This window comes from Hippopotamus amphibius, chromosome 7, assembly GCF_030028045.1.
Source record: "Hippopotamus amphibius kiboko isolate mHipAmp2 chromosome 7, mHipAmp2.hap2, whole genome shotgun sequence".
NCBI lineage: Eukaryota > Metazoa > Chordata > Mammalia > Artiodactyla > Hippopotamidae > Hippopotamus > Hippopotamus amphibius.
The window spans coordinates 143,229,367-143,299,606 of NC_080192.1; the positions used below are offsets into that span (position 1 = coordinate 143,229,367).

The 70,240-nt window shown below is 52.2% G+C and overlaps 1 protein-coding gene across 2 annotated transcripts; it reads right to left on the reverse strand.

Moving 5' to 3' along the window:
* Positions 1-5,208: 5,208 nt before the first annotated feature.
* ID2 (inhibitor of DNA binding 2) lies at positions 5,209-7,546 on the reverse strand. Of its 2 annotated transcripts, XM_057740449.1 has the most exons (3): positions 7,050-7,545; positions 6,631-6,694; positions 5,209-5,842 (listed from the first exon to the last, which is right to left on the reverse strand). In XM_057740449.1, the coding sequence occupies exons 1-2, from the start codon at positions 7,395-7,397 to the stop codon at positions 6,638-6,640; spliced, it is 405 nt and encodes a 134-aa protein (XP_057596432.1). In that variant the 5' UTR covers positions 7,398-7,545; the 3' UTR covers positions 5,209-5,842; positions 6,631-6,637. The 2 variants fall into 2 exon arrangements, with proteins under 2 accessions (XP_057596432.1, XP_057596434.1); XM_057740451.1 differs by lacking the exon at positions 5,209-5,842 and having other exon boundaries at positions 6,430-6,694; positions 7,050-7,546.
* Between the last annotated feature and the right edge of the window lie 62,694 nt (positions 7,547-70,240).

The following is a 70,240-nucleotide window of genomic DNA, read 5'->3' on the forward strand; positions in this document are numbered from 1 at the left end:
GCTTGTCTGCCAATGGGTGGGGCTGTGTTCCCACCTTGTTGGTTTTTTGGCCTGAGGTTACCCAGCACTGGAGCTTACAGGCTCTTTGGTAGGGCTAATGGCAGACTCTGGGAGGGCTCATGCCAATGAGCACTTCCCAGAACCCCTGCCACCAGTGCCCCTGACTCCTCGGTGAGCCACAGCTGCCCCCCACCTCTGCAGGCAACCCTCCAACATCAGCAGGTAGGTCTGATTCAGTCTTCTATGGGGTCACTGCTCCTTCCCCCTGGGTCCTGGTGAGCACACTTTTTTCTGTGCCCTCCAAGAGTGGAGTCTCTGTTTCCCCCAGTCCTGTGGAGGTCCTGCAATCAAATCCCGCTGGCCTTCAAAGTCTGATTCTCTGGGGATTCCTCCTCCCGTTGCTGGACCCCCCAGGTTAGGAAGCCTGACATGGGGCTCAGAACCCTCACTTTAGTGGGTGGACTTCTGTGGTATAACTGTTCTCCAGTTTGTGAGTCACCCACCCAGCATTTATGGGATTTGATTTTAATGCGATTGCGCCCCTCCCACCATCTCATTGTGGCTTCTCCTTTGTCTCTAGATGTGGGGTGTCCTTTTGGTGAGTTCCAGTGTCTTTCTGTCGACGATTGTTCAGCAGTTAGTTGTAATTCCGGTGTTCTTGCAAGAGGGAGTGAGCGCATGTCCTGCTACTCCGCCATCTTGATCCGCTCTCTCGGCAGGCAGATTCTTAACCACTGCGCCACCAGCGAAGCCGGTACTGTCATTTTAACAATATTAAGTTCTTCAATTAATGAGCATGGGTTATCTCCATTTTTTAATGTCTTCTTTAATTTCTTCAGCAATGTTCTATACTTTCAATTGTACAAGTCTTTTGCCTCCCTGGTTAAGTTAATTCCTTAGTGTTTTACTCTTTTTTGATGTTATTGTAAATGGAATTGTTTTCTTCATTTCCTTTTTAGATTGTTCACTGTTAGTGTATAGAAATGCTCCAGTGGTTTTTCATCTGGGTGTTAACTTTTGCATTGTTTTCAATTTCAATAACTGTATCTTGGGATTGTCTTATGTTTTCAATTAGTTCTTTGATTTCTTTAATCACGTTAGTCGTTCTTATTCTCTGTAGTTCTTTGGGTTCCTAATCTTTCTCTTCACTGTATCTACTGATTCTCTCTCTCTTGGTATATTGTTTTCCAGCGATTTAAAAAAATTTTTAATTGTAAACTTATTGTCAGCAAGCCAATAAACATGAGAATGTTGTGCAGTCTGTATGGAGGGCTTTTCTCTCCAGAGAAGTTTCGCAGTTGCTACTGCCAAACACCGCAGAAGCATCACCAGCCAGGAGCCCATTTTTATGTTAATTTATTGGCATTAGAATTTCTGAAACTAACTGGGTAGTATATATTTGAACCTCCATTCCCCATGAGGGCAGATCTATGGCTATGAATTTTCAAGGGAGATATTTCTTTCCCAGTCTGAGCCCAGGCTGACAGGCTTTCTTATGATCTTCCTGGGGGAGTGAGTAATATTTTTTTTAGTCTGTGCTTTAGCTGAGATTGCAGGCCTTCAAGGGTTCTGCTTGGTGGTCCCGGTTGCAATGTCCTGCTTCACATGGTTTCAAAACCTTGTTTTCCATTCCTGTTGGGCCAATGCCCCTCTCTTGCTGAACCCGCCACGCCTACCCAGGACTGCTACTGATGTGTGCACTCCCCTCACTCTGGTTCAGCTCTCCCCACATGTCCTCTGCAGGGTTCCTGACATTCTTGTGACCTCAGGCTGGTACTCCTTGGAGTGCCTATGTCAGCAGTTGGCACTGAACACAATACCTGCTGCTAAACTTCTCAACAAATCTTGCTGCCTCTGTCTCGAATTATCTTTATGATGAAATAGAAAGACATTCAAAGCCTTGGCAAAACCATCATCCGGACACTCAGAGCCTAGGGGCGCCTTTCCACCAGCAGAGCGTGTCAGAAAGGGAAGGGTGGGCGGTGAGTTAAGCTACTTGGCTATTTGGGTGGTCCTGGAGCTGTGTGCCTACACCATGGAGAGTGAGCCCCATAAATAACTATCCTTGAATTTTAAAAAAGCTCCACAGTACAGCTTTTTATTGACAAGAATGCTATTTCCTATTAAATTCAGACGCCCCTTCTCCATTTCAGTAGAACACTGGGCTGACTTGCTCTGTCCACTGACTGCTGTGTGCCCTTGTTCACTCAGCTCACATCTCTGATAGAGGATGGAGAGACCACATGTCTGCCCACCTCTGAGGACTTATCCATGGCTTTGAGGACTAAAAGTCAATGTAATTTGACCCACACATTTATTGTTTGAGGTTAGTGTGACCCTGATTCCAAAAGTAGATAAGGACTGCACAAGATACCACAGCTCCATGTCATTCTCAAAAATTCTAAGTAAAATACTGCCTAACAGAACCCAGCAGTGTCTATAAAAAGTAATAATACATCACGTCCAGGCAGAATTTATTACAGAAATGCAAGGGTAGTTTACATCAGAAAAATCAGTGTCGTACACTAGAGAAACAATAACAATAAATATGGTAAAACTATTTTACCAAATCCACTCCCAAATTATGATTTAAAATTCTCAAAAAACCTCTGGCAATTGGAGGGTTCTCCCTAAAGCTGATAAAGACTATATATTACAACAAAATCCTAGAGGCAGGTCACGCATAACAGACAGTTTGACCTGTTATTACGGTCTGGAATAAAACAAGGATCCACACTCTCTCTCATCCCCGTTCCTTTAACGTAACATTGGAGGTCCTGGCTAAGGTTGTTAAGCAATTTAGAAAAAATAAAATAAAATTAAACAAAAACTTAAGGAAAGAGAAGGGAAAACGTTCTGGCTTTCATTGGACTTCACATTTCATTTCATTTTTCCTTTCACTATAACCAGATTATAATCTCTTTGAGGCCAGGGATCACGTCTGATACTTGTATTAAAATCCGGGACAGCACCTAGTGCAGAGCTGGTGGTAGAGACTAGTTTGAAAGAGGGAATTGTAGCCAAGTTATGAAGTAGTAAAGATGAAATGAGAGTCGCATGTGGAAACGACTGGACGCATGCTGGAGAAGTAAGCTTTCATGACATCATCATTCATTTTCAAAAAGCTGTATCTGCCCGGTGTTTTCTGCTCTAACTCTGCGGCTGATGAACTCGGGGTCCAAGCCCCTAAGCCCCGGGCCGCGAGGACCCCCGCCCGCGAACGGCCTTCCTCGCGCCGGCCAGCAGGTGGCGCCCGGCTTCCACCGGCCAGACCGCGACGGGCCGCCGGGCTGGGCGGCGAAAAGTCCCCTCTTCCCTGGCGCCGCTGCTCCTCTAGGTCGTGGCCCAGAACGTGCCAGCGGTCCCCCGCTCCCCGTGACAGCGCAGGTGTCGAATGGGCCCCGCCCCGCCCGCACAGCTGCCCCCGCAGAGCCAGGGAGCCCTTGCGCGAGACCCTCCGCCCCGGGTCAGGTCCCCGCGCCACCCAAGGCGACCACGCGCGCGTCACCGAGGCTGGGGGCGACCCGGGGCTGGAATCTGCAACCCCCCCGCCCCCCCCCAGAAGGAAAGGACAGGGGTGGGCAGCGATCTGTCCTCGCGCTTCCCGCCCTCGCTCCACCCGGGTCCAGCCCCACGCAGGGCGGCCCGTCGTGCGGGGCGCTGGAGAGGCTGAGGACAGGTGGACGGACGTCAGGTGACAGGCCTGAAGGGCGGCCTGGGTCGGAGGACCGGCTCCGCCCAGGTGCCACAGCCGGAGCCCGCTTCCCTGGGGGAATGGTTATCAACAACAACAACGGCCCCCGGCCCGGATCGAAGGACGGGCCCACCTGCGGGCCAGGGTGATGTCCAGGGGACGGGACGGTGGGCGGCCCCGGGTGATGTCCAGAGCTGCCCCGGCCGGCTGCTCGACCCCCGCCCTGGAGGAAGGAGGGTGTGGGACCCTTGCCGAGGATGCAGGAACCTGGCGGGCTTGGAGCTGAGCTCTCCGGGCGGCCTCACGCCCCATCCTCCACCCCCGGCCCGCGCTCACCGCTCAGTGGTGATGGATTCCGTCCGTGTCAGGGCCGGAAACGCCGCAGCCGCCAGGGCAGACTCGGTGGCGCCACCCAAACACCTGCTCGGCTGGGCCTGAGAAAGTGGCCCCAGGTGAGACACCTATCCTCGGCCGCCTGTCCTCCCGCTTCCCTCTCCAGTTCCTGCCCAGCCCGGACCAGCCTTCCAGAACCTCCCACCCCCGGCTCTCACACCTCACACCCCTCACACCCCTGCGGAAGTGCCTTCCAATTTGAGACTATAATATAAACATACGTATACAGATGAGTTTTAAATACGTATCTATGTAAGTATATACTTTAAAGCAGGGTCCAAACGTTGCCACGTGAGGGCTGCGGTGGAAATCGCGCGCCGATAGGCCCTCGCCCCTTCGCTGCGCAGTCCAGCGGCGCAGTCAAGGGTGAAGGGCGATTTAATAGCCACCCGTCTTGGAACATGGGCCTGATCCAAGCCCTTCTCCCTGAGGCTGGGTGGGCTACAGGTGGAGGCACAGGGGAACACGCAGAGGCTGGAGCTCAGGGCCTTATTACAGCTTGATTCCCAGAGCAAAGGGTCATTAGGAGAAAATAGTAGCACTGAGGGGTTTTTCTGCCCTTCCTCTAAATCTTCATGTTCCGAATTCTGTGGAGCCTTTCTCTTCTTCTTAACAGCAGTTTCATTTACTCTAGAAATGTCAACATCTACTCAGAGTCCACACTTAACTTGAATGATCTAACTGCTAGGGGTCACCACCACAGCACTCTCTTGGTTTGAAACCCAACCCGGAGGCACGGAACTAAGTTTTCCTTGACAGACTAAGAGAAACTTCTGGGTTTATAGACTTCCCAGCCCCTGTCACCTCTCCCAAAAAGCAGCAGCGGCCCTTTGCCCCACCGTGCCAGCCCTGACCACACATCTGATAAGGCGTTTCTCTGCCCACAGGTTCCAGCACTTAGGGGGTGATAGGAGGGATGGAGGAGGGGAGAAATAAAATGGCGAGAGACAGAGAGAGAAGCTTAAAAGTCATTCGGAATTCAGGTATTGACTTCAGACATGTTTTATTATCATCTTATACAGTCTACATAAATTTGAACTTGTATTTATTTGGGTTCAGTTATAACATAGCATAATAAAAATCAAAGCACTGGTCCTCTGAAATAAAGCAGGCAATCACCGTTCAATAAACACACTTGATTTATTTTGTATAAAAGGGTTAAGTTTACAACTAAACTTTTATAAAAAGTTTAGCATGAATAAGTACATCATTACACTTCATATGCAGAAATATACATTTCTGCCACTATACAAGAAAACTCTAATTAAAGAGTTCACAAGGTTTCACTCTCTCTATATATATATTTATATATAAATATATACACAGCATTCAGTAGGCTTGCGTCAAAAAGGTAATTTCTGACCGAAAGACTTCATTTAAGTAACTGAATACTGGATCCTTCTGGTATTCACGCTCCACCTTTGAAAAAAGGCAAAGTCTGCTTAAATTGGGCAATTCCTTGTGATTTTAACGTTTTCGCTCCCCATGGTGGGAATAGTATATAAAGAAAACCTTCCAACTGCAGAAAGGGCATTTAAAAGTCTTTTCATAAATAACTAACATCACAGTCCAGGTCAGAAAACACCCTGGGGAAGTTGAGCATTCTTAGTTTTCCTTCCATTTTTTTAAAAAGGTCCATTCGACTTGTTGTCCATCCTTGTGAAATGGTTGCAAAAATGAGTTCAGCGCCTTAAAAGAGCCTGTGGAGTTGTTGTTGTTGTTGTGCAAAGGGGGAAAAAAAAAAGTCAGGAACACCTGCAAAAGATCCGGAGAGAAAGGATTGTTTAGGAGATTTTAACCTCAGGGCAGAGGCGGGCAGACTGGCGCCAGGAGGAAGCCGCAGTTTGAACATTTAACCAAACACTCAAACATTGGGCAAACCCTGGCGTCCAGATGCAACACACACACTCGGCCTGGACAGTGCAAATTAAACATTAAAATAGCAGAGACTCAGGGGAAAAACTTCCCAACGCAATCTCCTATTTGGATCTCCAACGGCAGTGCTCACAGGCGCCAGTCTGCTTCTTGTAACAATTATTTGATTGAAAACAGCCCTTTAGTGAACAGATAGGGAAGTCAGAATCCCACAACACAGGGTCTGAGGCACAGGGCAGCAGTGCTCTGGCGAGCCGAAACGCAGAGGGCTGCAGTTTTGGGGAAGGAGGATCCCTATGGAATTTGCGGCGATAAGATTAATTATACGGAGGTTAGTACTTCATAGTACCAGACCAATAGCAAAAAACAGCCGGGGCGTGTTACACGCGCACAGAAGCCAGTACACATTTGCCTCCGCCACCTTCAGGGTAAGTTACTGGCATAATCACCATCATTATTATTTTTTAAAGGAAAATGTTCTGGGGTTTTGAGTAACAGGAGCTAGGTGCCCCTTCGTGTCTAGTACGTGCAAATAATGTACTACGTGTAACACAACAAAGGACACATTCATTTACCAAACCCCAAATTTTACAGATGCGCAAGTACACACGCGCGCTCACACACTCCAAGCGCTAGTTCACCAACGCGAGGCACAAGCAAACACTCACCATTTATTCAGCCACAGAGCGCTTTGCTCTCATTTGACATTAACTCAGAAGGGAATTCAGAAGCCTGCGAGAGAAAGGGGATAAAAGGCACGACGTCAGACAATCTTAAGGGGAAAGAAAGGGCCTTTTCGAAAACACTTTTGTTTTTTAACAGCAAGTTCCATTAAACACGTTTATGCTAAATTCAGGCTCAAAGACAGATGCATTAACATGTCAGAACTTATCGCCAATTTCACGCACGACTCAATTTACACCATGTTTGTAAAAAAGAAAAAAAAAGAAAAAAAAATAACAAAGTTATTAGCTCATTTGTAAGTCACCCACTACGGCCGGCCGTCTCGACAATGGCTCTGCCGGGGGCAGCCCAGGCATCGCTGGGGGTGTGCGGCAGCGAGCGGGGCCCCGGGAGCAGGACTTACCTGCAAGGACAGGATGCTGATGTCCGTGTTGAGGGTGGTCAGCGGCGTCCTGGACGCCTGGCTCTGCCCAGGTCGCTGGTGGTGCAGGCTGACAATAGTGGGGTGCGAGTCCAGGGCGATCTGCAGGTCCAAGATGTAGTCGATGACGTGCTGCAGGATTTCCATCTTGCTCACCTTCTTGTTCTGGGGGATGCTGGGCACCAGCTCCTTGAGCTTGGAGTAGCAGTCGTTCATGTTGTACAGCAGGCTCATCGGGTCGTCCACCGGAGTTTTGCTCCGGGAGATGCCCAGGCTATGGTCCGAAAGGCTGTTTTTCCTAACGGACCTCACTGGACTGAAGGCTTTCATGCTGACCGCAGGGAAGGAGACGCCGGGAGGAGGGAGCGGGCTGCCCCGGAGCTCAGGCCACCGCCGCCGTCGCCGCTGCCGCCGCCGCCGCCTGCGGAGCCCCCGCGCTCGACACCGGGATCGGCTCAGAATGAAGCCAGGAGCCCGGCCCGGCGGCTTTTATGCGCGCTCGCCGGGGCCCCACAATCCGGCTCCCCTGCGTCCCCATTGGTGGAAGGCCGCGCGCCCATCAGGCCGGACGGGCGCCCCCATTGGCGGACGCGGGCGCGAGGCGAGCGCTCGGTCCTTCCGCGTTCGCAGCCAATCCCCGCGGGGTGGGCGGGGCGGGCGCGAGACCAGCTGGGCTGGTAAATAGAGTACAGTAAGCCCGCGGCCCCAGCACAGCCGAGCGGGAGGACAGGGGAGGAGGGGAGCGGAGGGAAGGGTGCAGGGGGTGGCGGACTGGGGGTGGGGTTGGGGGAGGGGGACACCCCGGGAATCCAAATCTAATCCCGGTGGCTAGGCAGGACCCTCCCCCTAAGGGTCCCCCGACGAAGCCTCTGCACCTCGGAGCTTGCAGCATCCCTAAAATCACGGCGACACAGGCAAGGTCTGCACAGCAGAGGGAAAGCCACCGCCGTTCTCTGCCTCGCACGGAGCGTCAGCAAGATAGCATTTCTGAAGAAAGTGAAAACGCAAATAAGTTTGCCATCGACACGTGACGTTTGTAGAGTTAGTTCGGTCTCTTAAATAAGGGAAAGCTTTGTAAAAAACAAAACCAAAAACACCCACGCGCGCATTCAACGACAGGTTGAGTGTGGGATCGTGCAACCCGGAGCAACGCAGGAGGCATTATTGTAAACTCTGCGAAATGAGTACTTGTTGGAAGCCATGCTGATCGCCAAGGAGCTCTGAGAGGCAGGACTCTTTCTGGGTTCCTTTTCTAGAACTGGGAAGGGCTATTATAATGATCCTGTTAATCGGAAATCATTAGGAAAATTTGCATGTTGAAGCTGTATTTACATACACTGTCCTTGAGAGGCTGCCGGTCTGTGTTCTGCGGTGTAGGTGGCAAAGTAAGGTGATTAATTATGCACAAATCGTGACTTCTGGTGTCACGTTCCAGGGCCTGCTGTATTTTAAAATTTTTGTACAGATAGGTGGCCCCAAGCCATTGGTCGATATCCTCACACTATTTAAAAAAAAAAAAATCTGTCAGGTACCAGGTTGGGAATCTTTTCAGCACTAGTACTAGAGGCAGCTTCAGATTGCATCTCCTTCTCCTCTCCACCCGCCCCCCCCGCCTTTTTTTCTAGAAATCTTTTAAGAACTCATTCCTGCGCTCTAAATAAAAAAAAGTTTGCAGTTATGTACTCAAATCCTTTTCAGGGAATTCACACATAATTCTAGCTTAACTGAGGACTACAGTAGATAAGCTGTTCTGAAAATCATATTTCTCTAGAATACAATAAGCTAGAAAATCTGAGAAAAGATTATGTTTGTAAGTATCTTGTTTACTTTTTGTCTCAATCTCCACATCCTTTGCATTTAAGAAAGAGGAAGAGAGCAGAACTGGAGAAAAAGCAAAGCTTAATAATGGGGAAACTGTTTTTTCCTTCAATGAAGGATTAATTCCTTCCACCGTCTGCCAGCCGGTCTGGTATAGGACACCAACTGCAGCCATGTGCCTGCCCCACGGCTTCTCTTTAGGGAGGAAGAGTTGGTGGCGCTAGGGTGGATGTCACTTTCAGAAAATCCAGCCGCTGCGGTTTGGAGGATGGAGGTGATGGTTTCCTGACCAGCAGAGAAATCTGCTCGGGGCCTGGCCCGGCAAGTGGTGGTTGACACTCTGCTCCTGACAGTATTCCATGAACAACGTCTTCTCTGATATTAAGTCTGGAAATGATTTCATCCTCGCGTCCCCCACAGTTCGGGCCTTTTGATGTACTTTGTGTGCATGTGTTTCTGTCACATACGTGCCACAGTGGAACAGATTTTGTTTTGACACTATTTTGGTTCATGATGTTATACTTTGACTATTTTACAATAATAGCCAACGTAAACAAACATCTTTGGGATTCTCAAATGATTACTTGTGATTCTTGGACATTGCAGCTCTGAGATACTGACGCATTCCTAGCTTTTTCCAAGGACACCGTATGTTAACATCCGTGCCAGCCTCATTATCCCTACAGCCAGGCTCTGGGCTGGTTCCTAATGAGCGTTGTGCAGTATTACTTTACACACTTGCAGAGTTGATTAAGGCACTGCCTTCTCCCATGATCATTTTTGTACCCTGATGCAGTAAAATTGCTAAATATGGTGAAAGTTTTCTGGTGTTTCTTTCTTTAGCAGCCATGTCAGAGTCCAGTCAGACTGTGTTGAATTTGATTCTACTGGCACACTACCCAGTTCTACATTCATTTAAAGATCATTTTAAGAGGATTATGAAGCTGTATAAGTTAATGATTTAAAAAAAAAGGCTTGACTTACTAGTATGTCTCAGCAAGCTCAATACGAAATTACCTTTAAAATTATGTGTTCACCGGGAAAACGGTGTTGGAGCATCTTCAGGGTGGGGTACAAGGCATTGAAAAAGCTGTCAGTTCGCGTCTCGGTGGCATTGCAATTGAGGCCTCTAAAGCTGCAGAAAGGGCCCGGGATTTGCTAGATCCGTGGGTGGTGGGAAGGTGTGAATGGCTTCCGGTGGTGGGGGGGGGGCGGGTGGAGATGCAGTCTTTCCACCACCCCCCCGCCCCCCCACTTAAAGCCACACGCCTGCCCTGGAAGTTCCCCTAACCTGATTCCAGAACTCCCTCCCTCGGTCTCCACCCCGGCCGGCCGCCAGCTCCCAGCGCGTCCGGCCCCTCACTGTAATCAGAAGCAGCTCCGGGCCGGGCGCGCCGGGCCGGCCCGGCCGCCGTTGCAATCCCCGCGTGATGCAACTGGGGGCGGGAGGAGCCTGCGGGGGGCAGGAGGGGGGGTTCTTAAGGTCCTGCCTGCACATCTGGCGCAATTGGGAGCGCTCGCCTTTCTTCCCCCCGGTTTTGTTCTCACAGCTGTGTCCATTCCGCCCGTGACCCCCCGAGTGATCCCTGACAGGTGATGAATTGGCAGCGGCGGCGGCGGCGCGCGGGCCAGGCCGCGGCGGGGCCGGAGCCGGAGCCCCGGAGCAGACTCTCTGGCGCCAGGCGCGTGACGCCGCCCATTCACGCCGCCCTGCAGCCTTGTCCTCGCGGCGCCGCTCAGGCGGCTGCCATGGCAACCGCGCCGTCACTCAGCGCGCGCGCCCAGCTGATCAATGCCTGCGAGGCCCGGCCGTCCCGGGCTCGTCCCGGCCCGGCCGCCCGGCCCGCGCGCACCTGCAGCCCTTGCACGTCTTAAGTTTCGAGCGATTTGGGGGAAGGAAGGAGGACCTAGAAGAAAAGAAAAGGGGGGCTGGGGAGAGAAGAAAAAAAGCCGGGAGAGGGAGAAGAAAAACCTTCCTTGTGTGGAAGGATGCGTAAGTGGCTCAGAGGTTGCCAAAGCAAAAGGTTTTGCTTTATTTTATTTGTTTTTGCAACCCAGGCGTTCAGGGTGGGGCTGGCGCGAGGGTAGGGCAGATGGAGAGAAGGTGACTGTCTTAGTGGATGGCGAGATTTATTTATTCCTTTGGATCCTAGCAGGGATGACTTTGATGCTGGACTCCCCAGAAACCTTTGAAGGACCCCTCACTCCCGCCTCCCTACTGTCCCTCGCCTTCCTCCTCGGAACCCTGGGAGGTTCCACTAAAAGCCCTCAGAGTTTTCCAGAACAGCCCCTCCCCCGCCCCCCCCCCCCCCCTCGGGAGGCGGAGGATGTGCTGCCGGGGTCCCGCGGCTCCCAGCCTCTGCGCGCAGCGGAGCCGCGTCTGCGCCCTCATTACCACTACAAAGCCGGACAGACTTAGCCCCTTTCCAGTGCTGCGTTTTCAACTGAGAACATCAAGAGGCCAGCAAGTTCCAAGTCAGCCGGCGGACGCAGACGCCTCCTCGGCCCCGGCTTTATCTCTAGGGAAAGTTCCATTTTAAGAACCAGATGCCAACATTCCCGGACAGCTGATGGCATCCGGATCCCTCAAGGGTGCCCATCTGCAGTTTAGAGTGTTAGCAGCAATTATTGGTCGTCTGTCCGGCAGAGGAGTTCCTGAACATGGGTGTCCTCTGCTGGCCCCCGAAACCGCGGGGATGGGGGCACGACTCTTCCCGAGCCTGTTATCTGGTTTAGCAGAGTTTGTTGTGGTTTTCGAGGAAACGGCATCTGGATTCCATAAGGATTCGAGTTTTCGCTGTACTTGTTTATTTAATACCTTGGCAAGAGGGAGCCCTTACCCTGAAACCAGATAACCGAATTTGGGTTTAGAATAGCCTTAGATGAGGGGCAAGGAGAGGGGGAGAAAATGAGCAAAACCACAGAAAGCAAACAAGGGGATGTTTATTTTTCTCCCTTTGGGTAGTTTTGAAGACCTGCCTAACCTCTTCTACTTTGTGTCGCACACAGCTAATAAATTGCGTTAACAAAGCGCTTCAGCGACTACAATGGCTTAACCGTCCTCCTCCCCCGCGCCGCCACCGCCCCGGCCCTAATTCCTTCTAGGAGTCGCACGCGGTCCTGTTTGCCCAGAGCTCTCAAGGGCACCAGGAAAAACGCCGTGATAAATCCAATTGCCTTCAACCGTCTGATCTCCTTGTAGGGAGATCACCTTTCAGCCCTCCTCAAAGAAAGCAAAGTTTGGGAAGTTTGGCGGAGAGGCCGATTTAACTACCAGCCCGGCAAATATTTAGTTACAAATGCTGTGAAGTGCCCCAATTTGAGGCCGCGTTTGGCGTTCACAAAGGATTTTCCTGTGACTTTTGTTCCCGTCACCAAATTAAAAAAGAAAATTAACTTGAGGGAGAGATAAGGTCTTGGAAAACAATCCCGGGCCGCCCGCGAGCTGGCGGGCGCGGGGCTGGCGTCGCCGAGTCTGAGCCGCCCCGAGGCGCGCGTCGCGGGGTCCGGCCCCCGCGGGGAGCCCGGGTCACCGCGGGGACCCCGGGCCACCCCCTACCGTGCGCCCCCCGCGCGGGACACAGCGCCCGGGCCGCCGGGGCTGCCCACCGGCGTCCGTGGGAACCCGCAGTAGCCCTCTCCGGCCAGCGACCCGGGCGGGCTTGTCCGGGATCAAGCCGCATCTTAATATTATAATGCGGCACCAAAAGCAAAACCCGAGGCCCGGCTTGCGAGCCCCTAACAAGAAACACATTGTGCGCTTTTTTCTTTTCTTTCCCCTTTTTGGCCGAAGCCGCATTTGCGCGCTGGCCGAGAAGCCAAAAGCGCGCCAAGTCCATGACTTCAGAGGGGAGGAACCCGCCCGCCCCGCACCACGTGCGCGCCCGGCCCCGGCGGCCACCCCGCTGCGCCCCTCCGCCCTGTCCCGCCGAGCGGTCAGGGGCTCAGGCCGGGGCCGGGGGCGCGCTCGGCGGACACGTGTCGTGCGCCCCCCGGCGCTTTGACCACTGCCATTTCCCAACCCGGCAGGCCACCGATGGGGCACTGGTGGCACCCAGGAGGCGCCAGTGCGGGTAATTCTGATCATTGGCGGCTTGGGTTGGTTGCTGGAGAGACTTTGCTTGTAAAATAATTTGACACCCTTCTCTCCAAGCCTCCCCCATCCCCAAACCCACGTCTTTGAGGATTTCACTCCCAGATTCTACTCTCCTGCTCCCCTAAAAATGACAATTTACAATATTCCTTCTCCCCAGTTGGAAATAGCAGGTGGGTTCTGCAAGACCCCTGACCCCTGTCACATGTCACTGCTACCCCGGTCTGCGGGAGGTGACAGGACCTAGGGCTGCATTTTCAGGGAGGTGAGTGCTGGAGACCCAGCCCGCAGCCGGGACCTGCGGGGCCTCCTGGAGGGGCAGTGCCTGGGCACCCATCCTCAGCTCAGCCGGGATCCTGCTGTCTTCCCAGCGCCGCTGATGCCGGAGCCCTCACACGTTGCAGTGATGGGGCTGCCCATCAGCAGGACCCTGGAGGACAGGCCGGTTGAATTAAGTGGTACGTTTTACCTCAACCGTCTCCGCCTTTCCTGGAGTCTTTGTGAAGAGCACAGAGACATTCCATTTCAAAGAAAAAAGGGCAAGGCGATGGCCCTCTTTAAGGGGAGGTTAATCACTCACATTGGGTAAGAATAATCATTTACAGGCCTGTCTCAGCTCACTTGTTTTGCTCTCCACCTTGACTCCATGAGTTAGGAAAGACAGATGCTGTCCCCGTTCTACAGAGGGAGAAACTGAGACACAGAAGAATAACAGATCCTTCTGTGAGCCAATACTCCCTAGAACAGCACCCTGTCGTGGTCCAGAGGTGTGTGACCTTGACCCCAGGTGGGATATTGATTAGTTTCTTACCCTGAAATTTGTTCCAGTCCTGCAGGGGAAACACTTTATTCTCACCTTCCTCAGAAATGAACACTGAGTGACTGAGCCTGACTCTTTATTAACAAAAGTTCAGCTCAGGTCTGAGGACTTTACACTTTAGTGTATGTAACCATCACCTTTACAGGCAGAGTCCTGGGGCGTATCGCTAGAAATTCTGATTAACTGGGTTTGGTGAGCAGCGCAGCAAACAACCTGAGACACTGATGCGGGTGGAGCTTCTCACCACACTCTGAGAAGCTTCAGGTAAGCAGCCGGCCTCTTATATCAGTCCTGCGGTTGGTGCGGTTTGCCTGCTGGTGAGAAGGAGCCGTCTTGGACCTCTTGAGGACCCATACATTTGTTTGTACACAACCCAAGAGGACAAGCGAAGTTTATTATATTCACCCCCGTTTTTACATTCTCCCTTGTTTATTCTTCCTTTCTGATATTCCAGTATTCTTTCTTTGATCATTTCCTTTCTTTTTCAAGGGCATCCTTTAGACATTCTTTAAGGGTAAGTCTTCTGGTGACAAGTTTTCTTAGTTTTCCTGCATCTGAGAAGGGCTTGTGATCCTCTCGATTCCTGGAGAACGTTTTTGCTGGACCTAGACTTCTGGGCTAGAGTTCTTTCAGCACTTGACATGTTGTGCCACTTCCTTCTGGCCTCCGTGGTTCCTGCTGAGAAATCTGCTGCTTTTCAAGTTGCTTTTTCCTCTGTAGATGAGGTGCTGTTTCTCCTGGCTCTTTTTATCTTCAGTTTTCAGAAATTTGTCCATGATGTATCTTGACATGGATTTCTTTGTTTTTCCAATTTGAGGGTCTCTCAGCTTCTTGACTCTGTAGGTTTAAGTCTTTTGCCAAATTAGGAAAATTTTCAGCCATTATTTCTTCATGTACTTTTTTATTTATTTATTTATTTATTTATTTATTATTTTTTTTGGGGGGGGGTACACCAGGTTCAATCAACTCTTTTTATACACATATCCCCATATTCCCTCCCTTCCTTGACGCCCCCCCCCCCTCGAGTCCCCCCCACCCTCCCTGCCCCAGTCCTCTAAGGCATCTTCGATCCTCGAGTTGGACTCCCTTTGTTATTCTTCATGTAGTTTTTTAGCCCCTCATTCTTTCTCCTCTCCTTCTGGGGCCCTGATGACAAGAATGTCAGATCTTTTGCTATAGTTCCACAGGTCTATGAGGCCATGTCCTTTTTCTTCTTTTTTTTTTTTTTGTCTACTTTCTCTCTGTTGTTCAAATTGGATAATTTCCATTTCTCTATCTTGAAGTTCACTGATTTTTTTTCCCCTGTCCTCTCCATTTTGGTTTTGAACCCATCCCGTGAGTTTTTGGCTTTGGCTATTGTATTTTTCAGTTCTGAATTTTTCATTTGGTTCTTCTCTATATATCATCTATTTCTTTACTGAGATTTTCTATTTTTTTGTTTTGTTTCGTTTTTGGAGCATATTTGTAATTGCTCATTGAAAGGCTTTTTTGGTGGTTGCTCTGAAATCCTTACTAGTTAATTCCAACTTCATGTCAACTGTTGTCTCATTCAAGTTGAGCTTCTCCTGGTTCTTGGTATGGTGAGTAATTTTGGATTGAAACGTGGACTTTTTGGGTGTTATGAGACTCTGGATCTTACTTACATCTTCTTTCGAGCAGGTCTCTGTTGACATCCCCCTGGCTGGGAGGGGAGGAGGTGCCTTCTCCTCTACCTACCCTCTGGAAGGGAGTGAATGCCCCAGCTTCTCACTCAGCCTTCTCTAAGACCACCCTGTGGGGAGGGGGCACGGTGCCCGGTTACTGCTGGGTGGGGGTGAAAGTCCCGGCTCCCACGTGATCCCTGTTGATGCTAATGAGGGAGCTCCATGCTGACTGGCAAGGCTGAGGCCTCTGCTCACCCTGCCATCTGTGACCCCACCCTATTGCAGAGGGAGGCTGAGATGGGGGCGCCTCGTGACAGCAGGGTGAGGGTGGACGTGTCGGCTCTCCACTCAGCCTTTGCTGATGGTGCTGGAGATGGTGCCACAGTTGTATCTGTGGTGCTTGTTGAGAGTAGTATAGTTATCATCTAGACGTTTTCTGTCTTACCAGGCTGCCTCGTTCCTGGTCCGTTGCTTGAGAGAACAGGCTTTTCTTAGTTTTCCTTTTGGTCCTCGTCCATTGGTGTTTCTGGGTGCCTGCTTCCTGGTCCAGGATATAAGAGGCACACAGAAAACCCAGGGAAAACATCACCATGTCCTTCCTTGGGCCCCACACTCACCAGCCAGTCTGCCCTTCTCTCCACCTCTCGGAGTCTTTGACGTCGAGTTTTTAGCTCTCCTGGGCAGGAGGAACAGGGAGAAGTACATCTACTCCATCTTATCTGGAACTAGAAGTTCCTATATGTCGATCAGCACATAAAATAGAAAACATGGAGCAGTGGTATCTGTTTAAAGAAAACTATTCATATTTCTTTATTGTTTGGATTTGCAAAGTACTTTCCCATGTACCTTATTTTATCAAGTCATGGATTTTAAAAACACCATTTACCTGTTGTTTCATCAGGCCCAGCCTGGCCCTGACAGCAGGTGGGTAGAGGCACCATTAGGTCTGATGGTTGTAGAGTCCCTGGCCTAGGTGAGTATTGTCCTCAGCCTTGGCTGGAAGGGTTGCTTAGAATTCTTTTTGACGGAGTCTCATTCGTTCCACGGGTGCCTTTTGCGGCCTGGCTAGCTGGGGGAGCTGTAGAGGGCTTTCCCCTTCCCATGACAGGGGTCCTGCTGCCAGTGCTACCACCTGTCCCTCCTCTCTCATTACTCCTTGGCAGGTTCAGCTCTATGGGCCTGTCACCTGGGCACTTAGCTCAGAGGGGCCCCATGCTTGGGGTTTAATGCCCTTCAGGTTAAGACTCTTGAGATTCTTCATAATTGTATTTTTCATTCGTGTTCTGTGAGTGACATCTGATGGTACAAAAGAGCATGTCCTGGAGGCTGGCAGTCTGGACCACATGTGGTCCCACCTCCCTGCCTCCCTGGGATGTTGCCACCTGCTCCCTGCCCCTTGCCCATCCACCGCTGCGCCTCTGTCCCCTGCGAGGGCCTGGACTGGGAGCTGGAAGTGTCCTGAGTGGGAGAGCACACCTCGCATGCTGAGCTGACGACCAGGGCTCTGGGCACCTGTGTCTTTATTTACCTACGTATTCTTGTGACCAGGAGAGTGTGCCGTTAAATCACACATAAAAAGCCACGATGACAAGTAGAGAGAGACCGTGGAAAGAAGGAAGGATCCTTTCTTCTGCCTTTTGAATTGGAGGGGGGCTGCATTTTCACTTTGCAGTGGGCCCTGAAATTTATGTAGCTTGCCCTTCACCTTGGCCTACAGGTCTCTGGTAGTTTTTGAGGTCACTACTCTCACAAGATGTGCCCTGATGAACCACGCTTCCCAGAATTCACGCTGTGTGCCATCCTTCCCAGACCGGACCTGGCCAGGCCCCACGCACCCAGCAGAACACAGTGGACGTGCTGCTGTGTGACTCCCCAGATCAGGGTCAAAGAAGCCTTTTAGTTTCCGTTTTGGTTTCTTGGCTTTTCTCTCACCATCTCCATGGAAGAAATCTGGGCCTCTTGGATTCCACCATGCTGTGAGGAAGTCCAAGCTCACTGCATGAGGAGGCCACATGGAAAGAGCTAAGGGAGGGAGGGGCCGGCCACAGTCCCCCAGTCATCCCAGTTAAGCACCGCACTGTGAGTTAAGGAGACACCTTGGATGTCCAGCCTAGAAAAGCCTTAAGGTGACCTCACCCCAACCACCAACTGACCACATTCACCTGAGAGCTTTTGAATCCAAGCAATAGGACTGTGAGAGAAGAAAGTATGGTCTGAGCCGCTAAACTATGAGGTAGTTTCTTACACCGATGACTTAATGGCCACCAACAGAGAGACTAGAGATGGAGGGCCATGGTGAACCAGAGTTTCTAAGTGTAAGCTTACACGTGCAGTTGTAATCATTGATGACTTATTTTGGTTTTCTCCCCCTGAAAATTCTACAACAGCAAAGGATTTATAATGCACAAAATAAACATGTCTCCACGTCCCACAAAAATGCCTTAATTGGAATAAATGCATGGTTTCTTTTGACATTGTGGTGTCTAGTATATAATGAGGTATATAGTGTGGGTCTGTTTTTCTTTTTTTTTGGAGGGGGGGCACCCGGATTTGAACCAGGGATGTGGGTCTGTTTTTAACCAGTCAGAATCCCTACTAACTTTCCCTTAAGGGATAGGATTTATAACCGTATGCACCCAAACCAAACAGGATAAATGGCCTGACTGACACGGGGCCCTGGAGAGGATGGGAGAGCTGAGTGGGGGCAGAAGTGGCCACGTGTGGAACCCCAGCCTCCCTGGTGAGGGAGTAAGAGCATCTGGTGCCTCCAGACTTTCCAGAAACCGTATCATAGAAACATCTCCTCACTTCTCAGCCTCCAGATTTTCAGGTGATTTTGGCATTTTTCTTTACATGTCATGATTTTAAGTGTAGCACCATCAGGCTTGCTGATTGAGGCAGGCTCTTTATCCCAACTAGAATCCCTACTAACTTTCCCTACTAACTTTCCCATTTATAACCATATGGGATGACTATATGTTTTGAACGCAAACCAAGTAGGATAAATGGCCTGACTGACTGCGGGCCCTGGAGAGGGTTCGACTCCCAGGGGCCCCTGGGATGCTCTTTACCCCAGGAGGACCCTGTCGGCGTGAGAACTCCAAGCTTGAGTACCGAGAAAGGGGCTGGGAGCCCCCAGGCAGTGGCTGTTGGCGGCTGCTAGAAAGCTGCAGCGCATCTTCCCGCGACGCCGTCCCGGGCCATTTCTGGTCCTGAGATAGGAGTCAGGAGTGGGCTGGCGCGGTTACAGTTCAGGAAGTCCTGCTTTGAAGTCCTGAGCCTCGCTTTCCCGGAGAAGAGCCGCTGTAGAAACTCAGAAAAGCGAAAGGCTTATGGTAAAGCGTTTAGGGTCTGTGGTTGCTGCTGTCCTTGTGTCTGGAGGAGGGATGGGGGAGGGGGGGGGGAGGAGGCGGCAGCTGAGGGATCCCACCACTGACTCCGGAACCTGAGCCCTTGGCCCTGAGGGGGGCTGCCACCCTGCCCTTTATTTCCTTTTGCTCCGTGAGCATCTCGCCCTGGTCACGGCTGCCTTCAGTGAGTCACTGTGAGCCCAGGGTTCCTGGCTCTTCCACCTGTGCAAAGAGGCTCACATCATACCTGGCAGGAACATTTCAACTCTGACCCTTACGCTGCAGAGTGCAGCATGACAACTGTAGCTGGGGTGCTCCGAGGCGGGCAGACCCAGCCTCCGTCCAGACTCACTGAGGCAGAACCTGGGGGAACCAGAGCCACCAGTGACTCTGCACAGCAAGGCCTGCGACCCGTGCCGATGACAGGCCCCTGGGGCTGTGGAAGGAGCCAGGAGCACGGGTGCGTGAGCTCGCCTGCTTTCAACCCTAAAATAGCATCTTTTCAGAGCAACTCTCGGCATTTGAATCACAGGGTAGACTTCAAAGCACTGTCCTCTCTGACTCTCACCTTGACCAACAGGGCAGGACTGTCCTCCCCATTTTGCAGAGGAAGCACCGAGTGCAGAGGTGAGCCAGGTGTCAGGTGGGGTCAGGCCCAAACCCCTGGGCGCCCGTCCTGTCTCTGTTCCACGGGGGGTGGGAGTGCCTGTGGAAAGGGAGTGGGTGAGGGCCTGTGTGGGACGCGGGCCTGGGATGTGCTGGGTGCCATCCGCAGTGGGGCTGTTAGTCCCACCTCATAGACGCCAGGCCGGGGCCGGGAGTCCCTTGGCTGAGACCACAGAGGCTGGGAAGTGCTGGGTTGGGACTCCCACCCTCCAGGCCCTCACCCTGATGTGGTGGTCGGCATCCTGCAGGTCCCCTCACTCCAGCGCAGGCCTGGCATAAGCCCTTTCACAGCCCGATCTCCCTAAACCCTACAAGACCCTCAGGGTGGGGTCAGCTCGCGCTCCTGTCTCACCTGCCAGGAGACTGCCCCGTCACCCGTCCTGTCAGCACAGCCAGGGGACACAGCCAGAATCTGGACCCTGAGTTACTCTCAGGGCTCTCCACCGTGAGTTACTTCCGAAGCCTTTCTGAAAGTGTATCAAATCCATTTAATTATCTTCCAGAGAAATGCTTGCTTTAAAAAAGGATATTTTACAAGAGTTTGAAACATAACGTTTTGAAATAAAATATTCTTAACCATCCTCCCAGTGTCTTAGGGTTCCCTTATGGGCTGATGATTGCAGACAGGAACAAAAGCCCGTGCTGCCATCAATGTGATTGACAGAACGATGCTGAGGCTGGAAGAGCCCCGAGCGCGGGTGGTCCTTGGAGCAGCGCACCCCGTGGGGAGCGCCTGAGCACTTGGAGGGAGCCTGCCTTGAGTCCCAGCACCGTGGCCGTGGCCGGTGGTATGTGAGGCAGGGAAAGGGCAGGACAGACTGGGGGTGGGAGGGGAGATGTAAGAATCTAGGAGTTGGTGTCTTCCCAGGGAGTGATTGTCAGTTGGAAGCGTGTTCACATGATTATGCCTGGAAGAGGAAACATGTAGGAAGCGGTTTTCATAGTTCTCTTTATTAATGTTTACATGAGTTAATGAGCATGCAAACAGATCTGGCAAAAACATGTCAGTAGTAAAACAACAAAGTTGGTTTGAAAGAGGGAAGTCACCGGCTTGTAAGTAATCAGATCTTACCTGAGTTGGAAAAGAAGACAGGTTTTCCAAGCTCAGACATGCAGTCAGTGTGAGTGGTGGCACAGATGAAATAGAGTGCCATCCATCCACCCACCATCCATCCACCCTTCCATCCACTCATCCATCCATCCATCCACCCATCCACCCTTCTGTCCATCCATCCATCCATCCATCATCCACCTTTCCATCCATCCATCTATCCATCATCCATCTACCCACCCATCCACCCTTCTATCCATCCATCCATCCATCCATCCATCCATCCATCCATCCACCCATCATTTACTGAACACCTACTATGTACTAGGCACTCTTCTAGGAACTTAGGAATCATCAGTGAACAAACTGATGAAAATTTTGACCACCAGATTCTGCATTCTAGAGGGGAAAGACAAAGAAACGAAATTGGTGAGTAAATCACAGAGGTTGTAACAAGATGATGAAGGCTGGCAGTAAAGCAGAGGTGGGAATGAGCAGTGCTGGCAGCAAGGCACAAGAGTAATGGTTTCAAATAGGGTGGTCCTGGTGGGCTGCATGGAGAAGGTGACATTCGCTCGGAGACTTGAAGGAAGCAGTCTCTTTGCTTACATGGCTGGAAGTTGAGTACAGTAAAGGAGGAGAAGGCCGCACACTCATTAAACCTGCACAAGGGTGTGTACCTGATCCCAGCAACAACCCAAGGGAAGCTTTAGGGGCTCTATTTTAGTGTGAGTCAGAAGGTGAAACTCAGAGAGGTTAAGTAACAAGTCTAAGGTCATCAGAGCCACTGAGTGCCAGGATTAGGGAGTAAAGCCAGGGGTGATGGATACACTTTCTCTGCATCTTTCAGTCAAGTATGGGAAAAATGGTGAGGAAAGTTATTCTCAACTGGAAGAGAGTAAGAAAAACCCATAAGCAGCATTTCCATGTCTGCTCAGAAATTGGGGGTCATCTAGTCAGTGATGGGACTTTGCTGTTTTGTTCTTGAAAGCAGAGCCAGGGAAACCCCAACTGGAATGATCTGGAAGCTTCTGGAATGTATGGGTTTGTAGACCCCCCCCCCCCCCACACACACACACTTTTACATATCTTATAGGAATCTGAGGGTAGGGTGAGGAATAGGGCTGAGCAGTTTACATTTTTTTCACAAGGTTCCTGGGCAATCCTGGCATCATGTTTTAAGATACACTCCTGGGATCCCCAGCTTCTCAGCAGAGGTGGAAAGATGACTACAGAACCTGCAGATTAGGTAAGATGATTCCCATGGCCATAAGGTGACATCCCACCAAGGGTCTGACTTTTGGAGACATTGAAGGAACTGTAGGAAATAACTACTCAAACGTACCCATGTTCCATTTAAAAACACAATTACTCATAATCAAAATCAATTCGTTCATTGACTTTTGAGTGAAAAAGTCACTCTACAATGTTGGAGAGGCCAAAGGACAAATTTTAAGAAAACCCAATGTAAGCAATCTTTGTATTCTGCTAGTGATCAAGTTCTGCTTTTTGTTCTTTTATTTCACACTATTTCTGTCTATGAGTGTCTTTACTCGGCTTTGATTGCTCTGGCTTCATCTCAGCTACTCTCTTCTGTAGGCAAAGTTCTAGAAATTCAGTATTTACAGGACTTCGCTGTTTGGTGAGAGCCGCGGTGCTTTGGCCGCTTGTGGAATCTTGGCCCGACCCTTCCAGCTCTGCTGTCCACTCCCCCGACCCTCAGAGGAGGGCCAGTCAGGGCCCCAGGCTGCCTTTGGATGCCCTCCCCCCCACCCCAGATTTCTCGGGGCAAGTGACTCAGCATGACTCAGCAACATGGCTTTTTAGGGGAACCAGAATATTCTGCCACACAGCCAGCATATGGTAAACATTCACACTGCTTAGCAAAATCACTGTAAATTAAACACACCAGGAAAAAAAAAAAAGGCCCAGATTTCCTCACACCCACACTGGTGAGATCTGGTCAAGGATGCAGAGGGCAAGCTGAGAAAGCATGTTCCCGCTGGGGCCCAAGTGCAGGGCTGTTGGCTGAAGGTGGGCGGGGGAGGAAGGAGAGATAACACCTGAGTGTCCACGTGGAGAGGGCCCGATGGTGGTGTCTCCTCCTCGCTGGGACAAGAAAACTGTTGACCACGAAGGAAACAGCGCACGTGGTTTGATGCAACTGCCACCAGGGCTGTACCAGCTTTATTTCCTATGGGGAAAGGTACCCTTTATTCCAAATTTTTAAGCTTAGTGAATCTTTAGCTTCTTTTTATGCCTTTTTCTTTCTCAGTGGTGTGAAAGCACGGCTCTTTAAAGAGGCCATCACAGCCGCTGACACTTGGCAGTCTCTACAGATGGGATTTTGATGCCGTGAATCCTGCCGAGAGGGCCCTTCTGGCATCTCTCCTTGGAGAGCCAGCGCCAGCTCTCGGACTGTTTCCCCTCTGCATTTCTAGGGTCATTGTGTTAAGCCTTTGGTTAAAGAACAGCTTCTTTGAAGCAGCTGGTTTGGGCCGGCCTCCTCGTCCTGGGATGGTTTCTCGGTATTTGGTGCTCACGTGACACAGAACATACACTGGATTCCTCGCCTTTTAGAGTCTGGTGTTTTCTTTATCTGAAGTATCTTGTTATGCTTTAGAAAGATTTTGCTTTTTAGGTCATAAAGTAGAGCTTGAAGACTGGAAAAGTTTGTGTGTGTGTGTGTGTTGTTTTGTTTTAATGTCTTAACTCTGTGCTGAATGTTTGATGTTTCTGGGAGTGAGAAATGAGAACTTGAGGTTGGCGTGGAGTGGGTCTGTAGGATGTCCAGCCCGTCCTGAGGGGGTGGCCTTGAGGGGTCAGCCGTGGGCTCAGGGCTAATCCCTGAGCAGGTGGGTCAGGTGGCTCTCAGGCAACCATCCTTTCTCCTGCCGACCTGTGTTGGTTCTCTGAATGGTAGCTCATGCCCTGGGAGTGTTCTCATGGAATAACCTCCCTGAGAGCAGGGCCTGGTTCATCCTTTCACCCGTACCCCGACACCTACAGCGGTGTGTGGCACAGGGCACGGGAAGGGATGGATGACGATGCACTTGAAATGTTGGCTGCAATGAAAAATCCTCTAAGGGAAAGGGGGAAGAGATAAATTAGGAGTTTGGGATGAACAGATACACACGACTATATATAACATAGATAACCAAGGTGTCCCTGGTGGCACAGTGGGTAAGAATCCGCCTGCCAATGCAGGGGACACGGGTTTGATCCCTGCTCCAGGAAGATCCCACATGCTGTGGAGCAACGAAGTCCCTGAGCCACAACGATTGAGCCCATGTGTCACAACTACTGAAGCCCATGCGCCTGGAGCCCGTGCTCCGCAACAAGAGAAGCCACCGCAGTGAGGAAACCGTGCACCACAATGAAGAGTAGCCCCCTCTCACCACAGCTAGAGAAAGCCCGTGTGCAGCAACGAAGACCCGATGCAGCCAATAAATAAGTAAATAAACTTAAAAAAAATAGATAACCAGCAAGGACCTACTGTATAGCACAGGGGACTATACTCAACATTTTGTAATAACCTATAAGGGAAAAGAAACTGAAAAAAAATATATACATATACTATACATACATATATATATATATACCTACCTACCTACATACATATATACACATACATACATATAGTATAACTGAATCCCTCTGCTGTACACCTGAAACTAACACAATATTGTAAATCAACTATACTTCTATTTAAAAAAAAAGAAAAATTCTCTACTTCAAAGTCCACTCACTGATTCTTATTTTAACACGAGATCAGTGTCTCCAGTTGCCCCCAAATCAGTGGGAATGGGGGCAGTGAGAAGGCCCAAGTGTGAACTGAAAAGTATTTGCTGAGCAAGGAGCCCCAGGGCGAAGGAAAAGAACACAGGGCCAACACGGAAGGACAGGACATTTGCAGCTAAGCATGGACTGTGTAACCATTTACGAATGGATTTTGACCTTTGGGGAATGCTACCAAATGTTTTTTGATCCTGTCGGGAGCAAGAGAAAATCAGTAATTGATTGCTTTTTAAAAAAGCATGACACTCACATGGTCTGAGTTTCATTCTGTTGTTTAATTTTTAACTGACAGTACCTCCTTTGAGTTTGCTTCTGGAAAGAAAGTTGTATTTAGAGGTGACCTGCTGTGTACCAGAGTAGAGAGAAGATAGCACAGTACTTCTCAAAGATGTCCCAATTTTTCTTCTACAGTGCTGGTTTGTTTTTCCTATATAAAGCCCTTTGGAAATCTGAGTTAATGCCAGCTCTGATTTCCGCCTCATCCCCCCGGCTATGGACTGAATGTTGGGATCCCCTCACCCAAATTCATACACTGAAGCCCGAACCCCAGTGTGACGGTGTTTGGAGGTGGAGCCTTTGGGAGGTGATCAGGATTAGCTGCGGTCACGAGGGTGGGGCCCTCATGATGGGATCAGTGTCCTTACAAAAGGAGATGCCAGGCAGCCTGCTCTCCACTCCACCCCCCACCCCACCCCCACCCCCAATGTGAGGCGCGGCTGCAACCCTGCAGAGGGCAGACGGCTCTCCCCAGACACTGCCTCTGCCGACGTCATGATCTTGGACGTCCAGCCTCCAGAACGGTGAGAAATAAATGTTTGTCATTTAAACCACCCAATCTGTGGTGTGTTGTGGTAGCAGCCTGAGCTACTCCCACCCCAAACACACCCCGCCTCAATCCCGGGTCCCCAGATCTCTGGCCCCGGCCCCTCCGAGGGCTGTTACCTCTGGGAAGTCACAGCTGCCTGGGGTGTCCAGGACCAGACATCAGGCCTCCCCTCTGGCCCCTCCCAGCAACTGCGCCTGCTTTCTGGGTGATGTCCAGGCTCCAGCTGTCCTGCAGGCCCAGAGGGTCACGCCCAGCCCACTGTCCAGCCTGAGCTCCTGCCTGACCTGCTGGCTGCTCCCGGGAGACGGAGTTCTCTCCTGTGCTGGGTGGGGGTTTGCTCATATCCGTCCTGCTCTCTGGGGCGCCCGTCATCCCCCCATCCATGCCTGGCCCTTCTTTGTCCCTCAGTCTCAAGTGTCACCTCCCCTAGAATCTTCCCTGGCTCACCTGGGCCCCCTCCCCAGAGCCTCGCCCTCAGAGCCCCCAGCGCTGGGCTGGCCTGCTTCCTGGCCAGGTCCCGTGAGCTCTTCAGCAGAGGGACTGCGGTGGCTGGTGGCCCTGGCGGGGAGTTCTCATCACAGACCTGGCGGGTGGACTGGTGTCCAGGGCCAGAACTGCCCCCGTCTCACTAGGGCGCTAGGGCCGCGGCTCTCAAAGTGTGGCCCTTGACATGGGCACCACTGGAAGCATCAGGGATGCAAATTCTAGGACCTCACCCCAGACCAATGAGTCAGAAGGCCTAGGGCAGGGGCCAGAGGTCTGTGCTGACAAGGGCCCCTGGCAGATTCTGACGCTCGCCAAGTATGAGAGCCCCTGGGCCAGGGAGGGAAGGTGTGCGGGTCCTGTGCAGCCCCTCTGGCAGCCTCCCTTGTCCTCCGTGCACTCAGGTTTCAACAGAAGCAGCCAAAGCCACCGGAGGAGGACCCCCGTGTCCTGAAGGCACGCTTAGAAGAGAGAGTTTGTCACTCATGGCTTAAAACCAAGTGTCAACAGGGACTTTCCTGGTGGCACAGTGGTTAAGAATCCGCCTGCCAATGCAGGGGACACGGGTTTGATCCCTGCCCCAGGAAGATCCCACATGCCGCAGAGCAATTAAGTCTTTGTGCCACAACTACTGAGCCTGAGCTCTAGAGCCTGCGAGCCACAACTACTGAGCCCTTGGCTACGACTACTGAAGCCCGCATGCAACAATGAAGACTCAATGCAGCCAGTAAATAAATAAATAAATAGAAAAAAATTGAATAAACCAAAAAAAAAAAAAACCCAAAACAAACCAAGTGTCAACAAACCCACTGGTGACCAGGCTGGACCAGATTTTGGAAGAAAGGGAGGTGAGGGTCGGTCAGTTCCAGCTAAAGGCTCATCAGCTACTGCCTTAGGCTGCCGGGCTGCTGGCCGTGCACTCCTGATTGGATTGGGGGCAGGGGGTGGGGCAGTGTTCATGAGCGTCTGGTTGGGGAAGAAAAGGAGCCAGAAGCGCCAGGTGAAAGTCTGAGACCGGAGTGGTGGACGCTGCCGGAATCCTGGTGTGGTGCCTATTGCTTTATCAGGCCTGCTTTGTCATGTTCATGGACTCATAAAATCTTATTGCCCAAAAGGAAACCCGAAGGTCCCTTTGTGCTGTTTTTAAAGTTACAGCTGAGGACAGAGGTCTCAGCCGCTCTCTTCTCCCTGTGTCCTCAGCAGATGTCCACCCAGGAGCAGGGATGCTCTCAGAACTGGGAGGAGGGGAGGGTTCTCACCAGGCGCACGGTCGCCCCGGGGCGGATCTGCCCCTTCCTCTTCTCCCCTAGGCTGCTAGGGGGTGGGGGCAAGGGGTGCAGGGGTGCTGGGGAGTCATCAGAGTGGTTTTGCCACCTCCAATAAGTCCACCCCAATTGTTGGAGGAGGCTTTCTAAGAATTGGGGACACACAGCTCCTTTTCTTTGGTTTTCACCTGATTCTTGGGCGAAGGGGAAATTGGCACTCAATGTCCACTCCATCCAGCATGCTGAGAAATAAAAACTGGAATGGGGCCCAGTCTCTGCTCCCCTTCAGAGAGCTCACAGGCAGAGCCCCACGGGGGGCAAATGCACATGACACAGCCCCTCTCCAACCTCGATTTTCCAAGCAGTGGTGTCAGGACTGGGGGCACCACATAACTCATTCTCCAAAGCAGGACGTTTGTGAGCGGAGCAGGGGACAACAGCATGGCAGGCGCGGACGCCGCCCGTCCTAGGCGAGCAAGCGGCAGGGTCACCGAACTCGGAACTGGTTGAGGGCGGTTATGAGGATTTCCACCGTCGTGCTGCAACCAAGCAAAAACACAAGGCGCAACTCTTATACGTCGTCGTCTCGATGCTGGCCATCATCTGTGTGCAGCAGAACGGTGACGTCCATGGCCCTGAGGTTAAGAGGAAGTGGAATTTGACATAAGTGACAATTTGGCACGGAGGGTGGCAGTTGGCCACATAAGGACACAGCGGGTACCGGTTACAGGTTCTGGAGAGCGTCTGGTCACCTCCCAGCCAGCCTATTCTACACAAATGAGGCCAGAGCCATTTTCTCCCAGCAAAACTGGGACCCTGCCATTCCTCTGCTCCAAGCCTCGCACATCTGCCCACAGTTGACAGAAAGAGCAGGACTTCTGTACCCAGGGCCCCCTCTGCGGGTCCCCATCCTGGAGGCACGGGTGGCCGCCCAGCTGGCCTCTGTGTTTTCTCGCTCTTGCACCTCTGTTCTCAGGCCCAGAGATGCCTCTTCCCCACGGTTTCCTGGGAGGTCTGTACGGCCTGTTGCCTAATTACCTCTTCAGGAAGGACTTCCGGGTCCTCCTCAGGCAGGTGCAGGTCCCTCTGTTGCCCTCACACCCAGCTGCGGTCTGTTCCGTGTCAGACCCTTGTGCAGGGGTTGGGGGAGGGTCCTCTCACACGCCCCACATCACTGCAGTGACACCTCAGAGATCAGCTGTGTTTTCTTACTTGTCTCTTGTCCCCCGCAGTGACTGTCACAGAGCAGACGATTCTCAAAGAGCTTCTGAACTGGCTGCCTTTGTCTGCCTGCGTGTCTCTAGGAAATGAGACCCTTCTACGCTGCCTGGTGCTACCTCCAGCATCTTCCAGGGATGTGGTGCGTCAGCGGTAAGGAATCTGAGTTGGGCGGGATCCCGAGGATGGCCTGTCCACCTTGGGCAAAGGGAGTCCACCCTGGGCAAAGTGACCACTCAAGGGCACACGCATGGCCCTCGTATCTGCCCTGGGGCCGAGGGATCTCAGCCGCGGGGAGGGGCTGTTTCTAGGGCCCTCTCGTCCCCTGCTCTGCCCGGCACAGTGCGCTCCTCCTGACAGATGGTGAGCAAGGCATGGGAGGAACCCACTCTGTTCTCTTCTTCAGCTGCCACGAGAGCAGTTTCTCAGATACGCACTTTTGGTGGACTCCTGACCCTCCAGGGAATAGAAGACCCAGGCATTTAGGACAGGAGCTCCACGAGCCGTCCACCGCCTCCCTCTTCAGCTGGACCCCCTGGCACGGTCCCTGGGTCTCTGCGTCCAACATTCAGCCACTTACAACCGTGCCCACTCCCCGAACGGGCTGGGGTGGGCCACCCGGTGCTTGTCAGCTTTCTGCAGACTCCGCGCGCCCTCCCCAGTGTAGCCTGAGGATCTCTCATTTGAGGCTTAGATCTGCAAAGCCTTTTGTGGCCCAACCCTCCAGTTAGAAGAGGCCAGTGCCTCCCTCAAGGCCTTATCCTGCCCGGTGTAGAGTCCCACCTCCCCCCGCCCCCCCGAGGCTGAAAGAAGCAGGGTGAGCGTTTGGCTTGGCACGTGGCTTCCGCTATTTCTGCCTCCCTAGGGCACTGCCAGCTTCTCGGGGGTCTGCTCGGAGCTTCTTCTTCCATGTTGCCTGGCACGTTGCACCCGCCAAGCACATGGAAGTCCTCAACTCATGTTCGTGGAGTGAGTGAATTTTTTCTCAGCAGATAAGATAATGAATGAAAGACACGTAACCAGTTCACAGGTATCGGAGACCTCAGGAGAAGGTAAAGGACCTGGGTGTATATACTGAAGTCAAATCTTGATTGACCTATTTCATTAACTTAACTGAATTGACGCGTCTTCTACCTGTAGAAGACTCTACATTGGGCTTGAGAAAGCCAGCTCTCAGCCACCAGGTTTGCTGGCTAAATGGTGCACAATGGGAGGGTCTAAGTGGGCGACCCACAGAGCCACTTGGACGTGTGATGCACAAAAAGTAGGGGGAGACAGGGCAAACCTCAGCTAGCATCTTGTTGCTTTAATTAACTCACTTTCTAAGCCTGAAGGATGGATGTTATCTTGCCATCATGCCTCTGACTGATTCGTTTCCCAAGACAAGGCAAAACCACAGCCCGGTGGGAAGCAGGTACCATGCGAACTGTTAGATGACCAGCTTCTGGAGAATATCTTTTCCTGTTGGATCGCCTAAAGGTGTGATGCTTTTGGAAATCTCTTTAATTTGGAATGTTATTGCTGCCATTTCAAAAGGGGGGGGGAAACATTTCCTTTTTCGTTGGTTTTAATGTCGCTCTTCTAAAGTAGTGATATTGAGTAGTAAACTTCTAAAAGTTTATTTCCAGGGAGCACTTCTTATGATGCCCTGGAATTTCTGATTTGTCACCTAAAGAAAATCAGCATTTTCAGAGCTAGTCTATGATGGATCGGGAAGTTGGGATTTGCCCCAGGAGGGCTGTGCCACTGAAATTTGCACTAAAATGAAAATCTTCATGTTTATGTCCTCCTTTCACCTCTCAAGCAACTCTGCCCACCCATCCCACTGGATGTGTCTTCAATCAGGACGGAGCCTGGTCCCTTCCTTGCCTTCTCAAGGCTCTGAGCATTTCTCTCCTCTTGCTGAGTAGATGACCCTTTTGAAGAAAGTTTAGGGAACTGAGGTTATTTAATTGGGGGAAGGCCATGAGTGGTTGAGGACCATATCAAGTGGCTATCAAGGCTTAGGAAAGCCTGCTCATCTCGCTTTTTGCACAAAGCTACTCAGCTTTACTTCTAGGAAGGAGGCGTGGCAGGGCACTGACGCATCATGAGAGCTTTTGGCCAGGTCCCTATTCCTGATAGACCCAGAGGAAACAAATGAGGTTCCAGGGCCAAGGGGCTAAGTTGAACTGTGCTGGGAACTTCAGACTGCATCCTCCTTTCTTTTCTTTTTTTCTTCTCTCTTCTCTTCTCTTCTCTTCTCTTCTCTTCTCTTCTCTTCTCTTCTCTTCTCTTCCTCTCCTCTCCTCTCCTCTCCTCTCCTCTCCTCTCCTCTCCTCTCCTCTCCTCTCCTCTCCTCTTCTCCTCTTCTCCTCTCCTCTCCTCTTCTTCTCTTCTCTTCTCTTCTCTTCTCTTCTCTTCTCTTCTCTTCTCTTCTCTTCTCTTCTCTTCTCTTCTCTTCTCTTCTCCTCTCCTCTCCTCTCCTCTCCTCTCCTCTTCTCTTCTCTTCTTCTCTTCTCCCCTTCTCTTCTCTTCTTCTCGTCTCTTCTCTTCTCTTCTCTTCTCTCCTCTCCTCTCCTCTTCTCTTTTCTCTCCTCTTCTGTTCTCTTCTCCTCTCCTCTCCCCGCCCCTCCCCTCTTCTCTCTTTTTTTGTTTCAGCTGCGCCGCACAGCTCACAGGATTTTAGTTTCCTGACCAAGGAATGAACCTGGGCCCTCGGTAGTGAGGGCACAGAATCCTAACCACTGGACCACCAGGGAATTCCTTCCAGCCTCCTTTCTGAAGGGGATGCAGAAGACATTCTCTGTAGAGAAAACTGAGTCCTTCGGCTTTGTGAGCACGCCGGTGGGGATTGCCAGGACGAAGATGTGCTGAGCAGTCAGCGGTGCAGGTGGATGGAGGTCTGAAGCTGGTGCCACACAGGTTCCACCCTCTGCTCTGCGTGTGGTTGAAGTCGGGCGGGCGACCGCTGTGGCAGGAAGACGCAGCTGGACAGACAGGAACCCTTGTGATCCTCAGCGCCTAGGAGCTCCGTCCTCATCAGCTGTCCTTACAAAGAGAATCAACAGTAAAAGAACCTCTGTGTGCTCATTATGGGTTAGGTGTGTTCCTTCTCCCATTCACTCATTCATTCATCTCGAGCATCAATGTTCTGCAACTACCAGCATAGAAACATGGGGAGCAGAGGTGTGAGGCTGGGCAGGTGAACGAATGTGTATGTCGTGATGCCACATGACAAGTTCTAGGAGAGAGGAAGCCTGGGGTGCTGGGAAGCCCAGGGCAGGGGCCTTATAACCTGGGTCACGGGAGAGGAGACGTCCTGGGCTCAGCCGATGGTAGGTGTGGTGGGTGATTGTGAGGGTGACGCTGCCGACAGGTGACAGGTATTGCTCACCGTGGGGGAAATGCCTTAGACAGTCTGCCTTCCTGGTTCCTTCCTCCGGAGGTGGGCGCTACTGCTTTCCCTGTAGGAATCTGAACACAAGGTGGGGAATTCAAGCAGAGAGAAGGGGAAGGGGCACCACAGGAGGAGCAGTGAGGAGCCCTGCTGTGTGTCCCACAGGCAGGACCTCAGGCCAGGCCACATCCCTGGGGGCTCAGCAGTGCGGAGCTGACTCTGCAGAGAGTGGTGCTCCTTGCAGGTAAATGCTTGACTTGGGTGGTCAGGGGTGATTGTGAAGCAGGTGGGTAACCAGGTATGACTCACTCTTCAGAGAGATCCCTGGAGCCTGCATGGAGGGAGCGGAAGAGGAGGAACTGGTCAGGGAACAGGACTGCAGTGAGAGGGGGTGTGAGGGAGGGCGTGTCACCCAGTGCTTGTCCTGATGAGGCCGCTGAGGGTCGGGGTGGACCTCAGAAATACAGCAGGCGTGTCGTAGGATTCCAGTACAGCTCTCTTGACTCCGCGGTGAGCCAGCTTTCCACCACGCCACAGAAACCCAGTGCAACCTTTTGTCCTCCCGATTCTGTGATTTTTGTCTAAGTCTTTCCATCCAGCCCTGCAGGCTACAATTGGGTCTCTTTCAGGGTCACGGGAGGGAGAGACCCTTTCCTCTGAGTTTTTCCCTTCCTGTTCCGCTTCAGTAGACACTTGTTGGCTCTGAATGGAGAGCCCAGGCTCCTGGCTCACACGGGTTGGCGAGTGGTTCTGAAAGCAAAGCAGCTCACACGTGCGGCCGGCCACGCTGGCCGGGCTGCGGTCCGCAGAGAACACTCAGTCCACAGCAGGCGGGGTCCAGGCAGATCTCGGGCGGCGTAGCCCTCTGCAACCCCCAGGCACCTCTGTGTCGTGCTGTCTGCCCGCAGGACTCAATGGAATCACTTTTACTGAAATACACATTTCAAATATTTAGTGGCTTCTAGGAAATTTTGTTTAAAATGAGTTGAAATTGGAACCTACAAGAGAAATTTGAAAATCTCCCTTAAACTTGAAAATAAGGTCCCTTGGCTAGGATCCAAAGCAAGAAACTTCATCCCCAATGATTATTATCTTGAAAATCTAAGGAGGCAGGAAGGATAGAAGAGGAAGGGTCCTGAGCAAACAGGTGACTGTTGGGAGGACGTAAAGGAGGAGAGAGCCTGCCCCACAGCTGGCCGCACTCCATCCCCCGCTGCCCCCGCCCAGGGGCCCCTTTGGACCTGCCTAGTGGCTGTTTATCCTGTTCCTGCCTGTGCCATTAGGAAAAGTGCTGGCCTGGCCTCCTCCCTTTTCCTTTGAAAGCTGCAATCCTGTTAATTACCAGATTCACCCCCATATACCTTCATTTGATAAGCCGGGGTTTATTCAGGCCGGCACCACTCAGCTTCTTGCAGGAGCCCTACCCTCTTGGTAACTGCAGCTTCCTGCCCTGCTCTGCAGCTTCCGGCAGGATACACACGCGTCCGCAGGCTCCCAGGCCAGCCTGGAGCCTCTGGCGTGCACGTTTGCCTTGTTCGTTGGGCAACAGAGGAAAAGGGTGTTGAACGGTATTCAATGTGGAGGAAAGCTTCCAGCTCCCGGACTCAAATATTTAGTTAAAAATGTTTTGATTTTCCAAGAGAAGGAGGGAATTTGTAGATGGAAGAATTTGCCGAAGACCAAGATGGGAATGGCTGAGCTTTTGGTTCAAACTGTTTTCATGTGTTTTTTCTCTCTCTCATTTTCCCTGGAAATAAAGTAAAGGGAGTTATGGATAGACATGCCCATAGCTGTGAAGGCTTTAAAAGCGGCATGTTAGCGGTGAACATGAGCCAAAAACAAAAGGAAAAATCACTAATAGTGATTTGGTTTTTATTTAAAAGTGTGGTGTTTTGTTAGCTGTGGATTTTGCATTAATTTTGACTGCTTAAATATTGCATGAAATAGAATTTATCCTGATCACTGAGTTTTTTGACATCTCCTTCAGTTTTACACTCAAGGCCTCATTGCTCTGTATCCCTTCACCCCAGTCCTGGCCCTGGGCTGACCCACTGTGTCATTAGCCCTTGGTATAACCTTAGCACAGGTCCACTGATGGTGGTAAAGAAATAGACTCACTCAGGCCTCCCAGTCCCCTCTGTCTGGACCTCCCTTCTCTGTCTGGCAAAACCTCCTCCTTCAAGGGCCTGCTCAAACGTGCCCTTCTTATCAAGACTTTTTTGTTCCTCCTGCCTTTGGAGAACACCCCTTCCCTGTGCTTCCACAGCACCTGGGTTCTCCTGTGCCCACCCGCACTCCAGCCCTGACCGCCCTACATATAAATTTCCCCCATATTCGGGTCCGCATCTGTGGTCCTCACCAGGCATCAAAGTTGGGTACCATGCTTTATTTATTTATGCCTTGGTTTTCTTAGTATATGCTTGGTGGGCATACACGGAATGATTAAGATGGAATTACTGGGTGCTGAGATGGGTTTTTTGAGTATTCATAAACCATTAGTTTGAAAAAAGGAACTGGCCATGAGTGAGTCCTTTGCCCTGTTCCTGCGACCATGGGGCCCATCCACTGGTCTAGTGATGAGCAGTCTCTGGTCCGTGGCTCGTGGACCAGGATGGGGAAGGTGCTTACATCTGGGAGTGTAGGAATTTGGAAGATCGGGAATGTCCTAACAGGAAGACTTGTGGCTCATGGGGAGGGAAGAGGAGGAGATTAGGGGAGGTTTGGGGAGCACCGGCTCCCCAAACTGAGGCTCATTCAGTAAATATTTGCTGACCAGCCAGGGGTTTGGTTGACCAAGAGATAAGTGCCTTGTGCTTTCAAAGCACAGGTGTTATTAGATACAGGGTAGGGAGGCTGTCAGGAAAGGCAGGGGACCGTGCAGTCAGGGGCCTCCAGGAATGAGGTGGCATCTCGGGACACAAAGAAGCGATTAGGTGACATCTTTCCAAAACGTAGACCTTCAGAGTGATCTGCATATATTTTTTCCTTTAAACTTGGGTCAGAGAAATGAGGAAGTTAAATGCTGTGGAAAGGCTACTGGTAACTCCAGCCAAAATAACTTGATAATATTTTCAGTTTTACTGCTCTGGGATATTTAAGGAAGATAAATAGGTTTTGTAATGAGACTACAGTGCACAGACTGTTTGGCTATTATAAGCTGGACTTCTGGAGAAGCAGCGAGCAATGATTTAGAAAGGTCATAAAACGGGGAAAGCAAAAAACAAAAACAAAAACAAGTGGTACGTTAGAATCCAAGAAGTGATTCAGGCCTGAATAAAGATGGTTTAGTTATCTAGGACTGTACAAAAAAGAACCCCTGGGACTTCCCTGGTGGTCCAGGGGTTAAGACTCTGCTCTCCCAGTGCAGGGGGCCCGGGTTCGAACCCTGGTCAGGGAACTAGATCCCATATGCATGCTGCAACTGATGATCCCGCGTGCCGCAACTAGGACCTGGCGCGGCCAAATAAATAGAAATATTACCAAAAAAAAGTACCCCAACATAATGGCCTGAAATAGTAGCCATTGTATTGGGTATGGTTCTGTGGGCCTGGAATTGGGGGCTGGGGGTCTTGGAGGCCCACCCTGGGGCTCTAGGGAGAGGGCTGTCCCGAGTGCGGCCTCTCTCCCTCATCTTCTGATCATCTCCTTTCGGGCTGGTTCATGGACTCCCGTCCTCCTTGGGGGCAGCAAGTCACTTCTGCTGGTGACAGTGGACTGTGGTGGGTGGGGCTTCTGCCTGCAGAAACACACGCTGTGAGATTCCGGAGGAGGGGCTGGACGCTGGTGTTGGGTGTTCGATGGGGCAGAGGAAGAGGGGCGCGGAGCACAGGGGACTGACTGATGACCGTGGAGAGGGGCTGGGGCACTAGGAGACCCCCGTCACGAAGGCCCTTTAGCTGTCCCTTCGCTGAGGGACCCCGTCAGCCCTGGAAGCGTCAGGGGGTCCTGCGCGCTGTGGTTTCTTCGGATCCTGCCGGTCGGGGGTGGGGGGAGGCAGGGGAAGGGGGCTCAGGGAAGGCGCGAGTCAGGGTTCTAGCCCGAAGGAGTCACACGGTGGCTGAAGTCCAAGGCTCCTGTGACCTCAGAGGAAGCATCTTCCTGCCTGCGGGACCCGCCTTGTCAGACAGAGTCTGGGCGGAGACGGAGCCCCGGGGCACCTCGAATGGGGGGCTCCCCTCGCAGGACACGTGGCGTTGGCGGCTCTGTGTGGGGGGCCCCACCTGAGGCTCAAGCCTGTCCGGGTCACACGCGGAGCGGTAGCGCGGCCCCGACCCGCCGACAGCCCCGCAGAGCCCAGGAGGCCTCTTTGCCACACCTGTGATCAGGGCTGAACACCTGAAAAGTGCTGTTCGCCTGAGGGTGCGGCCACGGGGAGAGAGCAGGTCTTGATTAAGTGATAGACCTAGGGAGAGATTGTTGGGAAAATCAAGGAATGAGATATCGTCCTAGAGTCACAGCTTCCTGTCATCCAGGAAGAGCCCCTGAGGCCTGGGTCAGGGCCCCCCTTCTCTGCTCCCCCCACACTCTCCCCTGGAGGAGGAGGAGGCTGACGTGAGTGATGCAGGCTTGTGATGGGGGAGGCGGCAGGCCCACTGCTGATATTCAGGGGGTCCAGGGAGCAGGGACCACAGAGGCCCCCCACCCCCAGTCTCGCCTTCCACTTCCCACCTCTGGGTCTGTCCAGCGTCGTGAAGGGCCTTGCGAGTGGCCGGTGGTCACCGCAGCCCTAGAACCCAAGCTCCTTCCCGCACCCCACAAAAAGCTGGTCCTCGGGCCTTGGGGTGTGCATAACAGGGGTGTGGTCCCTCCCAGGAGGGGGCACCCAGTCCACCTCCTGCTTTTGCTTGTCCCCTGATCCTGCAGGCCCTGGAGGTCAGCAGGCAGAGGGCTCTTTTTGAAGGACAACAGAAGGACAAGTGTCTGCCAGGGACGCATTTCCATGTCCTGTGACGGCAGGACCGTTCAATCTCGACCTAGAAGCTTTGGAAAGATCCTGGGGGAATGCGGCACTGGCAGAAAGCTGGGGTCAGGCTGGCCTGTGTCCCTGCCGCGCTGCTGGGAAAGTGTGGTTTCCTGGTGGCCTGTCCCAATGGGCCGCTCTGTGTGTTCCGGTTGACAGCCAAAAATCCATCTTGTATGTGGTCAAGAACATTTCATCCAAACCATCACTTGAATTTGGACACAGGGAAACAAAACAAAATAAGCCTGAGCACTCAGAGCCCAAAGGGGCCCTCAGATACACCATGGGAACAGTCGCTGAGGGCCCAGCTCACCCCTCTCTGTCTCCCCCGCCCCCACAGGCCCCCCCTCCAGGATGCCCGCAACTGTGTGCCGTGAATGTGATATTTATTCCTTTTGGCTATGTGCAGAGTCAGGTGAGGTTATTGCAAATAGAATATAGAAATATTCATTTTTCCTCCCCAAACGGGCTCTTAAATGTCAAGTCAAATTAAATGAAATCATTATATGGGGGCAGACGGTGCAGTCTTTCTATAAATTCCCCCAACCTCACCGCCTCCCCTTACGTTTTATTGACCTGGGCCAGTTTAAACAAAGTTCAAACACGCTTATTAGTTGAGCAAATGTCGTTTGCTAGGGTCTGAGCAAAACTCATTGGCTAACTTCTCCTCCCTCCCAGCAAGCCCCCACTCCTCCCACCCTTCCCTAACCCTCCCCAGGTTTTGTCTGGCTTCCTTGCTGGACTAATTATAAGGTTCTCTGACAGCAAGTTCACATGACATAGTTTAACTCTTCGGTCCACATTTAACACCTGAAAATGATCAAACAGAAACTCCAGGTTCTCAGCATCCCCGTGGACTTGGCACTTCGGGCTGCAGCCGCTTTGGAGCACAGAGGCTGCAGGCGGGAGGGAGGAGGGGACCCGGAGGTTCGCGGCTCCTTTCCCGAGTGGCCGGCGGCCCCACCTGGAGAAGGGAGGCCTGGCCGCGTGACAGACATGCCCAGCTCCAAAGACGGGAGTCCTCTGCACAGATGTTGTAATGTTATGAGATAATTTGGGGGCCTCCGCGGGGTGAAAGGGTGGATTTGTCAGAGGGGCACATACCTAGGGCGGCCTTTTCAGGAGCCGCACGGGCACTTCATTACCATGTCAATCCTGGGAGCAGACCCTGCGTTAGCACAGCAGTTGGCCGAATGCACAAGGAGCGGATGGACCCCTGAATGAATAGTGAATGGAGAACCGGCTGGAATCTGCCTTCGGCTTTGTTCGGGGATGACCAGGATAAGGGACCCCGGAGCTTGCAGCCCAGATGGTAGGAGGAGGTAGCGATCTGGCAGGTTTCTCTCCTTTCTCTTTTTAGCCTGTCACTTGCAGGACTTTTCTTCCATGTTTATGTACATACTTCAGTTGCCTAATCGAATCTGCTTCGATTTTCTCATTCCACGAAAAGAAACTTAGCTTTGGGGGACTTGGGGATGAAACACAATAATATCTGCAGCGATAAACATTTACATCCCCCCCCCCCAAAATGGAAGTGTAAGATACTCAATTTTGTGAGGTGTAGACCTCATTGAACATGTAATTAAGAAATCATGAAAAAGACAAACTTTGGAATGGCAAGTTCAGAATTACTTCTGGCTTCTCCCGTGTGAGCTCAGCAGCATTCTGAGGACAATGCTGTAAATCAAAGGACTGGCATTATCTAGTTTCCTTTCTGGCTTTAAAAGTTAGAACAGATGTCACCAGAGAGGACAAAATGGATTTTACCCACCAAGAGGGGCTTTTCTTGCCGTCTGTAATAGGAAGCGCCTTGAAATGCTAATGTCCACAGTCTGTGTTGCCGGGGTTTGCATAGAGATGGTGGGAAACAGCTCTGATCCCAACAAAACCTTTTTGTTATTAATCAAGAAAATCTGGTCTTCTGAAGCAGCAAAGAGCTGGAAATTAGCAAGGCCACTGGCAATGAGGCCAGGGAGCAAAACTGCAGGAGAAGATTCCAGCGCCCCAGCAAGACATGGTATCCGGGGCCACGCTGTGTTTGTAGGCGCCCCCGGCCTCCTCTGCTCTCCCCGAGCCTCCAGATTTGAAGGGGGAGGGATATGGCTCTTGTATCTTGTGTTTTAAAGCCGTGTGTTTTCTTTTTCGGCAATTTCAAGGAGCAGGCTGGAAGAGCCTCCATTAAAAGCACGCTAATGAAGTAGTGCTAAGAAAAGAAAGCTAAACACCACAAAATCAAAGTGGAGCATTTTGCTCGGCTAATGGGCTTGATTATGAGATTTTACAGGCCCTTTTATAAACTTGAATTTTATTTTGTGCTGGGGAACAGGAAATTTCTGTTTGGTTTTAAACATACATGATCACACCACCAAATATTCCTAATTTAAGACTGTGAGAGCAGAACAAGATTTTATGCCTAAGAGAAGAAGGGGTGGAAACAGCTCCACCGATGGTGGAGCACAAACTTGAAGCCTCATATTTTACAAAAACGGACATGGAGGCTGCAGCCGCCCCAGTGGCCTGTGTCCCTTTCCCCTGAGGCTCTGGGGCGCTCGGCCTCTGCCGTTTCCCTGCGTGTTCCCTTCGGTGTCAGGTGTGCTCATCTGGCCTCACCTCCTAGACTAGAGCAGGTACCTCTTTGCTGTAGGGGGCTGGCCTCTGCCTCGTAGGGAGGGTACTTACCAGTGTCCCTGGCCTCCACCCACTACATGTCAATAGCACCTTTCTGCCAGGTGACCACCGAAAATATCTCCAGACATCACTGAAAGCATCCCTGGTTGGGAACAACTGACCTAGACTGATCCCCTGCCTGAGGGCGATGGAAACCACACTTTGGACATTCTACCTGCCCAGCATCCTGCCTGGCGTGGGGCCCAGAACCCAGGCTGAACACACGCTGGGGCAGCGATGTTCCCGAGAACTTGGTGAAGGACGGACAAGCCAACGCCAACAGTAGACTGGGGCATACACCCCTGGTCTTCTAGCAAGTCAGCTGGAGGGGAGAGAGCAGGAGAGGGAAGCAGGAAGGCCGAACAGTCCACAGCCTGGAATATCAACACCGTGGTGGGCGCCTTATTCTAAGGTCTGTGGATGCTTGGTCCCGTGGGCAGGTGCTGTCCTCGTGGAGCAGAAATGGGGCTGCCACCGGGTGCTGGGTTTAATCTCCAGCAAGATTTTTAAGTGAGGCCTTGCTACTCTTTAAATGATGCTTCATTATCCTGGTGGAGACACCTTGCTTTTTGTAATAACTTGAGTGTGGAGCAGAAAAAAAGGCTCCATTATAAACACCTTAAAAACAGACAACAAAGGATACGCTGACACGGCCGGGCCCCCGGGGCCGGCTCCTGTGGGCAGTTGGGGAGGAAGGATTTTGTGTGGAGTTCAAAGCTCCAGTGAAAGCTCACGGGGACCATTGTATTTGGGCAAAAGACGGTGGAGCACTTACCAGAAAGGAGTGTTAGGTTACCCTGCCCCGGGCTCTGGAGAGTTCTAACGGGCAGACTTTGGAGCTAGGGGACCCCTTGTGCGCACAGCGCCTGGGGCGCTCGTTGTGTGGGCTGAACCCACAGCAAAGGGGCCAAAGGATGGGTGTGGTGCGGGGGGGTTTGGGGCAGTTACCCCGCCATCCCTTGTGTCCTGAGAGTCAGTACTGCCGGAAGCCTTCACGGTTTAAGGGCCAGAGAGGTTGCAGCTTTGGAAACGCTACATCAGTGAAGAAACTGAGAGCTGAGATGCCTTTTCCTATGGATCTTGAGACAATATCCTTAATTCAGGAATATTGGACTAAAACGCAGCTGCTCTCATTTAACCCTGAGCAGTGAGTGAGTCATCACAGGTGGTCCCTTCCCAGAACTGGCCCTGGTCCCTAGAAAATGTCCCACTACTGCCAGAAATCTGGGCTGAGGGGGACCCACACCCCACTTAAGGAGCCTTGAGACGTTCCGAGGGGAAGGCCTTTCTGTGCCTTTGCAGGGCTCCTGTGCTGCCTCCTAGCCCCTGAGGGGACTGTCTGGGTGGGCTGAGCTGTCCCCCTCCTAGGAGGACTCATCTCACCCTGCCACTCCCCTCCTCCCAGCCCTCCCCCCCCCACTCCCGCCGTGCCCCCCCCCCCCCCCGGGGTCAGGTGCCACCCTAGGGAAAACTTTCTCTAAATCTGCTGCAGGGTCACTCATGTTCAGAAATCATTTATTTTGTCCTTTCACTTTCCCATCTACAGAACAGGAAAAACAACAGTTTTTACGTAAAAAACAAACCAGCTCCCTCATCAGCAAGACAAAAACCCAGCCATGCTCCCCGGGAAAATTACACACGACTATTAAAGTGCACCAGGAAAAGCACGAAAAATTATAACATGAATGATGTTGAATGAATGATGATGGATGGAAAATGGGAAATAATGATGCAGCAGCATTCCTGGGAAAACACGCGCCTGGCCTTTCTGTGCGATTTCCCATTGGCCGAACTTTAGCGTCTAATTAAGATGGTAGCGCCTCTTTCCTCCCCGCGTTTCATTCTTATCAATTCTTCTAAAAGTCTCCAATTTCGTACAACGTAAACAGAAATAAGAGAGGCCGGCCACACAGAGCTGCAGGGGTGGTGGAGAGCGTTTTAGGAATGTGAGGGAGGAAAAGGCAGAGGAAAAAGAGATTTTTAACAGTCTTGTCTCTTTCATGCTTTAAAAACAGAGATTCTGGCTGAAGGAGCCCCGGGGGCAGGGAGACAGTTTGAAGCCAACTTCTGGGCCTGGACAGACCCTGGAGGGTGAGGTGAGGCAGTCTGTCGGGGTCGCAGTGAAGCCAGGCAGTCTGCAGCCCGAGCACGGAATTCTCCACCAACCAGGAGTCTTCAAATTCTCAAAGCCTCCCCCGAGGCATTTTCAGAACAAAATTAGTTGTATTTTTTTTAAAATTTATTTTATTGAAGGATAGTTGATTTACAATGTTATGTTAGTTTCTGCCGTACCGCAAAGTGATTTAGTTACACAGAGACACACATATATATTTATATTTCATGTTCTTTTTCCATGATGGTTTAATCACAAGAGATTGAATGTGGTTCCCTGTGCTGTACAGTAAGACCTTGTTATTTATCCATTCTCTATGTAATAGCTGGCATCTGCTAATCCCAAACTCCCATTCCTCCCCTGTCCCACCTTCCCCTCTTGGCAACCACAAGTCTCTTCTCTACGTCTGTGATTCTGTTTCTGTTTCATAGATAGGTTCATTTGTGTCATATTTTAGATTCCATGTACAGTATAAGTGATATCATATCACATTTGTTTTTCTCTTTCTGATTTCACTTAGTATGATAATCTCTAGGTCCATCCCTGGCACTACAAATGGCATTATTTCGTTCTTTTTTATGGCTGAGTAGTATTCCTTTTAGGTTGTTTCCATGTCTTGGCTGTTACAAATAGTGCTCCTATAAACAATGGGGTGCATGTTTCTTTTTGAAGTATAGTTTTGGCCAGAACTATGCCTAGGACTGGGATTGCTAGATCATATGACAACTCTATTTTTAGTTTAGAACAAAATTAGTTTCAGTTCACTGGGTTTAGAAATATGTTTGCTGTCAGTGTCCTGATTAGAAATTCTAGGCTGGGATCACTGCTGGGATAGTTCTCAATGCCCCCTGAGAGACGGGGAGAGAAGTCTGGGGGAGGTGGGGGCCAGTGGGGAAACAGTCGCTTTGTTTGACTGGATGTCAGCTCTGTGCGCCCCTCAGGGCCTTCTGAGTCATCCTCCTGGAGCCCCTGATCTCCAGCTCTAAGTGTAGAGAGTGGAACTGAAGTGGCTGACGGGGCCTCCACTCGGATAAGACTCAGCAAATAGCTTCTTGTTGAATTTAGCAAGGCCTCAGGCTCGGAAGAGAAGACCTTTGGCCTTGATCTCTGGATTTGTATTGGAGTCTCTCCTACCCCAGGAGAAGCATTTGCACGGTAATCATGGCAGCTCACAGGTACCGAGCCCTCAGGCTCTGATAGATGTGTGCTGTGTCACGAGATTATTCTACCCATCTTCACAACGACCCCAGCAGGTGGGTGCTTGTATTTCAGGGATGAGGAAAGGGAGGAGGTTCAGATTGCCGGAAGGACTCGTCCATGGTTAGGCAGCTAGTTAACAGCGAGTTGGGATTCGGGCTGGACAGTCAGGCCCCAGAGAGACCGAAGCTCTCAGAGAAGCTGCAGCTGCCCTGGGCTGTAGGGAAGGGTGAGAGGAGAGATGCTCGCTTAGGAACTCTGTGCTGTATCGAAACTAATGGTTCTTAATTGTTTAAGAACAATTGATGTTTCCAAAATTGATATTGGTTATAAAGATTTTGCCAGGGATTCCTTAATTAAAAAGAAAAAACAAGTAGCACAGATTCCAGGTTTGGGCTTTAGTGTTGTTACTCATTACTGTCAGTCTGTTGTTTTTCAGGAGAGGAAGAAAGAGGAGAGGAGAAGCAGCAGCAGGTGGGCCCACAGTTATACCTGCAAGAAAGTCCTGTGGGTCTTGACGGAAAAGGGTTGAGAAATCTGTGCCAGGAAGTGGCCAGTTTCCACCTGCGTTATTTCATCACATCCTCACAGCCTCCCCGAGGGAGAGGGTGTTATCTCGGAGATAAGAAAACCAGAGGCTCAGGCAGATACAGGACTAGCGTTGAGGGGAGAATCCAGTGCTCCAGAAAGGTATCTTCAAATCCTAACCCCTGCTACCCGTGAATGTGACTTTATTTTTTTTTAAATAAATTTATTTATTTTTTATTTGCTGGCTGCATTGCATCTTTGTTGCTGTGCACGGGCTTTCTCTAGTTGTGTTGAGCGGGGGCTACTCTTCATTGTGGTGTGCCGGCTCCTCACTGCGGTGGCTTCTCTTGTTGTGGAGCATGGGCTTTAGGTGCGTGGGCTTCAGTCATTGCAGCACGTGGGCTCAATAGTTGTGGCTCACGGGCTCCAGGGTGCAGGCTCGGTAGTTGTGGTGCACAGGATTAGTTGCTCTGCAGCATGTGGGATCTTCCTGGACTAGGGCCCGAACCCGTGTTCCCTGCATTGGCAGGTGGATTCTTAACCACTGTACTATCAGAGAAGCCCTGGGACTTTATTTGGACATAGGTATTTTTTTTTAAATTTTTTTTAAACTTTTTATTTTTTGGTTACGTTGGGTCTTCATTGCTGTGCACAGGCTTTGTCTAGTTGTGGCGAGTGGGGGCTACTCTGATGTGGAGCGCAGGCTCTAGGGCACGCAGGCTTCAGTAGTTGTGGTGCACGGGCTTAGCTGCTCCGCGGCATGTAGGATCTTCTCGGACCAGGGATCAAACAAGTGTCCCCTGCACTGGCAGGCGGATTCTTAACCACTGTGCCACCAGGGAAATCCTCGGACACAGGGTTTTGGCAGATCTAATCAAATTAAGGTGAGGTCCTGTGGGTGTCCTAGGCCAATGACTGGTGTCCTTATAAAAATTGGGGCATTTGGACACATGCCCAGAGAGGACACAGGGAAACACCATGTGGTGATGGAGGCAGAATGGGAATGGTACAGCTGCAAGCCAAGGACTGCCAAGGACTGCTGGCACCACAGGAAGCTAAGAAGAGGCAAAGAAAGGTTCTTCCCTGGAGCCCTCAGAGGGAGAGTGCCCTGGCTGACACCGAGATTCTGGACTTCTAGCCTGCAGAGCTGAGAGAGAATAACATTCTGTTGTTTCCAGCCACCCGGTTTGTAGTAATATGTCATGGCAGCCACAGGGCACGAACACACCAAGCACTCATCTTGCTTCCATTGTGTACTCGAACCTAATTCCTAGGTTCTGTGATGCTGCCTGCATCTGGCTCGTAAGCTACCTTGCTCTCCGATACTAGAGAAGGAGATCAAGGATGGAACTAAGAGGGCCTTGAAGGAGAGAGGACTGGGTCTCACTGGGGTGGAGACAAGAAGAGGGGCATTGCGACCGAGGGCAGACAGCAAACCCTGGAGGGTTGGCCCTGGAGAGTGACTGAAGGGACCCAGATGCTGGAGCCAAATGCCAAAATGTTTTGAAAACCACAAAGAGGAATTGGAATTTGGTGCCATCCATAATGGGGAACTCTGAAAGTGTGAGAGCAGGCAAAAGGGCAAGAACTAGATGAGAATGTTTGAGATATTTGTGCTTTGTTGAGAGTTGGATGGAGGTGAAAGAGACGGTTTTTCCCTGTTACACCAGGAGCGTTCCCAGAAGAAGGAGGAAAACGGAGAGTTACTTAAGGACGTGGGGGTGCTTGAGAGTGGAGGAGAGAGGTGCGGGAAGGGAGTACGAAGGTGGCCAGAGGGGGTGTGTGTGTGCCTGCAGGCCGCTGTCCAGGGAGCGGTCAGGGCGCCCGAGAAGGGTGGACGGACTCTGGGCGAGGGTGCTCAGCGCTGGAGACAGAGAGGCCGAGGAAGTGAAGCTGGACGTGAGATGCTGACATGGACAGCATGCGTGATTCCTGAGGATAGATGACCCTGCAGAGGCACTAAACATGGTGCTGGGGAGTGACTCAGAGCCCAGGCACGCGGGTCCTCTTGTCACGTGGGCGGCCGAGCTATGCGGGCGAGAGGAGGGTGAGTAGCTCATGAATGTGCGTGGGAGGCCGGCTGCGCTGGAGAAAGAGTTAATCATTAAACCGTCTGCGCCGCTACAATGGGCCGGGCGGCCCAGGGTCCTCGGGGCTGACCTCGTCCCTCACCCGCCCCGGCGGCGTGTGGCCCACACGGGGACACCACAGGAAGCTCAGCCCGTGGGCCCCGAACAACAAGGCGTTTTAGTTGCGGAAACTGCCGGGACAGGAAATTAGGGAGGCCGATGAGGAAAATCAGTTTGGCTTGGCTTGCATTTGGTGGGAGGAGGGGAAAGGGCGGGGCAGGGGGGCCAGCATCTGATGCGGGTGAGGGAACCCTGCCCTCCTCTGGCGGGCGGGGGTTATTCGCCCCTCTTTTCTGGGGGAAACTGAGGCTCAGAGAGGTTCCGCTGTTGCCGAAGGCTCTACAGCTGGCAAGAGTGGCCGAGCCAGGACCGAGGGGGCCTGTTGGCTGCCAGGACCCCCAGCCCGAGCCCCCAGGGCGGCGCTGGCTCCCTCAGCCTCCTGAAGCTGCGGGAGGGGGGCTCTGAGGCTGCAACAGGAGAGAGGGGCCCGGACCCCGCCTTTGTCTCTGCCCCATCTTAGGTGCTTATGGGGGGAGAACCGGAGCAGGGCTGCGGGCCCCACACCACCATGACCAGCCCAGTCACCCTAGACGACCTCAGGGCTTCTGCAGAGGGGGTGACGGCGCCTTCCTCCGGCAGGTGGGATTGCCCAGGTGACATTTTAGGATGCTGTCCAGTCCTAAAATTGCAGGGTTTGTGATTTCTGGAGATTTGAAGGGATAAGGAATGTCTTTGTGTTCAGACGAGCTGGGCTTTGTGCAGAAAGTCACTCCCTCGGGGCACTGGACATTGGTGTCCCCCAGCACCTGCCCAGCCAGCATCCTTTGCTCTGGGTTGCCGGTCACTGCCCTCTGGCCTTGCACCTTCTGCACGATTCCTGCCCAGGGCATAGCAGCGTCCAGAACTCTGGCTTCCCTGGCTGGGCCGTTCTGCCTCGTGCCCCATGATGCCTGGCTGCCCCTCTCCCTGGGGTTCTGTGGAGAGAGCCTGCCCCACCATCACTTAGACTAGGGTGCCTGCATCTTGGAGTCCCTTCTGGGCTCCCCAGGGCTCTGCACTTCACAGGCCTCACCCCTGCTTCAGAGGCCCCCGGGGGTCCCCAGGATGGCCTGGCTGCCTGAGGACTCCCTAGTTCACAGCTGCTCAGAGCCTTTGGGCTCCTCTCCCTTCTTGGGGGGGCTCTGGCCACTCCCCAGACCCAGCCCTTCTGGCTCTCTCCAAAGTCGGAGAAGTGCCGCCTCCTGGAGGAGATGTCCTACAGAAGAAGGCACACCCCCGTCCTCTGCCTGCTCACGAGGGGACCCCAGGTCCCTGAGACGGTCCTTCCCCAGCGCTGCACCCCCATGGGGTATCCAGTGCGTGCTGCTCTCTGATTGCAAAGACCACACGTGGGTGCTGCCCCAGGGGCTGTCTAGTGCCCCCCAGACGCTGGCCTAGGGCAGAGGTGTCTGCTTATTTACAGTGTGTCCTGGGGAAGGCCCTTCCTTTGACTGTGGTGGGCAGAATACCGCCTGCAAGGATATGCACATCCTCAGGCCCAGAACCTGTGAACAGCAAAGGGACTTTGCACATATGATTAAGTCAAGGGTATTGAGGTGGGGAGATTGTCTCAGTGTAATCTCCAGGGCGCTTAGTGTGGAAGAGGGAGGTGAGAAGTCAGTGTCCCAGCGATGCTGTGTGGGACTCACCTGGCCAGCGCTGGCTTTGCAGGTGCAGGGGCCCCGAGCCAAGGGACGCGGGCGCCTCCAGAGGCTGCAGAAGCCAAGGAAGCAGACTGTCCCCTTGAGGCTCTGGGAAGGACACAGCGCTGCCAACACCTTGATTTTAGCCCAGTGAAGCCCATTGTGGACTTTCTGGCCTCCAGAAGTGTAAGATAATAAATTTGTATTGTTTTAAGCCAAGGAGTTGGTGGTAATTTGTTAGGTAATTTCTATTTGTGGCAACAGAAAACTAATAAACCAAGGGACACCTTTTCTCATGACCTGTCTCAGGGGACAGCTCTCCGTGTGCACATGTCCAGGGTGGAAACTGGGCCACAGGGAGGGAGGCTGCTGTGAGCTGGCAGGTCCCAGAGCTCCTTTCCTGTGTCCCAGCCCTGGCAGTGCTCCATCAATGCCACGCTCAGAGAACAAAGCTTCCTCACACCTTTCCTTCTGGTTGATCTCAGAACATTTCCTTAGAGGCTCCAGGGAACAGATGCAGCGGGCGATTCTCCTTTGGTCTGTTCAGCTGGACATATGGGCCTGCAGCCCCTGGGAGGAGAGCATCGGGGCTGGAGGAAGGAGGCCCCTTGAGGGCTTTCAGTTTAGCCAGACACAGGCACGTGCAGAGAAGAGAAGATCCCCAAACAGGGCCGCGCTCGGGCCCTTGGTCACAGGGCATTGGAAGGGCATTGGGGTCACAGGGCATTGGCCCCCACTGAGAGTGAAGGCCAGGTCTGCAGAGGGTGCGACAGTGGTCTGAGGGCAGGTCTGGGACCGGGGACCTGGGCAGACGCTGGAAGCGTGGAAGCCGGGGACCCAGAGGCAGGACTGGGTGGTGTGACCCCGACTCCTCCTCTTCCTGGGCACTTGGGAGTCTTCCCAGTCCCCCGAGGGATCCAGGCCCCTTTGGCTGGTGGGCTGCGAGCAGTGCTGATGTGTGTTCTCACCGACTCGGCAGCCCCGGAAGCCACGTGTTCACAAGGCCGGGTCCCCAGACGTGGAGCCCGAGGGGCCGTGTACTCGAGCACTGCGTGACCTTGGTTCCAGAAACCTCGGAGATTCCTGGGTTAACCCCTCTTCCCTTCAGGGTCTGTCTGTCTCAGAGGATTAACCGGGTTTAGAAAGAGCCCCGGGGTCTTGTGAAGGGCGTGTTGTGTGCGGTGGAAAACAATGAGCTGATAGGATGGGAGGCTGGAGGCCCAGGAAACAATGGCAGGGCGTTAGTGGGACGGCGGGTGGGGGGGGGGGGGGGGCGGGGTCAGACGGACAAAGGCCACCTTGGAAGAAAGCCTTTGACTCTTGCTTCCAAGCTAAGGATCTAATTTTAAAAACTACCCTCCAGGCTCCTCTGTTCCAAGTGTGTGAGTGTTTTTGTTTTCTCAACAGTAATTTCCGAGCACCGAGCCTCTTTGTCCTCATCGTAGCTAAGGTTTGTGCCTGGCTGGGGCACGGGTACTCTTTCACTGGATCCTCACAAAGATTTGATTTCGTGGCTGCTATCATGATCCCCAATTCAGAGATGAGGAGACTGAGGCCCAGAGGGTTGGGAGGTCGGCCGAGGGTCACACAGCAAGGGTCGGGGGCACGCAATCCAGGCCCAGGCGCTCCGCTCCCCGACTGTCCCCTCTCTGCAGCGCGGCCGGAGGCTGCGGGGGTCAGCGGCTCCCCCCAGGCCAGGGCAGGCTCTCTTCCTGTAAACATTTATCAGATGGCTCCTGCCCAGGCACCGGCTTTGAGGCTGGAGGGATGTGCTGTCTGGGCACCTCTCGATTTTTGCCAGAGCGAGAGCGGGCCGCAGGTGGCATCAAGGCCGCCCCGAGCCAGCGGGGAGGAGGAGGGAGGAATGGGAAGCTGGAGGTTGACACACTTTTCATTTTAAAGTTTGCTACACTGACTTGTCACGCAGAAATTAGAGCTGTGCTGATGTCTGGATGTTCACACACCTAAAAACATCCGGAGGTGACAGGCAACGCTTCTGAACCTCTTCAGGTGCGTGTTCATTAATCGGGCGCATCTTAAAGGCTCGGAGCGCGTGACTGAGACCGCCCGTGTTTATCTGGTCTTTATTTAAAGTTCTTAAAAACTGAATTGAGAAAATTTCTTTCTCTCAAATCAAATGAAAACCATCAGCCCCAAGACTTTTCACAAAAGGGCATGACCGCCGTTCCCCCGATGTCACCCCCCAGGGATGGCGGCTCTGCGCAAGGTGAGCTCATCGTGCAGGGTGAGTGCTGGCTGCCACCCTCTCCTCCTGGGCTCCCAAGGCCAGCGTGAGCCTGAGTCCGCCTGGCCTCACCCTGCTCCTTGCGGGTACCAAGTGCCCGAGGGACCCCCATCCCCGAATTCCCACCAGGTGGGTGACTATGACCACCCACGGCTGGGACACGCGCTGAGGCTTGTGCAGCCCAGGTCCGTCCTGGGGGTGGGGTGAGGGGGTGCTCCTCCTGGTAGAGAGAATAACCCCCCCCCCATCAGATGAATCGCAGGCTGCCTTCTCCAGAGAAACAACGACCCCGATTTAAAGCCCTCTGACTCCCCTCCACGACAGGAGCCCTTGCTCCGAGAAGCAGGGTCAGGTGGTCTCCCGGACGTGGGTAGACGATCGGTGACCCCGTTCCTGATGGCTGAGCACCTGCTAGGGCTGCCAGGCGCCGTGCCCCCAGGCTCTCCCGCCCCTCGCGCTGTGGCGGACGGGCCCTGGTGTCCGCGCACCCTGTGGTGGGGGCGAGGTGGCGGGTGGGGGGGCGGAGTGCAGCCTTGGGACACGGCTGAGCGAGAGCACTCAGTGAGCTCGCGGAAGGAAAACTGGAACCTGCGGGCTGTGCAGTGCTTCGCTGGATACGGGGTGCCCTCAGGGTGAAGGGCCGCTGCGGCCAGCCCGGCCAACAGCTCTGTGACGTGTCGACCTCGGGGCCTGGCCGGCTGGGGGACCTCAGATGTCCTCAGAGGGAGGTCTGTGCCACTCTGCTGAGTGAAGCAGCCCCTCCGGACCCAGCGGGACACCACAAAGTGCAGGCCCCGGTCGTCCCCTGCTCACCCCCTCCCCACACCCAGCTGGTCCTCTGATTCTCTCTCAGTGGGTTTGGCGCTTGTTAGCTGTGTGGCTGTGGGCGAGCGCCTTAACCTCTCTGCGTCTCAGTTCCTCCATCCATCAAATGGATACCATGATTCTTACTTCAGAAGACTCTGGTGAAGGCGCTAGGCATCGGACATAGGGCCTGGCATTGCAGGTGCTTAAAAGGATGTCACGTCCCACTGCGACCTGCTGTCTTTAAGGCTGTCGCTCTCCTCCCGCCTGCTGCCATCCTCGTCCTGTCTCCCGCAGCCTTCTGCTCTCTGTGGGCCATCCTTCTGCTGCACCTCCATGAGCCCCCCCGCTGTCTGACAGCCCCTGACGGGTCCTGGCCACACGGGCAGCACCGAGGCCCGGAGGAAGGAGCAGCACGGATTTCCCTGAGTGAGACCCTCCTCCCAGGCTGATGGGTGGGAGAAGCCCCCGGGCCTGGATCTGCTTGGAGAACCGCCAGGTGTGGGATACTAAGTATGAGGTCTTTCATTTCTGGAGAAAAGAAAAGAAAAAAAATGTATTTTATGTGGCTGTTCATTTGCAGAGACCAGTTCCTCTGGGGAGCTGCGGAGTGCAGGCCTGGAGCGGGGGAGTGTCCTCGGGGCAGGAAGATGGAGGGACCTGGTCTTCCTGCCTTGTAGGGGAAAGATGGGCTCGGAGCAGGTCATTTGGAAGGCAGGCATCAAAAGTGAGAGAGAGAGAGAGGGAGGGAGTGTGTGCGCATGTTGGGGGAAGCACCGGACCCCATCCTTGTCAAGCGTGCCCCCCGTCCCTGCTGTTCTCAGAGGGGTGGGGAGCCCGGTTCCCAGGAGGAGCCCCGGGGACCTGTCCTCGACCCAGGCTTGGAGCCGGGCTCTCAGCCTTGGAGGAGGTTTTATGGGGCCGTTGATGGGGAGAAACAGGGCCTTGTCTGTTTGTGCACTCCACCCGGGTCACTGCGGGCTTGACCTGGGTCAGATAGCACTTCATCACGCCGCTCCCTACTCAGAAAATTCCCTGTCGTTCCGCGACTTCCTATTTATCTTGTAGTTTTATGGCCACTTGGTGAAATGGCCATGACTATGGCCTGTGTGCGTAGCTGTGGAGTTAAATTGTATCTTAATCGAGATCTCTCTCCGCGTTTCTCTCTGTGTCTTTCTCTGTGCGTGTGTGTCTGTCACACACTGAGACACGCACACACCCCCCCTCGTCGACACAGCTGAGGCACAGAGGTGTGTGGGGTGGGCAGCCGTGTTCCTTTCTCCACTTCGGTCGGACACGCTTCCTTCTCCTGGTTTGTCTCCGGGAGCTCTTCGTGAGTTTTCATGGGAAGAAATGATTCTATTGCTGGAAAGGGCTTGGGACTGAGTGGCCCCGCTCACGCGACACTGAGCCACCTGGGGAGTGCTCACGAAGCATCTCCGTTTCCACAACCGACGATGCAGGGAGGTGGGGAGCCACGTGGGGTGTGGCTCTGGGGGTTGAGGGCTGGAAACTGAGGAGGCTGCACGTGTGGGGGTGCTAGAAACAGCGCCTTAGAGGTGAGAGAACATCTCTCTTTGGAATCCTTTTTGGGGAAAGCATAGGACTGTTTTCTCTCCTAGAGGCGGCTCACCTGTGGCCCCCTCACCTCCTGCCTCCGTCCTTCCGCACGTACCTACCATCCGCCCCCTGTCTGCTCACCATCCAGGCGGCCCTCCCTTCCCAGGGCCGCCTCCAGTCCCCCCCTGCCGTTCCTGGGGGGGCAGAGCTGGCAGCCTGTGGTTAGCGGCACCCGACGAGATTTGGGCCGTGGGCCTGGACCGCTGCCGTAGGACCCACTGCTGGACCCCAAGAGGTGGGTGGGGTGCAAAACCGTTGCGGGCCTGTCTGCTGATCAGGGTGTAAGCACAGGGTGGGAACCAGCAGAGGTGGGTGCTCTGAAGGCCGTTTACTCTGAGCGGGCTTCCTGCAGTAACAGTCTCCCGCTGGAGCAGTGATGCAGGGAAACCTGGGCGGGGCAGGGTCTCAGCCTCAGACCACCAGGGGCAAGGCCGGGCCCCCATCCTGATGGCCCACGGATGCCCAGGACACTAGCCTGGGGTCAAGGAGTAGACAGGCAGCTGGGTTGAGAAGGCAGCTGCAACCGGGCCGGGCACGCTCTCACCTCTGAGCTCTGTTCCCGCCATTCCCTCCGCCTGGAAGGGTCTTTCCCCAGACTCCCCCTTGATGGACTCCAGCCTTTGCGGACCTCATCTCTCAGTGCGGTCCACAAGAACCCTCCTAATTCATGCACCTCCTGCCCCCCTCCCCTGTCTCCCAGGCCCCTGTCCCCACAATACACATGACCCTTAACCTAATATAGAACTTCTTTACGTATTAAGCTTATCATTTACTATCTACCTCCCCCTTCTGGAATGAAGATCCTTAATCAGTATCTGATCTGTGAATAAGGAGGGCATTGCTGGCCGTGGGCGCGGCTGTGGGGGTCGGGGCCATTTCCTCCCCACCCTCTCCCACAGGGAAGGAATAACATGTGACTGTTGGAAATACAATGGAGCTGTCAAAACGTCGTGAAATCAGTCCATGCTGTTTGTCTGGAACAAGGAAAAACTGGCCAACTTACCAAGAGAAGCGGGAAAAGCCCCGCCGCCCTGTGTAAGTGGTGGACACCCTCAGTATTCCCAGGAGGTTGGCACTGCTGTTGTCCCCATCTTAGAGGCTAGGACAGGATGATCGGGCAGTTACGTAACTCACTCACGGACTCGAGGTTCTGAGTCGGCACTGCTGCCCGGGCTCCTGGAACCCTGAGTGCTCCCATCTGCTCTGCTGCCTCCCCTGGTCAAGGTGGCCTCCCCATCCAGAATTCTCGGGGAGCTGCATCCCCCAGAAGTGACCTGTTTCATTGGGGTGCGTGGTGGCCGTGGTCCCTGCTATGAATGATGTCTGTGAGGGACAGAGAGGGGGAGGGAGGGATGGAGAGCCGCTGAGCGTGGGGGCCGTGGAGGCCCGTGTGCACAGCACGCCGCGCTCAGCCCCTGGACGGGTGCACACGTCTGGCGTCAGCCCAGCAGACATAGAGTTGCAGCTTCGTGTTTAGATTCAAGGCTTAGTCCTGGGCCAGTTGTCACTGGTTTCTCTCCATCCCAGTCCTGCAGACGGGGCTGCCTGCTGTGTTCTCAGAGGCTGACTGGATGGCAGGGTGGCCTGCTGACCACAGCCCTGCCGGGTCAGCCCTCTGTGGCCAGGACATGGGGGCCCGTTAGCCAGCATAGCCCTGGGGCCGCAGGTCACACCTGGCTCTTCATGGGCAGTTGGTTTGCAGCATCGCGTGTATGACTGTGGGTTCGAGGCCTGGGTGCTGTCCTGGTGCCAGGGCTGACCGGGTGCTCTGAGGTCCACCCATGCGGCCTGTTGGGCCCCTGCTCCTCAGGTCCCGGGAAGGCAGTGGCCACTCCACAGCGACCTGTGGCAGCCAGCACAGACAGCTCTGGTGATGGGAACAGGCCCTTACTGTGTCTCTGGGCACCCACTGCAGCCAGCACACTGGGCTTTAGCTGAGGTCACCTGTTTGAGCTCATCTCCCTGGTGACTGATCATATGTGGTCGGCCTGAAGCCTGTCACCTGGACCAGCCGCTTCTCTTCCCCGGACGCCCTGAGGATCAGCGCACAGAAGTGAGGGAATGGAGGTCGTTTTCATAGGGGGCCACCCAGAAAGGCAGAGAGCCTGAGACCCTGCTGGGCTCTGCTGTGCTGTTCTCTAAGATGGGAGACACCAGCATTGAAAATCGATTCCAAGAAGCTTGGGGGGGAGAGAGAGAGAGCGCGCAAGCTCATCCACGTGACTGGCCTGGGGAAGCTGGAAGGGTGTCGGTCAGGGGCTCAGCTAGAGATTGGCCTTGGGGGAAGGGAGGGACAAGATGGGGCAGAAGGGGCCTGGCTGGAAGTGGGGAGAGCTCCTCTCTGCTTGTGGCCTCTGAAAGGCTGACAGGGAGGGAGGCAGCAGTTGTGAGCTTTGAGGCGGGGAAAAGGTTGGGGCCGTCATCACGGGGCTGACGGCAGCTCCGGGGGTCAGGGCAGGGACTCCAGGCTGTGGCAGGGACTCCAGGCTGTGGCAGGGACTCCAGGCTGTGGCAGGGAACTGGCACCTTTGGGACTGGGGTTTCCCCTCGTGGGGGCCATGCAGGTAAAGGCAGGGGCAGGGTTGGGTTCTGGTCCCAGCGGCACCTCTGACCTTCTGTGACCTTGGACAGAATGCTGTCTCCCTGGGCCTCGGCTTTATCTGCATGTAACCAGGAGGCCAGGCTAGAAAAGCAGTAAGGTCCCCTAGAGACCTGGGATTAAATTTAAGGCCACAGGTTGAAGAGGGAGGATTTCTTTCACTCCTTATTAGCATAGGAGAGGAGGAAGTGAGGAGTTAATTTTGAGGCATGCCTGAAATGTGAAACCAAGAAGCGGGGATTTTATTATTACTTTGGGATTTTACACTGGGTTCTTTTGCACAGAATTTAGGTTTGTAGGTTAATTATAAAAACGTTACCAGAAAAAAAACCATCCTGATTTTTCACAGTTGATTGATCTAGTTGTTGAGTTCCCCTCGGTCCCTTTGATGTCTGTATCTAGATGATTCTGCGGCTCTTTGGCATCAACAGCTGGCAGTGGGGAAGCGAAGAAAGGAGGTGAGGGTGTTCAGTGTTGTTATGTGTTGGTAGCTTGCATGAAATCATTGATTTCTTCACTTGTTTGTCCTTTCCTGCAGAAGAAGAGGAGTGAATGAATAAATGCTGGGATGAAGAAAGGGTGTGGGGAGACCATAACTTCACTTATCTCTGCTCTCTTGGCCTCTGCCTGTTATAAAGAAAAATTAAGGAAATTGAAAATCAGCCATTTATTAGATCCAGGAGGGAAGAAATGCAAAGATAAAGCAAGTGAGCTAGGAGTACATTTAGCTCTGCACTGAAACTAAATGTGGAATTAACACCCATCTCAAGGAATTTGAGAAATTTGAATAGCATCATTGTTTTCACTCAAAACAAGTGCCACTAAGTCACGTGATGATATGTAACACATCCACACCAAAGGAGGCATGTTAAGCAATAAAATAACATTTCGATTTCTCTAGACTTCTTTCGGGGGCTTCGCTTATTTCTGCCTAAGCCCATGAGTCTTGATTGAAGTCATCAAATCATCCATCTGTCCCCACCACTCCCCGCCCCCCAATTTCCCTCTGTGAGAGAAGAAAGTTCTTTGGGAGCATCTGTACTTTTGAGGAGTCTGTGGACAAACGGCTCCATCTCTACCTCTCCTGCCCTTGGGATACTCTCCTCTTCTCCTTGAGATTCTGGATATTTTGGAGCAGGTCAAGTTCCTCCTCCTGGAGTAACCTACTCTGGAGTCTCCTGAGCTGCTCCAAGCTGGACTGGCAGCCCTTTGGGCATCCATGCTGACTGTCCTGTAGGTAACTCCATCATCTCAGGGTATCCTCTTGTTTTTCTGTCTTTTAAAAAATTAACTTACTTGAAGCATAATATGCATACAAAAAATTTATTTATTTACTGAAAACATCTTTATTGAGATACAACTGACATACAAAATATTGCACATATTTTAAGTATACAATATGGTGAGTTTGGACATATAGATACATCTGTGAAAACATCACCACAATCAGGAAATGACGTATTAATTACCCCCAAAAGTTTCTTTGGGGTTTCCCTTTTTTTGACATACAGAAAGCTGTACATAATTACTGTATAAACTTAAAGAGTTTTCTCCTTCACTTTTGAAGGATAATATCTCTGAATATACATTTCCAAGTTGGTATTTTATTTCTCTTTAAATATTTTGCTCCACTTTCTTCTTGCTTCCATGGCTTCTGGTGAGAAGTCTGCTGTAATTCCTATCCTTGTTCCTCTACAGAGAAGGTGTTTTTCCTCTGATTGCCATTCAAGATTTTCTCTTCATCTCTCCCTTTCTGCAGTTTGAATATGCTATGCCTAGGTGTAGATTTGTTGGTGTTAATCCTGATTGGTATTCTCTGAACTTCCTGGATCTGTGATTTGGTATCTGTCATTAACTTTGGAAAGTTCTTGGCCATTCTTTCTTCAAATATTTCTTTTGCCCTATTCTCTTCTCCTTCTGGTATTCCAATTGTGCATACATTATACCTTTTGAACTTGTTCCACAGTTCTTGCATATCTGTTCTATTTTTTCTCTTCGCCTTTCAGTTTGATAATTTTATTTTGACTTATCTTCAAGCTCACTCATTCTTTCCTTGGCTATGCCCAGGCTACTAATGAGTCCATCAGAGTCATTCTTCATTTCAGCATTTTTGACAGGATAGCATTTTTAATTTCTAGCATTTACTTTGAGTCTTTCTTAGAGTTCCCATCTCTCTGCTTACATTACCCATATGTTCTTACATTTTGTCCACTTTTTCCAAAAGAGTCCTTAACATATTAATCATAGTTATTTAAAATTCCCTGTCTGATAATTCCAACATCTGTGTTATATCTGAGTCTGCTTCTGATGACTGCCTGTCTCTTCAGACTATGGTTTTGTTTGTCTTTTGGCATGCCTTATACTTTCTTGTTGAAAGCCAGACATGTTGTGTTGGGTAAAAGGAATTGATGGAAATAGGCTTTCTTGTGAGGATTTATGTAAATCTGACTAGAAGCTGGGCTGTGTTTCATATTTGCTGTAGCTGTAGGTGCCAGAGGCTTCAGATCCCCAGAATGTGCTTGTTTCTCTCCCCTCTGACTGTGGGCTTCCCTAAGCTCTCCTTCTCAGAGAAGGGCTGTATCTTGCAGCACTTCCAGCTGTAAGCCAGGTATTATACTGAGCCCTATTGGTGCCGTGGGAAAGTACTGGGAAGGGAAAGTGTTCTATCATCTTCTGATTAAATCTCAGTCTTTAATGGATCTGTGTTTTAAGGCTGTGACCTTCACAAGTGATGTAGCTTTCGTCCCCTGTCCTCTACTTACTTCCCTGGATACAGTGCTCCAAGTCTGTTTCCTTGAAACCACGATCCCTATTAATTATGTTGCCCTGCCATTTCCCTGGTAGGTGATCCAAGAAGACCAGGGGGCACTGTATTGGGAGGAATCCCCTTCCCCCAGCTGTGCTAGGCCCAGGCAAAGTCTTCTCCCTTGGGGAGTTGGCATTGGTTATGGAGAATGCTCTGTGCATATTTCACATGATTACCTTTCCCTCTCACTGCCAGAGCCATGAAGGAATCTTTCTTGGATCTTCATTGTGAGAACTGGGTGGGGTGCCTGGAGGTAAAACCCCAAATAGTTTGAGAGCTCCCCAACCCCATAGCTTGAGGAGTTTTCTCTTTTTGGTTAGTCCACACTAAAAGACTAGCAATTCATCAAAATTGCCTTCGAAGTGTCCCTACTAGTTTATGGCTTCAGCAGATTTTACTCCCGGTAGGATCTTGGCTATGACTCTGGATGTACCTGTCTCTCCAGATTTAGGAGTGGCGATTTGCCCTGCAACATCAGTTCTCTAATGAGTTCAAGAAAAGTCATTGTTTTTCAGTTTCTCCAGCTTTTTTTATATTGCCGTTGTTGTAAGGATGGTGGATGATGACTTCCGAGTTCTTTACACGCTGGAGCTGAAACCAGAAATCTGACATTTACTGTTTGATCTCCTGGATTGCATCCCATGCATGCTTTCACAGTTTTCTCTCTTGTTTTAGATGAGAAAATCTTCTAATAGCTTCCTGAGGTATGTGGTAAATACCTTGACACTTTGAACGACCGACATGCACAGCTTGTAGAACATTTTATTTGTCTTCAGTGTTCTTAAATTTCATGATCATGAACTTGGGGTGTGTCTATTTTCATCTATTTTACTGGTCATTCAATGGGTCCTCTAGGCTAGAAACTCATGTTTTTTAGTTCTCAGAGATTTTCTTAAACCATATCTTGATAATTTCCTTTCCTCTGTTTTCCTTGGTTTCTCTCTCCAAGCTCTATTTTTGTTTGTGGAACTTATTGAACTAAACTTTCAACTTTCGCTCTATTTCTTCTATTTCTCTATTTTATCTTCTAATCTTTTAAATGAGATTTCTGTTTTTGTTATTACATTTGAAATTTTCAGTGTATTTTTTCCTCTAAATATTCCCTTTATAAAAAAAGTTTCATTTTTTTTATGGATGCCATATCTTCTTTTTTCTCTGAGGATGCTAATAGCATTTTCTGCTTTTGATGTTTTCTTCTCTGGGCATTATCTCTGTTTCCTCCAAGTTGCCTCTTTTCTCTCTGTTTTGGTTTCTATCTCTCATGTCAGAGCCTTTCTTCAGATGTCTGAGGCCCTTGGTACTGGCTCACGTGTACAAGTGGCATGTCAGAAGCTGATTGGCAGCACTGAATGTGTGATTGAGATTGTCGATGTGGGCTTCATTGTAAAGGGATATGGCTGGGCTGTTTTGCTGGGGAATTACCAAAATCAGGACCTTTACATCTTTCCTCCTGTGCTGGTTTAAGTTCACAAAGAAGGATCATTTAACCTTCTTCCTGGAGGTAACAGGCTAGACATGCTGGAAGTTGAGTGCGAAAAGAGGGGTGGGAGTGGTGTACAGTGTCTTGATATTCAGTATACAAACCTTCATTTTCCCCCTGTTTTGTATGGTACCCTGACCTTCAGCTGTGCCTGGAACCTCCCATCTAGACACCTTCTGTTCTATTCTCTCCAGAGGATAATACTTCAGTTGTCTGCTGAGATGGGAAAGGGAATTTGAAGACATAACTGCTTTGTAGACACACTTTCAAGTAATTCCATTGATGGCTCCACTTTTAGCCTCAATTCCGAAAGTATTTGGGACCACCAAATCCTGAGCCCTCCATGGGTTCTGCTGGGAAAATCTGGCTGATTCTTGGCAAGGCTGCCCTTAGACGTGGGATGTGAGCTTTGGAGAGTTCCTTCTTCCAGTTGTGCCTTTGCACAAGCACCAAGATGACACGTCTACCCAGAGCTTGTACCTCCTTCTATCCTCCTAGAACATACTTTAGGGGAAATGGAACCTTGAAATTCCTTGTCCAAATGACCCCAACCTTGCTTCCAGGGCCTTCATGGGCCTCTTTCCAGTCATCCTGGAGTGGACGGTCCTGCCAGCATGGGTACACCTAGGCTGACGGGTGGCCAAGAGGGAGGCAGTGGGTGGTGGGAGGTGTGGACCGAGCAATGACAAGGCCCCTCCGGTATGGGAGGAATCTGGGGTGGGAAAGCAGAGAAGGCACCAAGCTCTTTTTGTGATGCCGTGTTCTGGGGTAGAACCCAGGGACATCTGAGGATTCCAATTTGAACCTGGCTGTGAGGAGTTGACTTAAGTCCTCCTACAAGCACATGCTGGGGTCCTGACCCCAATACATCAGATCGTGGTCTTCTTGGAAACAGGGTCCTTGTAGATGCCATTAGCTGCTGTGGTCATATTGGAGTAGAGAGAGTCCCTAATCCAATGTAGTTGGCGTGCTCATAAGAAGAAGGCCATGGAAAGACAGAGGTACGGGGGAAGGCCACGTGAGGATGGAGCAGGGGACACACAGACAAGCCAGGGGAGCAGAGGTCACGGGCCCTCAGCAGCGCGAGGAGACAGGTGTGGACGGCTTCTCCCTCAGAGCCCTCAGGAGAAACCAGCCCTACCCACACCTTGGTTTCAGACTTCCAGCCTCCAGAACCGTGCCAGGAGAGATTTCTGTCATTTTAAGCTGCCCAGCGTGTGGTAGTTTGCTATACATTGTCCTTAAACATCAACAAGTTGGTATAGTGGTCAAGGTAGGGGAGAGACGGTGTTTTAGAAATCCTGTGAATGAAGTTCATTATCTTGGTTTAGCCATTTTTCAGAGTTAGGGCATGTGGCTTCCTTTGCCACTCCTGCTCAGGCCCCATAAGCGGTGAGGGTGGTCTGGCCTCTGACATCCTCCAGTCCTGGTTTAGGATTCACCTTTATCCCATTCACCCAGCCAGTCACCACCCATCCTGCCCTTTCCAGCATTTCCCCACTGTGCTCTCCCCACGGCTTTTGCTCTTAGTGGGTCTATACCAGAACCACCCAACAGAATTTTCTGCCCTGATGGAAATGTTCTTTTTCTGCTCTGTTCAATATGATTGCCACTGGCCGTAGGTAGCTACTGAGCACTTGAGATGTGGCTAGTGTGACCTGGACACTGAAGTTTAGAATTTATTTAAGAAGAATGTAAATTTAGCACCTGACTAGTGGCTACCATATTGGATAGTACAGATATGTACTGTAAAATGGAACAAAAATTTGTTTTCAAGGTAATTAGGGATGTAATAAAAGTAAAGAAATGTGTTCCACTTGCCATCTTTACCCTAGTATCTCTTGCAAGTCATGAATTTTATTTCAAAGAGATCCTAGAACTAAACTAACAATAGTGAGTTTAAAAAGAAAAAAAGTGTGGTCCTGTGTAGTAGATAAACCCTTTATATGGTACTGTGCAAGGAGGTGGCTTTGCAGTGGTCCCTGCTGTCACAGGTGAGGGGCTGGGCAGGTAGGAAGGGGAGATGCTGCCTGGGTAGGAGGAAATTAGCACCCCTGCCCCCGGGCCTGCTCGCCTCCCTGCAGCCCACCATTCCTCGTTACTCACGGGGCGTTGGCCAACTCCCCAGATCCTTGGTGGTTCAACCTCCCGTCAGGTCAGGGATGCTAGACGCTTCCAGAGACTTCATCTTTGCGAATCCCAAACATCCAAGTTGGTTTCCCAGGGCCTGTGGCCACTCAGCTGCTGGAAAACAGATTGGGTTGGTAAAAATATGTGTGTGTTCTCACAGAACCTGAGAAAATCACACCTCGACTTTAACAAAAAATCTGTTTGTATCGCTCCCATCATCACTTCCTACCTGGTGGGATGACAGGCCATATGTCTGTGAAGTGGCCAGGGAGAATGGTCTACCTCCATCGCACCTTGCAAAATGCCTTTTCCTAGCTGATCAGCTCTAGACTATAAAGTATGCAAGCCACAGGCTTCTGCTTCCAAACAACAAACCCAGTGCAAACTGCTCCTGGAGATGGAGGGAGTGGGGACGTGGAGGCTGGCCCCGAAGGTTTGTGACCTGTGTGCTGAGGGGTGAAAGCAGCCAGTGGGATTTTCCAGTTTAGAAGTTCAGTGTCTGGGCCAGCACGCAGAGCGTAAACCAGGCCTCGATTGAACGAGGCAGGTTCTGCCTGTAGAAAGTGGGACTTGTTTTGGGGTTTGATTTCCTGGGGAGCCCCGTGGCCCCTCCTGGGCCCTGTGGCAGGTCCACACAGGCAGGCTCTGTGTGCGAAGCCCCAGCTCTCATCCCACACCGTCCTGATGGCTCAGATGATGAGAGGTGGAAGGTGAGCTGTCTGCGATGCGGGCTTTCCCTGCCTCCCCCCCATTCCTGGCCCTTGGGACTTTTTTGAGTATGTGGCTCAAGAATTCAACCATGCAGGTGGTCACTGTCCCATGGAAGCCAGTGCACACGACACAGAGATGACAGCCCCAGGGGGAGTTTTCCTCTCTGTACCCTTTCCCCAGAGTTGACCAGAACTATTCTAGAAGGACCAGTGTCCTTCCCACCACACCGTGTCTGGAACAAGCCTGTCTCTCGACAAGTGACCTTGTGACCTTAGGTTGATCTCAAACGTTGCATGTCTTGGTTCTCTTAGCTGTGACTGCAAAGGCTAGTGTGAGACGAAATCAGGCTAAGAGATGCAAAAATACTTTTTAAAAAGTTACCGACGTTAGTGCCCATTGCATTATTCAAAATTTACTTGTTATATAAATAAAAATTTCCTTATGTGGTGAACTTGAGATGATACGCTCCCCTCCCTTTAAAAAATTATTGACGTCCTTTGTGGTCCAACGTCACTGATTATTTGGAAGATCTGAGAAGTGAAGTTTTTATCTCGTGGATTTTTCATTACCAACAGGAGGGACTTTACAAAGGCGTGCTGTGCGCTCCATGCGTCTCCCCCTAAATTCACGTGTTGCGGTCCTAATCCCCAGCGTGGTGGTGTTTGGAGGTGGGGCCTTTGGGCGGTGATCAGATTGTGAAGGTGACACCTCCATGAACGGGCTTAGTGCCATTATAAAGAGACATGAGGGAGATGACCTCTCCCTCCACCGTGGGAGGACACCGCAAGAAGGTGGCCATCTGCAAGCCAGGCGGAGAGCTCTCACCAGCATCCAACCAGGCAGGTGCCCCGATCTCTTCCAGTCCCCGGAGCTGGGAGAAATAAATGTTTGCTGTTTAAGCTGCCCGGTCCACAGGATCTGTTACAGAAGCCGGGACTGGCCTGTAATTACCAAGGGAACATGGCTTGTAATTGTCAAAACAGTTGCTGTGGTCCTCCCCAGTCTGAAACCCACGAGGTGTAAGTACTCGCCGTTCCAGGTACACCTCTGTGCCTGCGATCCCAGGCGATGCCCGTGGGACCCCGGAGTCAGCTCTGGTTACATTAGATTCATTCTGCTGTCGATCATCCCAGGAGCGATGGGTGTTAGAACACTTAGCGCTGTGGCAGCAGCGGCCGCCGATTAAACCGGAAGGAAGCCCAGGCCAGAGGAAGGAGAGAAACCACTTACCCCACAAGCTGGAAGTGACACAGGCAAGCTCATGCGAGGCCTGGACCCCAAGGACCCTGCTTCAGATGTTTCTTCCCTGATCTCTTCCAGCTGGAAGTCATCTCCCGGCGGAACTCCCTGGCGAGTTATCTGCCCCTTGCCTGGGGCACTTATTACTGTCTGCCTCCAGTGAGTTATTTCTGAACCTGCCTTATCTCCCCTCCTGGACCACTGGTGCCTCAAGGGTTGGGACTGTTGTAACCACCTGTTATCTTCCCCGTGCTGAGCCAAGGGCCTCGCACAAGGGTTATCTTGAGCTGAATCCAGTCCTGTGTGGTATCAGAGCTGTCCCTGGATTACAGGGCTGCACAGTTTCTCCGCACCAGCAGGCTGGCACCCGGGCAGGGGGCAGGGTCCCTGGTCGGCTGCCATCCTGGAAATTCAAAGGCCCCTGGAGGAAGTTGCCCCAGGGAGTTCGCTAATTCCCTTTGCCATCTGCCGTGCTCGTTCCTCCTCTGCATTCCATGTCTTTCCATGAAGCATCACCTCCCTCTGCACATCTTCTCTCACTCCCCTTCTGCTGGGCCATTTCCCAAGCGGATGGTCATTCTTCCATCTCTCCCTGTTTAGTGCTCACCTCTTTGGACTCTGCATCTCTCTCCGCCTCCCTCTCCCCTCCCACCAGGCTTCTCCTGCAAGATGCCCACTCGGCCTCATTCCTGGGCCACAGGGATCTGGTGTCCCTTCCCCCGCTCCGCTGGGATGGCTCTGGGTCGGATGTGCTGTGTTGGTGGCCCACCCTTTGCCGCATCCGTGTGCGCTGTTTGGTCTTCGTCCGACTCGCCCTGACCGCAGCATCTCACACTGTTGACGCCTCTCTTCGCGGAGCCCCTGCGCTCGTGGCATCCTTGTCAAGCGCGCCTTGCTCTTTTTTGTTTTTTTTTTTAATCTTTATTGGCGTATAATTGCTTTACAGTATTGTGTCAGTTTCGGCTGCACGACAAAGTGAATCAGCCACATATATGCATATATCCCCACATCCCCTCCCTCGTGAGCCTCCCTCCCACCCTCCCCATCCCACCCCTTTAGGTCTCCACAGAGCTTCAAGCTGACCTCCCTGTGCTCTGTACCAGCTTCCCACTAGCCAGCCCTTGCTCTTCTTCCTGAACGGCAGCATCCTCCTGTTCCTTCTCTTATTTAACTGTTAGTGCTCTTTGCTCCCCAATGCCAGCCACTTGCTTTCCTTCTACAAGACCTCAGCTACCTCTTAGAAGCTGATACTCCCAAATCCACAGCTGCAGCCCTCGCTCTTTCCCTGATACATTTCTAGCCATCCTCTGTTTATTGCCACAAGCACCTCAAACCCACACGTCTAGGATAAAAGTGAAGACTTACTGGCCGGTATCTCTGGGCCTCATTAATGTCACCACCTTCATCTGGATGCCAAGCGAGTCAATCTAGGCTCACCTCTCTCCCCAGCCCGGTCCAATGGCCAGTGCTCTGATCCCGCCACGTGGTCAGGCGGGCTATGCTCTGTGACATAACACAGTGAACATTTGTTTCTTGCACACGCAAGTCTGATGTGGGTTGGACATGTCTCCCAGCAGCTCTCCTCCAGGCAGCCACTCAGGGATGACATCCTGTTCCAGCCGCAGCAGTAACACCTGGAGCCCATGACTTCTAGGTGCCGCGGGAGGGCAAGAGTGAAACAGTGGATCCTGCCAGAAGCCTGGAAACGGTTTAGGACACGTCTGCCCCATCCCACTGACCAGAACTCAGTCCTGTGGTCCCTAAGCTAACTGCCAAGGAGGCTGGGGAACCTAGCGCCCGTGTGCACAGGGAGAGGAAAGGGTCTGATGCCCCGCGGCATTGTCTCTGCCGTGTGCCCTTCCCCCTGCCCTGCCTCTCCGCCCTCACGGCTCTGCTCTAGCCGTCCCCCCCGTCATCTCCTCCTGGACGAGTGGACACTGCCTGGCCAGTGTCCCTACTCGCAGGCCCTTTCCTCCTGATCGAACCCTTCCGCATCCCCCCCCCCCCCCCCCCCCCCCCCCCCCGCTTAAAATTTTGTGGTGTGGCGACTCCCGTGCTCTTAGGATGCAGCCCAGTCTCTGTGTCAGCAACGACCAGGGGGTGGTTCATGGCTGGCCCCTCTCAACCCCTATTTCCCACCACCCTCCCCAGTGCAGCTTTCTCTCCAGGGGCCTCCAGTTCCCCAAATATCTGATGTTTACAATACTTACAAATGCCCCGGCCTTGCCTGCAGGCGTTCTCTCTTCCAGAAAGCAGCTTGGACCAGACCAGCTCGAGAGGCACCTCTTACGGCTCATCTTTGCATGGCCCACCGTGGCTGGGTCGGAGGCTCTCTCCTCTGGGCTCCCGACACGCTTTGTTAGGGCACTCATTGCATTTTCCAAGAGTTAGACTTTGCACGCGAGACTGGAGGTGAGCAGGGCTGTGCTGACAGTTTTGCACGTTTTAACTCATTAGATCCTGTGAGAAAGGCGTTACTCTGATTTCTATTTAAAACATAATGGGGAAACTGAGGCACAGAGAGGTTAAGGAAATTGCCCGAGCTCACACAGCCAGCAAGTGTGGGAGGCAACTTGGCTCCAAGTCCACACCTGTGGCTGCTGTGCTGCACGGTCTGTCACCAACAGCGCTGGATGATGTCCATCTTTGTTCTATCTCTTCACCCACAGAATGCTGGTCACTGCCGGTCAATGGGATGCACAGGTGAGGGGGCTACGTCTTCTAGTTTTCTTGAACCCCATCTCTACCTACTTCCGTCCACGTTTCTCTTAGAAATCTCCCTAGTTTTGCCCTCTTGGTCCATTTCTGTAACTTAAGAAGTTCGAAAAAACATTCCTGAGACTCTTGCTATAATTTGTTCAAAAAAATGAACTTGATCTTGTCCATAAAAGTGAGCGCCGCTCCCCTTGACCTGTCACTCCAGGGATGCCATCGCTGCCTGGGACATTTCGAATGGCATCCTTGGGAGCTGATTGCAGAGATAGCTGGAAAGCCTTTCCCATGACTTTATATCCCTGTCTGCGTCACACAAACCATATTCCAGGGATTCTCCCAAATAGGTGTTGCTAACTAAAAGTGCTTTGCTCAAAATACCATTGATGTCAATAATTGTGCAAAAATGATGTACTTTAAAATTCCTGTTCCCTAAATGGCTGCCGTGTTGTGGGGCAGCAGAGGGGGTGTGTATTAGGGACCTAGGGCTGCTGTAACCAAGCACCACAGCCTGGGTGGTTTAAACAACAGAAATTTATTTCTCATAGGTCTGCAGGCCAGAAGTCTGAGATCAAGGTGTTGGCAGGGCTGGTCTCTCCTGAGGCCTCTCTGCTTGGCGTGTAGATGGCCCTGCTCTCACTGCGGTTCATGTGGTCCCCCCCACCCCCCCCCCCCGTGCATGTCTGTGTCCTAACCACCTCTTCTTATAAAGACACCAGTCATATTGCGTGAGGACCAGGAACTCATTTTAATGTAATTACCTCTTTAGAGACCCTCTCTCCAAATACAGTCACATTCTGAGTCCTGGGAGTTAGGGCTTCAACATATACATTTGGTGGGGGGGGGGTGGTGTCAGAGTTTGGCCTTAACAGGCACTGATGAAGCTCCGGCTGCCCTCGGCTCTCCATCCTGGGACCCCTTGACCTTGGATGAGTCCCAGCCTTGCTGGATTTCATTTCCTCATAGGGAGTCAGACCTGATCACCCTGGGTCTTTACAGCATCCACGCTCTGCTCTGACAACCTGTAAAAACATCACGTTAGAAAGAAATACTGCTTCTGTGACACAGGCCTCACAAGGGCCTTCAGCCTTCAAGGCCGCAGATCCCCGTGTGGTCTACAGTTTCTCAATATTTGACGACAAACTTTATTACCCCTTTGTGTTGTCAGGCTAAACATTCCTCCTGGGCTCTGAAAAGAACTGCAGCATCATCTCAGCTGGAAACATCCTCCGTGAAACAGTGTTTGGTGTTTTCCAGTCTGTTGAGCCCCGAGTTGGAAGCTACTGATTCTGCACGGGAAGAAGGAGGGTGTCTGGTGACTTCCAAGCAGAATAAGGGCACTTTCTTTCTGGGGAAATGCTATGAATGAGCCCTGTGAAAGCTCAAAGCCAAAGTCAACCTACCAGGGAATGGGAAAGGGTCAGCAAGGACAGACCTGCTCAGTCACAGCACTGCGTGGCTCCTTGGGGGCCCAAGGTCACTTTCAGGATACCCAGTGATGGGGCAGGCTCCCCAGTACCCTGTCCTGCCTGCCCAGGGTAGGGGTTGTGTGGGCCCAGCTGCTTCCCTTCAGCGGGAGGGGGGTGGGGGGAGGGAAACAGGCACTGAGGGTCTCCAAGCAGCACCAGGTTCTCCTTCTACCTTGAGTGGGTCACTTGTTCCTTCTCTTCTTTCTTTTTCTGCCGATACCCCTAATTTGCCCCTCTGCCTTCCATTTCCCCACGAGTAACCACTCGTGTGTTTTCTGTGTCTGTGAGTCTGTTTCTGTCTTGCATATACATTCATCTGTATCTTTTCACTTCTTAAAGCCGGTCTTCAAACCCAGCTCCTGGTGTTTATGCAGGTACCCGAACTTTCCAGATTCTTAGTTTCCTTCTCCATGACCTTGCCCTACGGATGCCCAGGAGAGTAGCTGTGAGGAATAAATGGGGTCTTGTGTCTATAGAGCCAATGCCCAATAGTGGCAGGTACTGGATTTTTTATTTTGTGCGAGCCTCTGTACATGTGGAGGAGATGGGATGAGTCTGGACATAGGGGTGAACTTCCTGTCGGGGTTGCTTGTTTAGCTAGTCTTGAGCTCAGCACGGATGGACACAGCAGGCTGGGGACACAGCCCATCGCATGTACTCTCTCCTCAAGTCCCCTCCATCACACTGTGAGACCAGTGCTGCAGTTTCCCTTCTATGTGAGGGATGCCCTGGAGAAACGAGGCTCACGTGAGCGACTGGTCCAAGGCCAGACAACTCATAAGACGATGAGGGAGACCCTGGCCTGGGTCCCCTGTTGCTGATCTGCACTTCCGTAGCCCAGGGACCAGGCTCCCTTCACACTCTTAGTACCCATGATGGTCCTGTGGAAACCAGCAGATGGCCCTGCCTGAACTCAGGTTGAACTGGGGCCTCTGCACACCCACCACGGAAGCCACCTGGTTTCAGTTTATCTGAGCGTGCCAGCCGCTAATCCACACGGAAGCGCTGCGCAGGGCTTTCAAGCTAGATCGACAACTGGGCTTTATTGAGTTGTCCTCTATCACATTAGTGAGACCATTTTTGCATAATCTGCTTAAAAGAAATATGCATTAAAAATCGAGACGGATTGTTGCCCAAGCAGGCCAAATTATCTGATGCTCTGTTTGGCATATATTCAAAATTTGTGAAGGACCAGTCTCCTTTTCCTATCTTGGGAAATAAGAAACTGACAACAGGGTGTAAAATCGGGTTTATGTGGAGTTGACCCAGACACAGGCCATAAAGATCAGCTCTTGGTCTGCCTGGAATTCTCCTCATCCTAGTGAGAGCACGTAGGTCTTTATGGCCTCGGGATGGACCTTAACGGGGGACGTACCTCCTTTATCTGCAGGCTTCTCTCTCTGGATTGCATACCACAGTTGTCATATCAGTAGGGAATTCTGTGTGTGGTTTTGTCACATAAAACCTGATTGCCCTGGAGAGGCCATGGGGAGGGGGAGATTCATACCTTGATCCTCCCCGCAGAGATGGATCCCTTCCCAGGACAAAGGGCAGGGAAACAGAAGCTCCAAAATGCACGTGACCTTGCAGTGTCTAGTTTAGGGCTCCTGCTGGAACAGTGGCGATTGGGGGTGGATGTGGCAGAATTAGTGGGATGTCAACCTCATCAAAATGTGAGAAGGGGAGGGCCCTCAGATCCTGAAATGTTGGCACCACCCAAAGTGCTGGTGGTACCCAGCTCAAGGAGAGGGGCTGAGAATGCCCCCTGAATTGTTTTGGGGGTCTATAACTTGAGGGGGTAAGGCAGGGAGAAGGCAGCTGGAGGAAGTAGAGTCCGGTGGAAAGAACACTGGCTTTAGATTTGGACCCATCTAGCTTGGATTCTTGCTCCGAAACTGAATGCTTTTAGGTAAGTTATTCAACGTTTCGACATTTCTTGATGTAAAAGATTATAACACTGACTTCAAAGGGCTGTTGAGGGGATTTGACGGGATATTATTTGTCTTATGACGGGCTCACGATAGCTGCATCACAGTAGTGACATCTATTTGCCCAAGAGCTGGACACCAAGTCCCCAGGGCCTGGCACAGAGGGAGTTGACAGTGAGCGGTCGTTAATGCATGTGTGATGGTTGGATAAGAGGGCACTGACCCTGAGCAGCCGCTGCCCTTGGAGGGCCCCAGTGGGCCCTGCAGAACACCTGGCACCGTCACTTACTAGCTTGGTGATCTCAGACAGGTTAGTTGACCTGCTTCAGCCTCGGTTTCTTTGTCTGGAAGCTGGGGATAATAATTCCAACCCCACAGGGGTTTTGCGGGGCTGACACGCAGTGTATGTGAAAAAAAGACCACCGCCAAGTATAAAATGGCACCCCTATTGGAAGGCCATCTCCCAGAGCTTGGAGGGTGGGAAGCAGGTTCAGGCTTTGGGAGTCCCTCAGGGAGATGGGAAGTTTAGGCAGGAGATAAGAGATGACCACGGAGGTGGGTGGCCTTTTGCTACGTGCGGTCCAGAGCTGACTCTGGCTTTCAGACATGGAGGTACCCTCGTTCCCGCAAGCATCACTGCTGCCGCCTCTGTGCGGGCTGTGCTCGATGTTTGAGAGCCAGTGATGTTGCTGGGTGACACAGAAGTCCCCAGTCGGGTAGGCTCACTGTTCCCCCCATCTGTCCAGCTCTGCCCTTTGACGATAGCTCGTCCACCTCATCCAGGTAAGGATCCTCTGACCCCTGACCTGACCCCGTCACGTGTCCTGAACCTCTGGCCCAGCTGCCTCCTGCCTTCTGGCCGTGGTCCAGACCCCGCGGTCACTCATCTCGGGCTCCCGCTGCCTCAGCGTGCCCTGCCCTGGGTCCTGATGCCCCTCCCTGCTGCCGAGGGCCAGTCCAGCCTGCCTCTCGGCCCTGATCCCTGTCTTTCTTGAAGCTTCTGCTTTTTCACTGTCAGACCAGGGTGCTGGGGCCGGTGTCACTCAAAGATGCCTTTGGGAGGATGTGATTAATCTCAGTCAATCACAATGTTTTGACTGGAAGTGGCAGAGCTTCTGTGTTGGCACCGCGCCAGCCCCACCCTGCAGGTGGCTGGCCCTCCCTGATGGTTCCCGTGCTCCCCAGGCCCCCAGCCCCCAGCCCCTCAGCCCTGAGGCCTCGTCCTGGGACCACACCCACACGGAGTGGGGCCTCCTCTGCAGGCTGCTGTGCCTCCAGATTTACAGGACATCATAGCAGGACCTGGGTGGGATGAGTGGCTCTTGGCCAGCAGTCGGATGAGGTTAAGAATGATGGTATTTTTTCTTCATAAGAAATAGAGGAGAAGACTGTCCTGCTAAACCGACAAAACTGCTTCTACGGCCGTTCCTCTGCCCAGACACGGCCTCGCTGCCCTGGTGTGGGCTTCGGCTCCGCCAAACCCGTTTCTCACTGCGTTGGAGACGGCTGATCCCTCGGTGCTCAGCGTGTCCGGGGCCTGCTGGAGGGGCTCGCAAACAGTGGGCAGAGCTGGGGGAGATCAGGACTGACCTCAGGGGTCCCGGAGTCCAGCCCTTCCCTTTTACAGATGGGGGAATTGAGGCCCCCTCCCCCGCCAGGGACTTACCTGAGGTCCCCGCTGATGGTGGCTGGGGCAGGGCTAGGACTCGGGGAGATGGACTTGGCCTCGTACTGTTTCTGACAG

Bases quoted from the DNA above. Each gene is read 5' to 3' on its own strand.
- ID2 (XM_057740449.1), bottom strand. From the start codon at position 7,397: ATGAAAGCCTTCAGTCCAGTGAGGTCCGTTAGGAAAAACAGCCTTTCG. The intron at 6,695-7,049 runs GTAAGTCCTGCT...TTTCTCTCGCAG, and splicing joins TCAGCATCCTGTCCTTGCAG to GCTTCTGAATTCCCTTCTGA.